At 54.5% G+C, this 69363-nt stretch overlaps 1 protein-coding gene across 1 annotated transcript; it reads left to right on the top strand.

Moving 5' to 3' along the window:
* Positions 1 to 12594: 12594 nt before the first annotated feature.
* EPHA10 (EPH receptor A10) lies at positions 12595 to 52782 on the top strand. Its single transcript, XM_075721854.1, has 17 exons — positions 12595 to 12706; positions 14034 to 14098; positions 15408 to 16077; positions 32893 to 33048; positions 33836 to 34177; positions 40779 to 40903; positions 42798 to 42960; positions 44376 to 44484; positions 44726 to 44781; positions 46231 to 46356; positions 48128 to 48313; positions 49083 to 49144; positions 49289 to 49492; positions 51328 to 51477; positions 51673 to 51866; positions 51973 to 52137; positions 52668 to 52782. The coding sequence occupies exons 1-17, from the start codon at positions 12595 to 12597 to the stop codon at positions 52780 to 52782; spliced, it is 3000 nt and encodes a 999-aa protein (XP_075577969.1).
* Positions 52783 to 69363: the final 16581 nt, after the last annotated feature.

Here is a 69363-nt window from a genome sequence, read left to right as displayed (position 1 = left end):
TGAGGTCTGTGGGGAAAGGGGCTCTCCCGGGCATGCGGAGCGTGCAGGTGAGTGGGAGCAGGGGTGCGCAGCCCCTTCCTCCTCACAAGCTGTGCAGCCGAGCCCGGCGGAGCAGCTGGGTGTGGGGCAGAGGGGTGGGTGTGCCAAGGGATGGGGATGGGAGGCAGAGGTGGCTTGGCCAGGACTCGCTAGCCCAACTCTGGCTTCCAGGTGGCAGGGAGAGCCCTAAATTACCGCTAAATTACTACTCAATTTCTTATGGACCTGGTCCAAGTGCCGCTTTCCTGACTACATCACACGTGTTTTCCAAGCAGCAACCCGACTGGGTGGTAAGGCAGGGGAGATTTGATTAGTCCTGTTAATGCTCCGTTATTGAAGCTCAAGTGATGGGAGGTAATGGTCCCTCAGGGCGTATCTGCCTGGGGAGTGCGAACCCGGCAAGGCTCCGACTCTGGGTCCAGCCCCTCATCCCGCAGGCAGCAGGGGGGCTTCTGCCAGATGCTTGGCTCCACCGGGCTGGGTGGGCTGATCCAGGCAGGGCAGCGCCGCAATGCCACGAGCGTGGGGATGCACAGCCAGCATCCGTGCCAGCACCCACGCAGCCCAAGAGCTCTGCTCTCTGGCAGGGACCGCTTGGCGGGGCCAGGCCACCCTTAGGGATGGCTCGGACACCTGGTGCGATGCCACTGCCTCCAGTACGGATGGCTGCGGCCCTGTCGTGTTAAATTGTCCAGCGGATGCCTTGGCCTCACAGATGTGTTGGTGGGGTCAGCCGGCTGGGATAGTGCTGGAGCTGTGTCACCGGAGCTGCCACTGCTGCACTGTGCTGCGAGCTGCAGTGCTGGGGTTTCCCTAGGGATGCGTTAGGGGATTTATGGGTGTCTTCCAAGGTTTTCTGCTTTATGATTCTTGATTAGTAGATAAAAGGCCCATTTCTTCTTTTAATGGAGTCTCTGATGTTAATGGCCTCCCTCCAGTCAGATTAAGGTGCTTTGGCCTGTTTTACTCTAATAGAGGATGATTGAGAAGCGTCTGGCTGGTTCACAGTTGGCTTCCTCGCACGTCTTGCTGTGCCGTGCCGCTGCCACCCCTGCTGACGAGAAGCTTCCTGGAAATAAAAAAAAAAAAAAAAAAGGCTGGAGGAGCTCATCCCCTCCCTTTGCAAGGGCTCCAGCGCTCCCTCCTCCCGGACGCTTCCTTGCTGCAGACATGTCTCTGGAGCGTCCCAAAGGGCACATGGCCGTGGGATGGGAGCAGGGGAAAGGCTGTGCTGGGGCTGTGCCCACCCTGCTCAGCTCCTGGGGCAGCTGATGCTGCAGCACCTGCCTTCCCCAGTGTGCTGTGGGAGCCGCTGCCCGCCCTGCCTGGCCCTGCCAGCCTCTGCCATGTGCCGCCGTCCAAGGGCAAAGCAAAGCGCTGGAGTCTGCAGGATAATCAGAGCTATTAGAGGCACTCGTGTGTGCAAGCGGGTGTGAAATGCAGATGGATGGAGGACCCTGGGGAGCAGGAGAGAGCCAGTGGGGACGTGCCCGTGTCCCTGCTGAGGCCGAGCTGGAGGGGAGTGCAGGCTGTGGGAGCCGGCATGGGGGCCCCGGCGGCTCTGTGCCCGGCTCAGCCACGGGCGTCTGAATCAGCATGGAGCAACTCCCCAGGCTGCAGTCGTCTTGTATTAACGCGGCACCATTTCTGCATTTTAAGTGTGCGCTCCTTAATGTTGTCCTGCCTCTAAATGATCCTGGAAATGTATCGTCTACTTAACTACCTTTTAATTAAAAGTCAGGGATATTAGAAAAGAGAAATCAATTCCTGTCACAATTAAGACTTGGTTTGAACAATTGCAGCGTGTTTCAGCAAAGGATCCTCTCTGGACTTATTGATCTGTATTGTCATAATGTCTGCTTCATTACCATGGCTCAGACAGTCTTAAATGAATATTTTGCCTGAATTATGCATGTCATCTGGCAGGCAGAGGAAGCTGCCTGCTGCCAGTCAGAGTCTGCAGGGCTTCCGGGCCGCCGCGCCTGCCGACCAGGGCTGTGGCCGGGACGAGCCACCTCGTCCCCTACGATGTCGGGCTCGTCCGTGAGCATGATGCTTGCACTGAGGGCCCGGTGCCTGCTGGAGCAAGCCGGGAAGTCTCAGGGTTTGCAGCCCCAGGAACTGTCTCAAAGCCTGGAGGCAGCCATGGCGAGCGGTACCAGGGGAACCAGCAGTGCCCACTGGAGCAGCCCGCGCCCAGCGTGACGCTGTGTCTCCCTGCTGATGGGAGCAGGACCGGGAGCGGGAGGGCAGGCTGGCACGGAGGCTGGAGCCTTCCCCCCAGGCGGCTGTGGCTCCCCCAGCACCGAAACCTCCCTCTCCCTCTGCAGAGCGGGGCTGTGCGGAGGTCTCTGGTGCTCTCCCCTCTGGAAGTGATGGGAGAGTAGGAGGCTGATTAATCAAAATCTAACATGATGAAGGACCTTTTTAAAGGTAGACGATGTCCCAGTTATGGTTTCTCTGCCCTTTAAAAGTTCTTGAAAACTAGGGGGTCTTGGAGGAAAGAAAATTGATTTCTCATGGTTTCTTTTGTACCTTGGGGCAGAAAGTAAATTCAAAGGGGCCCTGACATGAAAGGTCAGAGTCTCTGTTGCTGTGGCTGATAATGAGATCTCTCACAGATAAATCAAAACACCTGGATTTCACCACAGAGGAGCTACTGGTTTAACCTAAGATACTGGGATTAGGAAGAAGAGAGGCAATGTGCCAAAATCCGGTCTGCTGTGGAAGCAGACTTGGCAGCGGGAATACTGCAGCCCCAGTTATCCCGGGGTCAGGGCTGTAGCCTGCTGCCCCGTGCAGCCTGGCACATCCAGTGCTTCCCTGCAGCTCGTGCAGAGTCTGGCAGCCTCCACCAACTTGCTCTTGCACCGTCACTGCTCGCTCTCTCGCCGTGGTCCCCCGGCAGCAACTCCTGCAGCTGCTTTCTCTCCTCTGCGCTCCCCCCAGTCCTGCAAGCTGCCTGCTCGCCCGCAGCCGCATCGCCCAGACTTAGGGGCGGGGGAAGAGGAAACCCCACAACCTTGACAGCATTTCTTGTAAACCAATGGCTGCGGCTCCCAAGGCTGCAGCCCGCTAGATACCATTTGCTTTGTGATAAATAGGATTCACGTAGTAATTTCTTGCTCTCATTAATGCTTTTAATCCGCAGACCTCAGGAGCACTCAGGCAGGGAGAGGTGAGCCAGAGAAAACCAGGAGAGAGAGAGATGCTCAGCAAAAAAGGGAAGAAGCAGAGAAAAGTGAGTAGGATGAACTCTTTACCTCTCTATCCCATTAGCACATTCACCGCAGATTGCAAAATCCTGTTAGGAGCGGGCAGCTTGCAGAGCTGGAAGGCAGCACGGGCGCTCGGTGCCAGGCGGTGGCGTCGGCTCTGCGGCGGTGCCCGGGCTCTGCCCGCTCGGCGGCTGCGCAAGCCGGGGTGTCCGGGACGGCTCCAGCCCTGCGGCCCCCAGTGCCTCCCCTCGCAGGGACGCCCTCCAGCTTTGGTCGTTGCCCCTCTCGTTCGTGGGTTAGGTGACTCTCAGGCTCCACGTTTGTGCCTTTGGTGTATGACTGATTGGAGGAGTGTCTAATCTGGTCCTCCACCGATGTTACCTTTACGCAGCCTGTGATTAAACACGCTGTCAGCCACTGCTGTTTACAGATAATAAGGCTGCTTTCTCTCCGTTCCTACACTGTCAGCCTCATTAGGAAGGTTTACGGATAAATTAGTTAGTCTGGGGTTGAATAATGTCTCAAATTCATCCACTGAGCACCATACCCTCTGATACCGGTTGACCAGAGTCACCGGTGACCCTGAACCGCTGCGCGGGGCAGAGACCCGGCCCCGCACCAGGGTGACCCCAAGCTCTGGAGCTGAACTGCTGTGCCCGTGTTGGCTCTCTTCATGGAGACCCTGTCAGGAGTGCAGCCCCCAACTTTTGCTACCAGACCAGAGACAGCAGTAAGTGGCTGGGTTGATAAAATTTTGTCTGATGCTTCATTACAGCAGACTGTGCAATGCACGCAAAAAGATGCTCTTTTTCCACTCTTGCTGAATGAAGCATTCATACATTTCCAGAGAAAGCTCCTGGTACGGATGGTGTATGGCCTTTCAGCTACAGTAGGAACAAACTGCAGCTGCAGATGGGAACAGGTTGTTTCTGCCATTTGTTATTCTTTCCCCTAATTATAATGCAGATTGGACACCCTCTCCAGCATTTCCTCCCTTTCTGTTTATTTAAGCAGTATTTTTGCGAACCTACATGGCAATCTCACCCTGGGACGTGAGTGCACCATTATAATGAAACCGAATTTATTGCTTCCCTGAGCTTCAGGCCTTCTCCTCCAACACCCCTTCTGCCGGCGGCCAGCGCAGAGCCAGGGGCTGGGAGCGGGGCAGAGCGTGGCCCCGGGGAGGGTCCCTCTCTCCGTCATGGGGATGGAGCTGGCAGCATCCCCATGGCAGATGCGCCGGGGGCCAGCGTGGCCAGCGGCTGGTGGGCCCTCTCCAGGAGGCTGCATCCAGCCCCGGCACGGTGGCCGGCAGAGCAGAGGCACCCGCGGGCACGGGAAGGCATCCAGCGCTCTGCTGTGCACGGAGCACTCTGTAATTACCAGAGAGCTTTAATGGAGCTGGACACACTGTGCTGGTGCCTTATTTAGAGTCTGCCCAAGTGCTGAGTCCTGGAGTGCAAAATGCATCTAGGAATTAGCCCCAGCTGGAGTAAATTGCTAATTATCATTTGCAAAGTATATTACTCTCTTTTATCATGGACAAATGAAAAAGACTGTCTCTGCGTGACCTCCCTGTCACCCTCACCCCGTGACTAAGGGATAATTGGCGAGTGCCTTGTGGTGATTGAGTTACAGAGCGAGTCCCGAAGTGCCTTTCTTCATCAGCATGTCATGCAACTTGCATCTTTGATTGCCTAATGAATAGGAGCCAGAGCAGCACTCACCCCAAGGAAATCTACTGTAGCTCAGTGCCCTTGTTGTTAAGGGACGTTTACTGCCACTTTATTGAGGGGCCAATAAAGTTAGAAATCTTGGTAGTTGATTTTAAATGGTGATTGGCACAAAGACTTAAACGTAAAAAAGCTCTTAACAAATAGGGAAACACTGTGAAATGGAAATCCACACACGAGGCGTGCTGGTATTTTGGGGTCCCCCGTCAGGGGTGTGCGGGGACGCATGCACAGAGCTGTTGGGTCTCCTCAGGAGCAGTGCAAACCAGCCTCAGTCTTCAAATTTACAAAGGTTTGGGTTGCAAATTCAGTGCTTGGAGCAGTTGGGAGGTCCGGGAAGAGCACGGGCTGTGGTGAGAGCTCGGCACCGGGGCAGGCACCAGCCTCTGCCGTAGCCGCTCTGGAGCGTCCCTCCCTGGCTCTCGAAGCCTGACGCTCGCCGCGCGTGGCCATACGACCGGCAGGACCGGTCCGTCTGACCACGAGTGATGGCTGCATGCTGCAGATCCCTTTGTAAAACATAAACAGCCTGCTGTGAAATTATTTCCAACGCTACTGAAAATGAAAAATCCTAATGACAGCACTTCAAACAGAACTGCTGCAAATCTCTGTAAGTGATTTTAATGAAACCAGCCAGGAATACAAGGAGAGCAAATCAAAGCTAGGACAACTCCTTTGTTCAAATTACACGTAATTGGTATCAAAATTATGATAATGGTTGTTTGCACCATTATACTTGAAGTATATCATCATTTCTATCACAGACCTTGGCTCTCAGAGGCTCAGACACCTGAGCTCTCAGTCTGCAATTCTGTCTTTCAACCAGAGTAAGAGAAGTAGAAGCAGAGGGGCGGTTTGAGTGCGAAGCAGCCCGTCTGTGCGAAGACTGGGGTGTCCACATGCTGCCTGGCATTTGGCACCACCAGCAAAGCATTTCTGCAGCGTGGGACTTGCCTTCCCCGGGGAGCTGGGGTGTCTTTCTGGTTGATAAACCCCAGACAGCCTGGTTATAACTGTGCTGTGAATGCCTCCATCGTGAAGGTCTGCACTTGCTGCCAGCAGCAAAGGGGCAGAGCGGCTCCGGGAGGCTCGGGGGTCCTGCTGGGGATGGGATGGCATCGGCCCTGGTGCCTGTGTTCATCGGCTGCGGGAGCGCAGGAGGTCGGTACTTCTGGTCCTGCTGCTCAGAAGTGACTGAATGGGTGGGGCAGGACAGAGTCCCAAATTCAATATGTTTAAGTAATTGGACATTAATTAGCACTAAATTACAGCTGGATTCCTCTGGAGCTCTAAATTACTTTTCTATTGGCACCAAATGGTTTCCTCTTGATCAATGCCGCCCAGGTGAGTGTCGGAGCCACGGTCAGTGCCTGGGCAGCGGTGACGGCCGCAGCCCTCAGGGGATGTGCCGGTCCCCTGGCTGCGGCATGCCTGGGGCATCTGGGGAGGAGCAGCGCTGTGGCCAAGGGAGGGCAGGGTCCAGCCGTCATAGCGGGCTGGAGGCTGTGCTGGGCACCATGACCGGCTGGGAGAGGAGCTCCCCTGCCCTCTCCTTGCAACCAGCAAACCCCCACTGCCTGGGCAGGCCCTGGGGAGCTGCGGGGGCTGTGGCTGCCCTGGATGTCGCCAAAGGAGAGCCTGAGAGCGCTGGGCTTGCCTTCCCCCAGCCGCCGATGTTTTCGCTGGCCTCGTGCTCTCGGCACTGGCTGCAGCTCTGCCATGCACCCCATCCCCACGTGCCACCAGCGCCAAGCTGCACAGCTGTGAGTCTGAGTCCCCTGGGAATGGTGCAGGGAGTCTAATTAGTGCATGTAATAAATCTGCAGAATTAGGTGGCCCATCTGCACTTGTGCATCCGTTGGTTCCTCCTCCGCAGGGATAATTACATCAGACAGCTCTTAAAATAGGTGCTTTTCCCGTACAGGGGTTTTGTGACTGCAGCTGAAGGCAGCGTGAGGACTTGCGCCCAGCCTGGGCTGGGCACCCTGGCACAGCCGGGTCCTGCTGAGCAGGCACGGCATTGCCGGGGCCAGGACCCCTCGTAAGCCCTTGGCCAGAAGAGGTGAGACAGAGCGTTAACTTGCTCGTGCCGGGTCCCTGTGGCTCTGCTGTGGCTGCAGGCGATGCGCGGCGAGCCCTGGGCCCCGACGGGAAGCAGGCTGCTGCCTGGCAGGGTGTGGGCTCGCAGCGCTGCTGCACTGCTGTGCACGGCCGGTCCTGCCCCGGGCTCCGAGGAGAGCAGGCAGAGGCACGGGAAGGGCACGGGGCACTAGGGGAGACCTGCTGCTGCACAGCGGTTTGCACTCACCTCTCGCCTTTGCCAGCCGTTTGGCTCTGCACAGGAGAAAGCACGGCACGGCATCACCCTCCGCGAGCCCTCCTGCTGCTCCCAGCCACGATTCGAGGTGCGGAGAGGGCAGCATTTTCCACGCATGACTCCTGAGCTCAGTAAATGCCTTGGCTTGCCCTTCAGATTCTATCACCAGATTGCAGCGCCTGGATCCCTCCTGTCTGGTTCTAATTAATAGCGTGTGATAATTTGTCTCCGGTTGAGTTGGAATTTAACGCTGAATGGATCCTTGCTCCCAGTGAAAGGCTGGGTTTCATATTGATGATGACAGAACAGAGTATTACTTATATAAGTGTAATGATCTTACGCTGCCTGGAGCTCTGGATTTTCTCAGTGTATGACGAATGTAAGGCATTAAAAAAAATTAGACATTTACTATATTTTACATTATTTTCTAGAACGTGGATCTCTGTGAGCTGCCTAGAACTCCATTAGCAAGAAATGTAAAGATGCTTAAAGGCATTTACCCAGATTAGCTGCCTTTATGTAGTCAAGGATCTTTTATGTGATTACCTTAAAAGCTAAAAAGCTGCTGCAAAACATTTATAGTACAGAGATCCTGAAGCAAAGAGTACACATCTGACAGAGAAATTAAGCCTTTAAAAACAAATGCATAGCTCTGGTTGCTTTTATTTTCAGACAAACAACATAGAAGGTAAATGGAGTTAATACACAGAGTATTTTCCTTTTGCAGCCCGCGACGCAGGGCTGTGCAGCTTTGATCATGAGATTTGTGGGGAAGCTTTACATTAACTTTTATTTTTGCTGTGATTTCTACCAGTTAGCAGTAAGGAGATGGCGCAGGAACGCGACGGCGCTGTCGGCAGCAGGCTGTGAAGGCGCTGGCTGCGACGGAGCGTGCTCCTCCCGGGAAGCGGTGTCTGAGCCCCGGGATCAGCTGGGGCAGCGGGTTGGTGAGGCACCGGTGGTACCTGGTGCAGATCGTCTGAGCTGCACTAACTCTGCTGCTTTCCCGTGCGGGCTATTTGCTTACTGCCAGATACATTTGTGCTCCGGCACTGTCATAGCAGAAGCAGGAAAACTTGTCCTAGAGCATGTTTTTGTGACATGCCTAAAACAGCACGAAATTGCACAAATCCCTTGTTTTCTGTTGTAAGAAAATCCTTTCAAGTGTGGAAGAGGAAGGAGAGGTGCAAAAGCTCCTGTGAGGTTTCTGCCTGCTCCTTCTTTCTTCAAGGGCAGCTCTTACAGCCACATACTGCGGCCCGCGTCCTCCTGGTTTCTTTGTCCTTTAGCACAGAAAGTCATTTGTCAGCAAAAGAAACAAAGTTTTGTTTTTCAGTCCAGATCTGGCTGTCCTCCCACTGAGACTTTCAACTCTTTATCTCAGGAATTGATGGTCTCGGATTCTGATCCTCTTTCCTTAGTGTTTGTATTGATTTTTTTTTTTTTCCAGGAGGGTTATTTTCACTGCGGTTCCAAAACTATCTTTCTGTCTCCACTTACAGCAGGTAATAGCTCAGCTCGGCGAATTACACATTTTCTGGGCCATGCTGGTCCCAGCTCTTTGCAGAAGTTCCCCTGGCAATCTGGAGCCTCGATAACCAGGCGTTTTTGCTTTCCCACTCTTGTCTCTCCAGGCTCATCCGGTGGCTGTGGTAGCACTCGGGCGTCAGGTAAGGGACGCTGCCCACGTGCTGGATCCGAGTGACAGAGACGACCAGACAAGCCGGGTGTGTTCTTCTTCCTTCACCTGCAGAAACTGGCCCCTCGTTACGCCACCGGTGCTTGAGGAGACGGCTGGTGTGCCGAGCCGTCCCGGGGACGGCATCCCTCTGCCCCGCTTGCTGGCCTTGTGGGGCCGTGCCCGTGGCGCTGGCGGGGCCGTGCCTCAGCCCCTCTTTGGGCTCAGAGGCCCCTCCCTGGTCATCAGCTGTGCCCGATAATGAGCAAATCCAATAGTCTCAATTTAAAAGGCTGCTCTGCTTCCTTTACCCCAGCAATGGCTTTTAGTCATCCGGTCTTGCCAAAGAAAAAAATCATGAGATCATTTCCCCAAAACAACATGATACTTCAAAATTGTAATTAAAATACCTCTGGCTGTTCTAATATTAAGCTTTTATAAGTGCTTGGAGTAATATTTCAGCTAAATGGAGAAGCTCTGTACTCTATTAGCATGACATACCCTTCTTCTAGTGAAACGTATCTCTAACATCAAATCCTCCATATACATTGAAAATACTCTTCCCTGTTTGGTTCTTCAGTGACAGGAATGTGTACACCTCCCGCGGGTCTCGGTGGTGAATGGAGCTATCCCAGGGGTCTGTATCGATTTGCTTCATGACATTAATACCTTCCAATGTACCAGCAGCAAGATCCTGCGCATGAATACTAAATGGGAGGCTGTTGTGCCCCAGAGGCCGGTAAGCAAGATCCCATATATTACACCACGTGAGTTGTGTGTCATATTAGAGCAATCTAGTTTTAAAGGGCATCTTTCAAGCACAAACTAGCTTTTTCCCACACTTGACTGATCACACAAATAACTGTGATTAAAGGTCAAGTGCCTGGGTTTTTCTATTTTACTCCTTAAAAATTTATATGCGAAAGAAAACCTAGAAGTTAACATAGCATGAAATTGTTATGCAGTTATGAGCCTTTAACGACAACTAAATATCCCTTTTCTTCCTGGGTGGCTTGAAAAATCTCCAGTAATAATGGGTCACTTCTTCTGGTTTCCACTTGAGGAAGATTATAAATAAACCCTGTCTTTTGCTTCCCTGCCCTGCAATGTGATGGAGGGAGAGTTTTAATCATGAACTTGTGAGCCCGGTCACCGGGGCTGTACCCCGGCCTTGCCGGGAGCTCCGGGGCTGCAGGCACGAGGTGGGAGCATCGGCCGCGCCGGAAGCACTGGTGCGCTGCGGCAGCACCGCAGCAAAGCGCCGGCCCAGGCTGAGCTCTCCCGGACGGAAAGAGCCTTGGTAAATGGATGGGGATTTTCTTGCCGGTCAGGTTAACGCAGAGAACAGGTAGTGGCTGTGTTTCCAGAGGGGCTCAGAAAGGGAGGAGAGCTGGAAACCCCCTCTGGCTTCAGGCGTCCGGCGGGGCTGTCTGTGTCCCGTCACGGGTCTCTCCCCCAGGCGCCAGGCTACAGCTAACGCGGTAGCTGAATAGCGGTTTTCAGGGCTGAGATGGAATATGGGGGTCGGTGCTTTGGGGTGGGAGGGGAGTGCTGGAAGACATGGAGAGCAAGTAGACATATTAGAGGTTTATATTGTCAAAGCCAATTGTGAATCCTCATCGTCCTTGAAAAATGTTTCCTCCATTTCTGCAGAATGGCCACAGCAGCAGCATCTTCCTCTTCACTGGCCAAGAGCCCCAGATTTCTAACAGATTTATACTCGTGCCTTCCAAACCTCTCAAAAGCAAATATGCCTTAGGTGTTAAAAAATGCTTGGAAAGGCAAGATTCCTGTGGAACAGGTTAAAGAAACATTGCGCTCGGAGTTTTCAGCTGGTACCGGGCTTGCTCAGGATTCCTGATCCTGCAGGGACTTTTACAAATGGTTAAATGTATTCACATGGGTAGTCTTATTGACTTCGGGAAGAGAGTACTTAGAAGCTGGGGCATGAGGCAAATGAACTGCAATCACCATATCTAATTAATCTTATTATGCAGTGTGCAAATCTGAGCCTGACTGGCAGCAGGCTTCAATAGGATACCCGCTCCAGTAAACCTACGCGTGTGAGGCGCCGCAGAATTCAGGCTTTAGTGTCTAACACTTCAAAGTGTTTAAGTGCAGTGCGCTTGTGCAGACACGACACCGCTCTGGCCCTGAAGTGCCGTGCCCCAGCCAGCTTTCGCGTGGGCACGTTCACTGGGCAGCTGCCCCCCAGCAGCCCTCACCGCGCCTCTCATTTCATCAGGGATTTGGTTTAGCTGGGCAAGCCCTGCTTCCAGCGTGACCCAGCCCTCAGCTCTCCGTGTCTGGACACAGCTCTCTGCTCTGGCTGCTCCTCGTGCCTGCCGAGCCAGCATCTGAGTCCCGCGTCATCCTCGCTGGTGTTGCTGGCTGCGGCAGCAGGGATCCAGCAGCGACAGCGAGGGCTGGGGATGCCCCTCTGCGGGCTGTGCGCAGGGCTTGGCCTGTGGCCCGAGCACCCGCCACCGTGAACAGGGGCTGTGCACGGGGTGCCGTAGCCCAGCCAGCCTGCGTTAGATGGAGACTCAATATTTTTATTCCAGACTTGCAATGTTTTACATTTGGCAGCACATAATCACAGCTACAGGAACATCCCACAGGAGCAAGTGCTGCTACATAAGCAAGCTTTGGCATCACGGTATCAGCCATCAGGTGGGAAACTGACAGGCGTTCAGCCTGACTAAATTTTGCAGGGACCTGCAACACCTACCCAAACCTCGAGATCCTCCCCCGGCGCAGGGGGCTGCGGGCCTGGCAGCGTGCACCTTGCCTGCAGCGAGCCGGGAGTCACGTCCCCCAGCCAAGCTCAGCGCAGCCTCCACGCGCTGTGCTTGCTGCCACAGCCTTGCCCTTTGTGCAGGGCTGGCGGGCTCTGCCCTGCCTGCGCTGCCTTTTCCTGGCGTGTGTTTCTGACCGCTCTGACTTTTATGGCAGCCACTGGGCTTGGAGGACCTTGAGACAAAGCTGAGAATCAGATTTCAACCCAGAAAGGCAGAACAGCGGGCTTGACATAAAACTGGCCTTCCTGGGCCTCATGCGCAGGCAAGGGCAGTCATGAGACCTGCCCCGCTGCTCTCCCGGGCCCTGTGGCGCAGAAATAAGGCTTTGACTGGCCACAGCCTGCCTGTTAATGGCAGCGGGGCGCACAGGTCATCCGGGGGGCCCGCAGCACTGTTAATTACGGCTGGGACCACAAGGCCGCAGCGTCTCGGCATCAGCAAGGGCCGTCCGTGCCCCAGCAATCCTTTGGCTTCCACGGGGAGGGCAGTGGCTGCCCTCGGCAGCGGCACCAGGCAGCCCACGGCTCAGCCCCGCCGCGCTCAGCCCCTTCCGGCAGGAGCCTGCCCCACAGACCATGCGGCGAGGCACAGCTGGTCGGGGATTGGCCCGCAGCCGCCATCAGTAGGCTCCAGAGTGAACGGCGCCCCCGCGCCCGCCCTCGCCCCGCCCCTTCCCGCCGAGCGCCCCGGATTGGCCGTGCCGGCCCGCGGCCACGCCCCGGCGGCGGCGATTGGCGGCGCGGGGCGGGGGCGGGGCTCGGCGGCCGGAGCGAGGCGGCGGCGCGGGGCGCGCGGAGTCGGCGGCGCCATGGCGACGGCGCGCGGCGGTGGCGGCTTCCCCCGGGCGCTGCTGGCGCTGCTGCCACTGCTGCCGGTGCTGCCACTGCTGCCGGTGCTGCCCCGCGCCGCCGCCGAGCAGGGTGAGCCGGGCGCGGGGACCGGGCGGGCGGAGCGGCGTAGCCGCGGCACTCGGTGCCCCGCACCGGCGCCCCCGGTGCTCCGCCACCGCCGGCCGCGCCTTCCCCCCCGTGCACCGGCGGCCTCGGCGCTCGGTGCCGCCGCATCGGCGCCGGCGTTGGTCGCCCGCGGCGGGTCGGGCTGCGCGCTGCGGTGCCGGGGGTCCGCTCCGGGGGTCCGCTCCGGGGGTCCGCTCCGGGGCCGGCGGGTCGGGGCCGGGCGCGCTTCCCCCCCCTCCCCGCGGTGTCGCCGCCAGCCCCCGCGGGCGCGGCGGTGGCTTCGTGGGGTGGATGTGCCGCTGCTCTCCGGGGCGCGGGGACCGGGGGGGGAGCGGGACGGGGCGGGCGGGTCCCCGCGGGGGGCCGGAGCGAGGGGCCTCGGGAGTCCCGGTCCCGCCATCACCAGCGGTACCGGGCCGGGGGCAGCGCTGACCCCGCCGCAGGGTGCGGCCTCGCCGGGGAGGCGTGGGGAGGTGGGTCCAGCCCCAAAGCTCCGTGTGCGCGGACCGGTCCTGCCGCCGCGCCGGGCGGGGTGTCCTGGGGCCGGGCGGGGTGTCCTGGAGCCGGGAAGGGTGTCCTGGAGCCGGGAAGGGTGTCCTGGGGCCGGGAAGGGTGTCCTGGGGCCGGGAAGGGTGTCCTGGAGCCGCCGGGGCTGCGCCCGCCACGCACGGGTGTTATCTGGGGTGTTGAACCTGAGACGAGAGACAGCTTGCCAGTCAGGGATTGCTCCTGTTTGCTGGCTGCGGAGGGGTAGTGAAACTGAGTTTGGGGGAAATACCTCTTCCTGTCAAACAGACCGAGCTGTTTTGTGGAAAAAGGATGTAGTCTTTCAAGGAAATTCTTGCTTCAGAGCAGCTGCCAGTACCTTTCAGTTCCAGGAGATACGCACGCTATGGGCACGGTACCGTTGCAGCACTGGCTGGTGGTGTTGGAGGGATTGCCCTGCAGAGTGCCTTGGGAAGGACCGCAGCCTTCCCCGGGACGTCATCCTCGTTAGGCTAGGGTGCTAATCGCGTAACTGTGAGGTCTGCTCTGGATGCGCAGCCTAGGGCTGTGCAGTGCGAGTCCTGCTCGGTGCAGTGCTGGGCGCTCACGCGGTGACGCGATGGCTGGTGGAGCTGGGGTGGGAGCTGCTCCCCGCACCCTGGGACCTGACCCCACCGTTCAGGCAGGCGGGTGTCCGGGAAGGGGTGCACTGCACTGAGCTTCCCGATGTGGCTGGCCGGGTGGATATTTACTGGCGTTTCCTGCATTGGTGAGTTTGCTTTCTAACGTGTTGTCTTCCCTGCAGTTGTCCTGCTGGACTCGAAGGAATCGCAAGCGGAGCTGGGCTGGACCTCGCACCCGTCAAACGGGGTAAGTGATGGGACCGTCCCCCATGATGCTAGAGGGGGTCTGCCCTTTGGTGCTCATCAGTATTTAAAGTCCACGCGTGGAGCCAGCGGAGGGGGCTGGCAGCCGCAGGGTCTCCTTGAGCTGCGGCGGGTGGGCAGCTCGGCACGAGCTGTCGTGTTGATCAGCGCTGGGCACCCCGGGGAGCAGAGCGAGAAGTGAAGTACTGGTTATGTGAGCGGCACAACCAATGTGGAACAGCTCCTCAAAATGAATTTTACACTCCTGTAATACAAGCAAAGAGACACCAGCCAGTTAAGGCTTTGTATTGCAGTCTGCACGCCAGCGCGAGCTCCTGGGGATCAGCTCAGCTCTTGGAAGAGGGCTGTGGCTGGAGTGAGATCGTCAGGAGCTCCGCATCACGGAGCGTTTGATCAGGGCAGCCTAGCTGCTGCCAGTGTCGGTCTATAGCTGCTTTCAGGAGAGTGTGTCGGGAAACTCACAGTTGTGTTCCTTGCTGCTTTGGGTTCATTTTCCAGAATGGAAACAAACCGTTCAGAGGAAGTAGTGATAGATCCTGGAGTCATCTGTGTTGCCCAGCTGTTAGTCTGCAGAAGAAACTCTGTTTTGGGTACATTTGGCGATCTTGCATAAATTTACCCCCAGAAAGAATTGCTTTGGGAAGTTGCCAGGTCACCCTTAAGGCTGTGAGGGTTGAATCACTGTTTCATTAATCAGAATCTCTGCTGGTAACTTTGGGGAAATACCGTTTCACTCGCAGTCAGAGGATTTGTCCTGTTTTAGCTAAAACTTCTCCTGACGGAGAAGCTGCTGCTTGCTGTTCATGAAGATATTTGTCCTTGTGTGATGGTGTGACTGGCGTCGCATCTCCTTGGCCATCTTTGACTTCTCCGGGTAGCCCAGCCCCATCTGGCATAATGCTATGTGGTAATGCTGTGCACCTTCCCAGGGACAGAAAATCCAAGGAGCGTGTGGGAGATAAAGGCTCTGGCTTCTCAGCAGATAATGAAACCGGAGACATCTTAGACTTTGTTTTAGAAGGTCTGATGCCAGTGCCGTCCTTCTGGTTGTGTCTGTGTTTGCACCTCTGCAAAAAGCTCAGGTGTTAGGTGCTCCAGCAGCACCGCTGTGTTACTACAGCTTGTGGTTTTGGTGGGCTAAGGACTTTTAGTGCCTATGATATAATGGCCTGTAGGTGGAGAGGCTTGTGGTGGTGATGATATTTATACCTATCGGTGTGTTTCTGCTGGGGCGGCTGGTTCTTGCTTATGGCAGCTCTTGAGCTGTGACAGCCCTTTCTGTTCTTTCCCAGTGGGAAGAAATCAGCGGCGTGGATGAGAATTACAGGCCGATACGCACATACCAGGTCTGCAATGTCATGGAGCCAAACCAGAACAATTGGCTGCAGACAGGCTGGATTGCCAGGCGCGACGGCCAGAGGATCTTCATCGAGCTGAAGTTCACCCTGCGGGACTGCAACAGCATCCCTGGCGTGACGGGCACCTGCAAGGAGACTTTCAACCTGTACTACGTCGAGTCTGACTCCGACCTGGGCCGTAGTGTCCGTGAGAGCAAGCACACCAAGATCGACACCATTGCTGCTGATGAGAGCTTCACGCAGGGGGACCTGGGTGAGCGTAAGATGAAGCTGAACACTGAGCTGAGGGAGATCGGGCACCTGAGCAAGAGAGGCTTCCACCTGGGCTTCCAGGATGTGGGTGCCTGCGTGGCGCTGGTCTCTGTGCGGGTCTATTACAAGAAGTGCCTCGCCACCGTGCAGAACCTGGCCGTGTTTCCGGACACGGTGGCGGAGACGGCCTTCGCAACTTTGGTGGAAGTTAAGGGCACTTGCGTCGCTCACGCCGAAGTGGACGTAGATAATCCCCCCAGGATGCACTGCAGCGCGGAGGGCGAGTGGCTGGTCCCCATAGGGAAGTGCACGTGTGGTCCCGGCTTCGAGGAGAAGGACGGGGGATGCAGAGGTAAAAGTGGCCGTCAGTGTCCTCTGACAGTTTTTGTCTGTGTCAGTTCATGTTGCTGCCAGAGTGCTCCAGTCTGCCTGATGCCTGAGCACAGCTCAGACAACTGGAATTGCCTTTTGTCAGCAATATGATTCTTTTAGTTGATTGCAGCTCCGCAGCTAATGTCCTGTGTTCCCCAGACCTTGATTTGAAGGGTGGTGATTGGGTAAATGGGGCACGTTGCCGGTAGCTGCTCTGCAGCACACTCTTGGCTGGGCAGAAGTGCCAAAGCTCTGAATACCGTCAGGCATTTCCCACAGCTTTATCTGTAGCTATAAAATTACTCTAGAACATTAATATCCCCATTGTCATGCTTTAGACACAACTTAATAATTCGGTGACTTTACAGCTTGCAAGGTTACGTTTAACGACAGCTGTAAAAATGGATATAACCTCTACCTTAACGGGTATTCCTCTAATGAACCTGGTGCTGCGACCACTTCGATCTCGCTTTCAAAGGCAGGCGAGAGCCAGGCGTGGGGATCAGCCCTGGGAGGGTGGGATACGGGCTGCCGTGCTCCTCCTCTCGGGGTGCGTGTGTGAGCCTCTGAAAGGAGAGGTGCCGGGCTAACGCCTCCTGGGCACCTTCCTGCTTTGGGCCATGGTCAGGGCCGGTCCCAGCTCGGCGTGGTCTCGGCTGCCTCTGCGCCGTCAGGTGCCCGCACGAGCCGGCAGCAGTCCCTGGCAAGCGGAGGCTGCTCTGCGCGTGGCGCGGGGCGGCGCGGGTGCATCTCCTACCCCAGCATCGGCTGTTCCTCTGTCCGTCAGCTCCCGGAGGCTTTTCTTCTCTGAAAGGTGTAATTGGCCATCGGTTACCAACCGGCAGCGGCATGGCTGCCCTGTTAGCAGAGCTCCTCTGGGCAGAGGAGAGCTCAGACTGCCAGCTGGGATGGGCGGGAGGAGATGTAAACTGCGCCTGAAAGCACCCTTCCCTGCCCGTGCCTGGTGTCCAGGTGATACCTTGGACCTCTGTCTTTTCACCTGGTAGGAAAGGGATTGAGAGGAAGTTAGCTAAATAAGTCCCAAACGGGTGCAGTTCCCCTGTGTTTAAGGCATATGGAGCTTTTCCTGAGGAATTGGGTCTGCCCTTCAGCAGCTACTCGAGGCTTCTCAGATTTAAATTGTGCCAGCTGTGCCGCCTTCCTCCAGCATGTGGGAAGTCCTTCCCCGTGCTCCGGGTAGCGGCTATTCGCTTGATGCCCTCCTTAAGAAGACCTTATTAAAACTATCGAATTGAAATCTGAGTGCCGTTCGTTGCTTCAGTGGCTGCATGGCAGCTCGCCATGCTCTCCCCATCTGTTTGGAGTGGGAATTTACATAGCGAGTCCCAGAAGGCTTTTGCTAATGTTTCAGGTTTCTCTGTGTTGAGTTTAAATAATTCATATTCTCTAAGGAAAAATATTTGAAGTAATTTAATGGACATAATTAAGTTTTTCCCCCCCTCTCACAGAACGCAGGTCATTAGTCACTCTCTGTGGAGCAGCGTCTGATGTCTGGTCAAATACCAGAAAATAGTTTTTAAGGGTTGAAAGTTTTTATTTTTTTTTTTTTTATAGCCCTGCATTAGCATAGCACTAAGTGAATAACTTTAAAAGCTTTCTGATGAAAGCATCCAGGGCTGTGGAAATTCTTCAACAAGGACAAAAGCCCTTGGGCTGGCGGCAGGTAAATACGGTGGGAGTTTGGGGATGTTAAAACGGCCAGGCGACGGCACGGCAGATCTGGCTCCGCTGCCGTGGTCCCGTGGCAGCGGCTTTGGAAGGCTCGGCGGCTGCAGGTCTGCTGGATCCTCCTCGCCTGTGACACTGCTTGGCTGCAGCCTCTGTCGCAGCTCTTGTGGCCGCGGGAGGTCGGACCCGACGGTTGTTCAGGGGCCGCTCTGGGGAGCAGGGACAGCCGGGGTGACCCCCTGCCCTGTGCCAGGCTGGCGGTTCCCCGGGCTGCCTCGGGCGCCGCTTTGCAGCTCCCGGCTCTGCCTTATCCTTTGATCTGCGAGGCCTTTCTGGCTGTGCCGGCGGCATGGGACGTGCTGGGCTCTGAAATCGCCCGTTCGCCCCGATGGCTGCCGGGGTGGCTGCGTATCAGTAGCCCCGCGGGGCCTGGCCGCTGGCCAGATCCGGGGCGGTGCAGCTTCTCGGGTCTAAATCTAAAGGAAATGGGAGAGCAGAAGCGAAGGAGAAGTTTCCCTGGGCCGTCTCGCGGCTGGGCGCTGTCCTCCGTCACCGCGCTCTGAAGCCAGGGCAGCTACGGTGCCCGCCGTGGGGAGCGGCCGCTGCCCCGCGCCGCGCTCGAGGCTCGCCGGCGGTGGGGGCTTCGCTGCTGCTGGCGCCCTTGGCGTGGTGCAGGGGCCGGGGTCGGCGCTCGCGGGCGGCAGCGGGCAGGGCTGTGCCGGGCCGGCAGCGCTGGCGGTGGAGCCGCGGAGCAGCCGGGAGGTGCGGGCTGCTCTGCAGGAAGAACGGGCGCTACGTCCCACTGAGCTGGTGAGGCTGGCTGGACTAAATCATAAAGCTACTATCCCTGTAACCGTGATTTAAGTGCTGGAATCGTCCTGCTGCTGAGAGAACATTTGTATCCTCACGCTGGAATTAGGAGAGATGAAAAAGACTGATAGGATTTACGGCGCTACTAATTGCTGCTGTGAGAAAGCCGAGCCTTTTTGCTGTCCATCTTTGTATATCACGCCACTTCTCTGAAGAAACCCCAGCGTACCTGAGAGGCTTCCATGGGTTTGCACGTTTCTGATGAATCACTTCACTGATCGTTGAAATGCAGCCATCTCTAGGGTGGAACCGAGCAGCTTTAGCATCTGTTTAACATCTACTCTCAAATAGGAGGAGAGGTTCTGTCACTGTAAATACATTTGGACTGCTTTTCTTGTCTAATATATATCTATAGCAGATGCTGGTCTGTGCTTACTCTGATCTTAAAACCTATTTCCAGCATATGCACGGCAGGCAAGTGAGAAGTCCTGTTACACTGTGGATGATCACCTGTCCATCCCTATTTTGTTTTTGGTAGGCTTCTCCGCACTGATGTCTTTTTACCCTTAATTTTACCAGGCATGAGCTGTGGCCCCTTCATCCCATTTACTTTGTGGTGTATTGCGATAGCTTTTGTGTAAATGAAACCGTGATGTGGAGGATCTGCCTGACATTTGCTGTAAAGTTGTCTCTTTCTGCTTCATCTTTTCCATCCAATCCCTTGTAATATCTGCAAGGAGAATTTCAACAAAGCCCAAGGTTAATATTTACCAGCCAGATTTGCTGCAAATGAGACAACTTCAACCAGACGTTGAATTAATATGATGGAGACCAGTTTCCAAAAATAGCTGTCAGCCACTCTTCTTTGACAGAAACGTAAATTTGTGCTGTAGCTAAGTTCCCTTCTCAATTTATTTCCCTCCACTTCTGACAGCAGCGGCGGGAGCCAGCCCTGCGCTGCCATGCTGGGGGGATGCTCCTGCGCTCCGCTCTCCTCCGCCAGCATCGCCCGCGCAGGGCGGCCAGGCGCCGCCGTCATCGCTCGTCCTGGTAGGGGATGGGCTAATTAGCGGGCTGTATGCCTTGCCTATGCAGGGGTGACGCTATTGAAACCAATTTTAGGGAGGAAATAGTTTCTAGTGCTTTGTCAGGCTTTTTTTAAATGACACTTGAAAGTGGTTTTGGTGTGGGTGGCTGGGCCAGGTTTGACACCTCCGGCGCTCGGGGCCTGCAGGGGCCAGGGCACGGGCGCTCGGGCCGGTCCCTGTCCAGCGCTGCTTCTCTTCTGTGGCCCAGCTAAACACGTGCACGTATTTTTCTTCCCTTGCAGTAAGCAGCGAGCGTTGCTGCTTTTCAGGGAAGGAAAACCTTGCACAAGAAGTCGCATCAGTGACTTGCTGTTTGTGGCACCCTTTGGGCATGAGGAGCGGCTGCTGATGTCCATGGTGGCTGTTTGAAAAGGGGAACAAAAGAAGTTCCCTGCCCTTTTCTGCATTACTGAATGGGTATTTGAGCAGCACGTTGGGTTCAACGTGCCATGGACAGGACACAAGGAAGATTTAGTGTATCTCGCTTAGGGAGAAAGCTAGAGAAAATGATAGTCCTTAGACTTGTTCTTTTGCACCTTTGCTTGTAAAGCGTGTTGGTCTTCTGGGCTCTCCTGAAAGGAAACTTCAAGGACAGAGAGGGGAAAGGTGTTGCTGTTGTGGGATTTTTTCTTTTCCCGCTCCCTTCCTGTACGTTTGCGATAAACCAGTGCGAGTTTCCGAGGCTCAGCTGGGTGGATTTGCACGCTTTGTCCCACTGTGTCTGGTATTCCTGTTGCCCAGATAACCTTTCAGCTGCTCTGCCGGCTTGCATACATGGAAATGAGACTTTGAGGGCTGGAGGCAAGTCTTCCCATGGAGCCTTTCCCGGGAGGGTGCAGGCGTGCTCTGGAGAAGGCTCCAGCACGTGAGGCTGTCAGTGCAAGCCCGTGCATCGGCATCTGGCATGTTTTCCTCTGGCTGAAGTGGACTGTCTTCAGTCTGTACTGGGTTCATGCTGGCAACTTCTGCGTAAAGGACTTTGGGGGCTTCACAAGGCGAGCTGGCACGGCTGCTGGTCTCAAAACGTAGGAATAAGATGAAAGGCACAAGTCAGTGCTAATTAGAAGAAAGCAGTCTTTGCTAATGGTAACTGCTAGTGATACAAAATGTAATGCACGCTTGACACTGTGCAGTAGGCAAGAAATAGCTTCTCTGATGTACTGTGGGATTCATCAGTGGTCTGCTGAAAAATGGAGGATGCTGGACTGCAAGTCCGCTCTGCTCATCAGGCTGGGGTGCATTATTAATGTCTGTAATTGCCTGATGAATCTAACACTGTGTGTAGTATAATTACACTTTATGTCGGCTTATAATTGTTGCTGTTAATGAGGAGACAAGATTTGTGACAGCACAGTCTGGATTCTGATGTGGCCCTTCATTGCTGCTGTTTTCCTAACCCGTTTTCAGCATACCCCCAGTAATTCCTTACCGAAACGCGCCCATGCAAAGGCAGCCGGCTGGGCTGTTCCCTTCTCCTCTGCCTGCTGTGGCTGGGACTCTTGGGTGCTGCAGTTTTCTCTGGGATTGGCTCTGGCAGGCGTTTGTCCTCCTCTCGGAGCCCTTCAGCGGCGCCTTTGCCACCTGCCTGGGCAGCCTGTCCTAGCACCTTGCTCTCCTCACGTGTATCGCAAATCGCCCTTGCAGTCACTTGAGCTTATAACTGCTCGTCCTAGCTCCAGTGAGCAGCGAGAACACTTCTCGTAGCAGATTGTGTCTTGCTACAGATATCTCAGGAAAGTCAATATTATCTTTCCTGTGCTTGGCTTCTTGAATAGTAGCGGAACAAACGGATAAGCAAAGCCTTTGAGGAGATCATCCTGCCTATTGTGAGTAGTAGGCTTGTGGACAAAAACACAGCCGTAAATACTGTGAAATAGGGTAGTTTCTTCATTGCTGCCAGGCATTACTTGGACATAAACTTCGTCAACATTTTGAGCAAATTCAAAAGGAAGTTTTTCTGTAAAAAAGAGGATTTGGATAAAGTCCTTGATTTTTGTGTTCCAAAGGGAAGCACTACAATAGAGAAAGTGCTTGCTTTTAAAAAAAACAGTCTTTCCATTTGTGTCCTGTTTTACCTCCCCTTTCAGTGCTCGCCTTTTTGCTGCTGAACATCACAAACTGAATGCAGGGAGAGAGATCGCTCTGGTGTTGGACCCATTTGTTTTACGCTCGTCCATCGAGAATTCCACAAGTGCCTTTGCCTGGCTGCTGGCATCAGACGGCCGCTTTGTCTCTCGCCTTCCTCAGGAGAGGGCAATGCAATCGTTCCGTCCCCGCGCCCGCAGTGGGGGGGCAAGCAGAGGTGCAGGCGGAGGGGGCTGTGCCAAAGGCAGGAGCCCAGGCTGCTGCGGCAGACGAGCGTGTGCCCGTGCCTCCTGGGCCGAGTTTTTGCTTTGGGAGCCAGCAGTCCACGGGCCTGGGGTCCCGTGGGGCCACGGGCAGCGGGCAGCTCCTGCCTGGGGAGCAGCAGTGCATTGGCAGCACCCTCCTGCCCGCACCGTGCTGCCAGGCTGGGCTGGTGCCTCCTGAAGGTGACTGTGCCTTTCCTTCTGCCAATGAGTTGCAGACATTGACTTGAAGAAAAAAAAAAAAAAGTCCAAAAAGCAGTGGCCTGGCCCTGAGGGCTCCTGACACCATCTTTCTCTTGATGACAGCAAGCTGTGAGCGGGGCTTGCGTCCTTGTGAGTCTCGATGGCTGCCTTGTGCATCAGCAGCTCTGCTGTGAGGGGCGGCGGGCAGCAATGCTCCTGCATCGCAATTCCTGGCTTGGCAGGGATGCGTAGGAGCAGTCTCTGGGTGCGGGCGAAGGCCGTGCTCGCTGTGGTCTGAGGAGAGCCTCTGGGGTGGGCGTGCAGTGCCTCACACCAGCCTGAGTCCCTCCTGTGCTCTGGGAGTCGGCCGCTTCATTTGCCTGGTAGCAGAGAAGGAGGAAGGACAGCATCTGAAGACCGTGTGAGCTGGAGACTTCCTGAGCAGGCTGTCTCCTTCTGGAAGATGTTTTTGGAAATCGAGTGCATGTGTGCTCTGCATGGCCAGGTCTTGCTCTTGCTGAGTAGAAGTTTGGGGTGGGAGTGGTAAGTGGTATTGGTAAGATGCTTTCCTGCGTGTTGCACGTGTCCCATCAAGGCATCATGTCACTACAGTGTCCTTAAATGGAAAATAAATAGTTCAATTGAAAGTTAAAGAAATTTAGAGTAATAAATTACAGTATTTTGTCATTTAGTGCAAAGATACCTCCTGAAGCCTAAGATCTGTTTCTCCGTTTAAATACAAAAAAGGTGGATCTAAATGTACAGTGCTTGGGGCTTTTGATTTGTTTCACCTTTTATACATTGGCTTACAAACCTGTATGTGCTTCTGGAGTTTATTTTATCTTCTGACTGATGCTCGAGTATTATGCATAATAAGTTTATTTTTCCTCCTGGGATTCTGTAAGTTGCACAAAGCACCAGGTAAGTTGCACAAAGCATCATCACTGATGCGGCCATCGGCATCCAGCACAGGCAGACGCTGCGCTCGCGGGGCCGGTGCTGATGCACAGGTTTAGCAGCATTTGTCAGGGCTGGAGCCAGGCACACCGTGGCTGCACTGGGTGGGAAATGGGGGCTACACGTCAGGTCGGGGCTGTGGGAGTAAATCTGTGCCTGCTGCTGAAGGAATAATTGCTGAGGAAACTTATACTTCAGTTTCCTTTCTGAATTATGGTTTGGCTCTCTCCTCCTGGGTCTTGTGTTCTAGCAGAACTTGGCTGGAGCACCTTTGTGACCTGGGCAAAGTGACAGTTTGAAGGCGTGGAGAGCTTTGCACTGAATGAATTTGGAGTATCCGCCTCCAGCTGTCCATTAGCAGCCTCCGTGGTAGCCGTAATGCCTTATGGTAGCTGCTACTTTCCATCAGTCATGCAGATGAAACACCCATGTAAAATATGCTTTCTCTTCAGTCTTTTTTTGGAGTAATGATCAAGCTTGGAGATATTTATTATTCGGGATTGCATATTATATTGCAGTTTTACAGTGTGTCTGAAATAATTATGGCTATGGAAATTGTGGCAGAGCCAGACACAAATTACTCTATGACACTTAATTTTAGAGCAAACTACTCAGAAAATTACAAGCATCACAATTCGTTTGCAGAATTCTCGTCAGGCTTAAGGTTATAGATCCCTGGCTGCTAGATGGACACGCGGGTTATTCTGTTGAAATACGGGGGGAAAACATATCTTGCCCACGGCTCAGGGAGTGTGTGTGGGATAAAGCACTTGGTAGGAGTAGGGTGCATTGGAGATGCAGGTCAGTCAGTCCTTCGCAGGGAATCATTTGGTAGGTACATTAGGGAACTGAAAGAGACAACAGTAAATTGCAGTTGGCTCAGTGGATGTGCCTACTTTAGTGTGTCCTTGAGGAAAATTCCTGCATGGAATTTTAGCATATAGCAATGAGGTTCTGTTCAGTACTGCCATAGCGCTGAATTCAAGCAATTCTGAATTCTTTTAGATATTTCAAGACTGTCTTACTAATATTCTTGGGTATTTAATTTTCTTCTGGACTAAATCACTGAATTTAATTTCAGCTATTAAGAGCTCATTGTTGGAGATGCACAAAGATCTAGCCTCTGGACATAGGTTTTCATTTCAGTGCTCTTCAAATTATTTAACAAGGGCAAAAATTATAGAGTAGCATTGTCCTAAAGGTTTCAGAGATGCTGGGAATGCGTTGGACTGTAGGCTGCTGAAAAGTATTTTTGAAAAGCAGTTATTAAAAAAAAAAAAGTTTGCGGAAGACAAGCTGCCTTTGAATTCACAGCCTGAAATATCTGTCCTGGCAGGCAAGGTACCAAGGTAAGAGGAGCTGGAGACCCAATCCAGTGCTCGTATTGATCGCTCCCTCACGCTGACTTCGTCCTTCTTGCACAGGCGCGGAGATCGGACACGATTTTTTTTCCCTTCCTCACAATGGGGCTCTGTAACGGCATCGTGCTCTGCCTGCAAAGTATTGATTACAGTTTTTGCAATAAGACAAGGCAAGATTGCAAACCCAGCATGTAAGGGGAAGACAGGAGCCTCTCTATTACCCGAGGACATTTGTGGACAAGGCTCTTTCACCAGCTCAATACACCACTAAAACTTTATTCTGTGCGCCGAGTCCGTCCTTCGCCGGGAGGGGCCGTTGATCTGCTGGGGTGCCTTGACCCCCAGGTGCTGTAATGGTTCTCGCTGCGGCACCCGCTCAGCGACGGCTGCTTGTTTCCCCTAGCTGCTGTCTTTCCTAAATGGCGTTTTTATGAATGCCTGCTTCAGTAGAGAAAATTAACGCACGTTAAAAGCAGATGAACTTTGTCAAATACAATTTCATGACAAAAAATGGAAAGGAATTGATTTTGGAAGACAACCCAGTTGTAGTGTTAATTATAAATGACTGTATAGGCGTTTTGGGTGAAACTGCAGGCGTTATTGATTCATGCTGGCACGCACGCGGCTTTTCCGCTATCTGCAGGAGTTCAGCAACGTGAAGAAACTCAATAGTGCTAATGCAGGCAGTGTCCTTTGTGGTTTTTTCTTTCTTCGAAGATATCTGCAAGGTTTGTGGGTCAACAACCTGTTCTGAGACAGTTTGGTGAGGTAAAAAAAAAAAAAAGGCAGAACCCATCAAAAGTATTAAGACTAAACGCTGAGGGTGTAAACAAACCAACAAACTCTGGTATGAAGAAAATGATACCAGACAGCAAAGAGGGGTGAGCGTGGCTACAAGGGCATCGCTGGAGCTCACCGCTGAAACGGCGAATGCCTTCCACACTGGCGAGGGGTTTATCCTGCGGTGCCCAGAGGAGCTGACCCAGGGCCGTGGTCTTCACCAGGCGCTGATGCTAGCGCGGGCGTGCTTGCGCAGAGCTGCAGCTGTGCTGCGTGCTCCTTCCCTTCCCCTCTGCCCAGCAGCGGGGTCGCTGCCGGACCCTTCGACCGCCGGGCTGCCCTGGGCTGGGCGTTGTGCCTCAGCATGGTCACTCCTAACAGAAACCGCGCTGATGCGTACAGAATTGCTAATAACATTTCCATTAGGAAGTGGCATCTCTGTCGCGTGGTGCAGGTCTGGAGTCTGGGTGTGAGAGTCGTGGCGGCCCGTATCCGCATCCGGGTCCGGGAGGGGAAGGGGGGTCATGGCTGAAGGTGGGAGGAGGCCACGGTGGCGTCTGTCACCGGTTTTGTGCGGCTGGGCTGAGAAGTGCCGCCCCAGCACGCCACCCTGAAATGGTCTTTAAAAGGGTCCTCCTGAACTGCACCCCGAGTGGGACCTTCAGGCGAGTCCTTCTCTGCCCATAGCACAGCGTGACTGGAGAAGCAGAGAAGGGAACACATGTGCGCACACACATTTTTTCCGGCTATGGCATGCACACATGTTTTTTGCAGCTATGGAGATGGGCAGGAAGTATGTTTGATGGTTTGTGCCTGATTTTTGTATTAACATTAACATGAAGTTGTCTGGGTTAAGTAGCTTTATTCCTAAATCCGTGTTATGAAGCAATTTCAGCCTAGTATTTAATCTTCCGTCTGTGCTCATTCTCTTAATATTTTATGCTAAGCTTCAGGATTTACTTAGGTCTCGGCCCCTTCCCCTCTGCAAAATAACAAACGCTTTAATTAGAAGAGACTTGTAAGCTGCAGGAAGTGGATTTTTGGTTTTAGTGGGCCCTGCGATGTGTCTAGGGCAGTGTTGGTGAGCGCTCCCGTACTTCTGCTCACATTTGTCTGTTGAAACCCACTGCAAAATTTGCAAAGCTTTTTGCAGCTGATGCAGCTGTGTTGTGCAGAGCAGCTGGACACTCGCACGAGCCTGGGGAAGGACGGACGGCTTCACTGCCTCAGCCAGCAGCGGGCCCGGCGGATCAACGCCCTGTACGGGTGCAGGAAAGTCACAGCGGCGGAGGTGATGGCTGGGCGGCCGAGGGTCGCGTAGGCAGGGTGGAGCTGGAGAGCCTCTGCTCCAGCGTCTGATGCGGGAGTAGAATTTGCTTCCGCGGTGTGTCCGTCAGGCTTCTCTCCTGCGCAGGCACTGGGGGGACCCTGCCCTTCACCGCTGCTGACATCCGCAGCGTCTCGCCCGGGTCGCAGCCGCAGCCACGTGGCCGCCTGGTCCCCAGGCGTGCAGTCCCCGGGGCGGGTGGCAGACGGGGAGCTTCCTCTAAACTTGCTGAGTTGCAGCATTGCACCTTTGTGCGCTCACCCAGGCTGTCTGCTCTTTTAAGGAAGATTGCATTTTCCCTAGGAGGCGAGTTGCTGCCGATGCAGTTACGGTCAGACATGCTGCTTGGCCCTGCGCTCGATACGATTGCATGCGGAAGCCGTGGGACTGGGGGAAGGGGGGATGCTCTCCGGACAGAAGCTTCGCATTCAGCTTAACCGCTCCATGGGAGAGCGCTAGCAGGAGCAGTGTCTGAGAGGCTGCTGGAGGAGGATTCGGTCTTTGCTCTTGCTGGGTTAAAAGCCATTTTTTTCCTTTGTGTGTGTGTAAATCAACATGCAGAGCATTTGTAGAGGAAAGCTGTGAATCTTTAAGGGTCAACCTTCTGTCTTTGGTTGTGCAGGCGGTGTGCTGGCTGGACCTCCAGAGACCCGAGTCCTGTTCTTGGTCCTATTTGTCTTGTATGACTTTGTGCAAATCATGCGGTTGTTCTGCCCCAGTTTCCCGCTTGTCAGTGTGGTTAATGTTTCCATACTTCAAAAAGAAAACAAAGGTTAACTTAATTGTTTGAGGTAGTCAACTGTTGCAGTGATGGGTATGATAAGTGCACAACGTAAAAGGCTGCTGACCAGCTGGTAAATACTGCCAGGGTGATTAATAACTTCATTTTACTGCTGCATGCAAAATCTTGAATATGCTTCCCTTGAACAGCGACTGCGATCAACCCTGGAGCTTACAGAGCCTGTGTCCTGCAGTCAGGTTGTCCTACTTGTGCTCACGGTGAGTCACTTTTAATCACTGTTCATTGATTAACAAGATAAAGCTGCTCAAACTCTGATGCCCTTTTGCGGATTAATCAGGATTTCAACCGGGGATCACTTCTGCTGTTTTTTTAAGCCAAAACTTTTACGCTCAGCTAGCTGCAGCTTAGAAAATGTTGAGATCCTTGCTGGTGAAGGAGCAGCTTCAGCATCCTTGGAGCTGTGAGTGAGTCCCTGGCTGGAGAGGAAGGTTATGCTAGGAGCCGCTGGCGGAAAAACCCAGTTGGCAGGCTGATGTCTGAACTGCTGGGGAGGGAAAATTAAAGCTGTCCTATGCCAGCTGAGTAGGAAACCATGCATTTTTCAGCTCTGCATCCTCAGTTGCCCCTGCTTTCCCTGAGGCACAGGCTGGGCATGAGGGAGGACGTGGCCTCCTCCTCTCAGGAGAGCCATCTGCTCTTGTCCGAGGAGCTGCAGCAGATGAGTCGGTGAGGGAAACCCTTCCCATGGGTGCATCATGCCGGGTAATCTGCCAAGCTGCAGCACAAATCAATGTTGCTTTTTCTGCTACTAGTTTGCTCGTGTGTGCATACAGTGTCATATCAAGGAGGGAACATGTACTCTCTCTGTCAGGGAAATGAATAAGGCACGCCTGGTGAACAGGGAGTAGCTTGTGTGGGCAGCAATGATGGAGCCGGAGAGAGGCAATTAATCTGTCTGACCCATCCAGCTGCTTCTCTTTGGCTCTAGGAGAATGTATTATTGAATTTTATTATTTAATAATTAAGTTGCAATAGTACCAGAGGACAAGGAATAGGATAGAAAATAGCGTACTTCGTTCTATAAATTGACGGCTTGATCTTTTGAGAGCTGCCACATACCCACTGCAAAAACAGGCGCTGTGAAATAACAGGGACACCTAAACCAGCTGGGGACCAAGAAAAACACTTGTAGGATGAGGTGGAAGAGGGTGGGAGTTTATCTGAGAAAAGAAATGGAGATGCACACATGATGCATCACGGGCTGGGGCGCTTTTGTTCTTCTCAAGTGTAAGATTCAGACAACCAAGGAAGAAAATTAACAAATAAGGCCACCAGCTGAGCTGCGCCCAGGCTCCTCGTGGGACATGCTCGCGCAGGGTTGGCATGCCTGTGTTTCTGGGAGACGCAAATCGAGGCATTTCGTACAGTTATTAACCGACAGATCTTTTGACAGACACTTTTGCAAACTTACTTCTCCTAGCTGTTAGAAAACAGGGAGGAACAGCCTGAAAGATGCTTCTAATTGAAAATGTTCAATTTCCTACGATGAGACGTCAAATTTATGTGACTGTTGGGCTCACCTTTAAATCTGAGGTATGGCGGCAGTATGCTCTGGGTGTAGCGCTCAGGTTCCATCAAGTTTGTAAACAAGATTGATTTTTCTGTTCTGCCTGACAGAGGGTGTGAGCAGGAACCTCATGCCAGTATTCAGACTTTGATGCCGTAACGAGATAGTCCTCTCCCCGCGGGGAGGGATGAGCTGGAGCTGCAGCTGCAGCCCGCAGAGGCCGCAATCGATGCGCAGCACTGAAGCCCACCAGCCCCCGCCCCATCCCAGGGCTGCCTGCCAGGAGGCACCGGGGGCCGGCTGTGCCCTGGCTCCGCTCTCGGGGTGCGCGTCTCCCCGTGTCCTCCAGCCGCTGGAAGGGCTGGTTGTCGGGGTTCAGCCCCACCAGCAGCTCAGCGCCACGCAGCCATCGCTCACTGCCCCTGCCCCGGTGGGATGGGGGAGAGAATCGGAGGAGTGAGAGTGAGAAACACTCCTGGGGTGAGATAAGAACAGTTTAATAATTGAAATAACATAAAGTAAAATAATAATAATAACAATATAATAATAATAGTAATAATAATATACAGAGCAAGTGATGCACAATGCAATTGCTCACCACCCGCCGACCGATGCCCAGCCAGTTCCCAGCAGTGATTGCTGCTCCCCAGCCAACTCCCCCCAGTTTATATACTGCCCATGACGCCGTATGGTATGGAATAGCCCTTTGGTCAGTTTGGATCAACTGTTCTGGCTGTGCCCCCTCCCAGTTTCTTGTGCCCCTGGCAGAGCATGGGAAGCTGAAAAGTCCTTGACTGGCATAAGCAGTGCTGAGCAACAGCTAAAAACATCAGCGTGTTATCAGCGTTATTCTCATCCTAAATCCAAACCACAGCACTGTGCCTGCTACTAGGAAGAAAATTAACTTTATCCCAGCCGAAAGCACTGGTTCTGTGGCCCTGCGAGCCCCGGCTCTGGGCGTGCGCTCGGGTCACCTCCCTGCAGAGCCGGGAGGAAACGCTTGAGTGTTTGGGGAAGTTCAGACGTCGTCCCCAGCATGCGGGGACTGCGGGATCTGGGGGTCTGCTGCCTCTCTGCCTCTTCGGGATGGGCACAGCGCATGCTCGGCTCGCTGTCGGTGGCTTGTTCAGTGGAGAGCTCCAGGTGCTCAGCCCTCTTGTGTGCTGGGTTTCTCTGGTGACATCTGGCTGCCGCCTGTTGTGGTAGGATGTGCCCTCAGGCTTCCCTCTGGAAGTGGCTGTGCCCTGGGCATGCGGGGCGTTGGGATCTTTAGCAGGCCACCGGTGACACTTCTGCCCTGTCTTGCAGTCTGTGCTGCCTAACTAAAGGAACAGCCAGCTAATTATGTCTCCGTTACATGAATATAACGCTAGTTTTGGTTTGGTTTCCCAACTGCAAAGAGGAAGCTGGAAGTTTTGGGAGTAATTTAAACAGTTGCTAGTTTTTCCTGTTTCATCTAGCACCCTAGGTAGGGAATGACATTTACTATGCATTGTGGCTCGCTGTCTTAATCTTCTCTGTTGCGTTTGTCAAGCCTGTGCTTTTTAAAAGCTTTATCTGGTATTGGAGGCGTGCAGACTGAGATGGGAGAGGTGAATATAGAACCGCAGGCTCTCCAGTGCTACACTGGCAGCAGCTGTTGCCAAGAGTTTGCAAGATCAAGAGCAAATGTCAATTCTTCTTCCTAGAAACACATGTTTTCCTAGAAATCCCACCTCCAGCACCTCTGAGGAGAGGCTGCTCCAGCTGTCTGGCAGGCACTGACAGCTGGTGAAGGTGTCTGGGCTCCCCTTGCAGCCAGTGAGAGCAATGAGGGCTCCTGGCATGTGGATCATCTCACCCGGGGCCAACACTGCAGCCAGGTCAGGCAGACAGGAAGCACCAGCGCGTCTCCGGTGACCACGGCGGGGTCCTGATGTCCAGCACGGTCACCAGCTCAGCTGGCCAGAGCCACCGATGAGGCTGCCCTTCGTGTCTGGGTGACGGCAGCATGTGCCGAACTGCTTTGTCTTGTCCAGTTCAGCTGGGAACCACAGCCAAGAGGCGCCCAGGAATAATCTGCTAATTTTGGTTCCCTCTTTTTTTTTTTTTTTTTAATAGCTTTTGGGTTTTTTTTATTCTCCATTTTAACAATTTAACTCTTCAGTTTTGCTATAGAAATATAACGTTCAGTCCACATCAGTTGGAAAGTTGCAGTTTCCATTCCAGATGCAAGGAAATCTCTTTGTTTCTTGGGCATGATTGGAATGGGCTTGAGGAGGCCAAATCTGCTGCTTTCTGCAGGCTTTGCTTGCATTGGGAGACACGGCAGCACAAGATCTTGTCTGGCAAAGATCAAGGCTTTTAGGCAGCTCTTGAAAGGCTGCATCTGTTATGTAAGAAAAGCAAAAATATCTCACGTGTGTTGCTGCTCCCGGCTCTGCCAAGCTGCTGTCTGTCATGTGCCCATGGCCAGGGGATGGTGGGACCACTGGGGGTGCAAACCTCAGCCACGGTGCTGTGGTCCCTCCCCATGTCTGACTGCAGGGCACTGAATTTCTGAAGACCTTGCAGTAGGTGAAATAACCTCCCCTTAAATGTTCACCCATTTTCAGGGTGCTGTGTCTAGTGCTTTGTCCTCAGATCACAGCTGTATCTGCCACTTTTATATCATGATAAAAATTAATGAGCCAGAGTGCACTGGAATAATCTGCTTTAAAAGGAACAGTCTCAGCAGCCAACTTCTTAAAAATTACAAGAGAGGGGACTGTGTTAGTGGAGCTGTTCATCTAGGAACTTTACAAGTGATTAAGTTTTTAAATATTCGGGGAGCTGATGAAAGGGTAGCAGACAGCAGCACCACACCAAGAAGATGAAGAAGCCAAGCAAAACATGAGTGCTTCTGTTTAGCTTGAAATCCAGCTGAGACAAACCCCTGGCCCTGCTGGGGGCCACCCCTCGGCGCCGAGGGGCTGCCAGCCCGCGGGGTCCTCTGTGCAGGCAGGCAGGAGGCGGGCATGGGGCACGCATGCCCCGTCCCCTATGGGGCACCCAGCAATGACAGGCACACATTTCTTTGCAGGCTGCTTCCTTTTCACATGTTTTAGGGTCAAACTGAAACTGTTGCATGCTGCTTTATGGAGTTTTGCAGCCTTTTTTGTTGTTTTTGTAAGGTAATAATTCTTGTGCAGAACTAGCTTCTGGGTGTCCTGCTGGGGGTGTTGCTTGTAGGCTGCATGGGGCTTGTAGCAAAGATCAAGCAAATCCTTGACCAGCGTGTGAATTACTTGTTTGTTTGCGTATCAAAAGTACTTTAAAAGGGTAAGGGAAGCCTGTGTGTGACCTATAAAAGCAAATTTATAGTACTGTTAACTTCAGCACATACCTCACTGCCTGCAGCGACTGCTGTATAATCCACAGGGATAAAGCGGTAGCTGCCAGTGACATGGCCTAGTGGCTTGGGCTTGTATATGAAGCTCTGGTGACTGATGAGGTCTCCAACTTTTCCATTTTCACTATTCCTCCCCTTTTGGGGCTGTTGCTGAGTCTTGCTATGGCTCCCATGTCATTTCTGCTCCGCTCACCTGACTCTAAACCCTAAGCCATGTATTCTCCATATCCTGCATCTTTCTGCAGTCATCTTGTCCCCTGTGTCCCTCCAGAACCTCCACGTGTTCCTCCAGCTGATGTCTGGCCATTCCTCCAGCCCCTTGCAAGGGTCCCCCAGCCTGGAAGTTGGTGCAGAGCTACAGCATCCAAATGTCCGTTCTGGGTCAAACCAAAGGCACGTCTCCCTTGGTACCAGGGTCATGCAGGCGCTCAGGGAAGGTAGCTTGGAGGGTGATACCTGCTGGCCAGTGGCAGGCAAAGGATGTCCCAGGAAATGGGAAAATGCAGTCATTGGACATATCCCCCATTCATCTTGTGGTGTTCTTCCCATAACTCCCTCTCTCTGTCTTTTCAGCTTGCCTTCCTGGATTTTACAAGCTTTCCCTCCGTCTCCCTTTCTGCTCTCCTTGCCCTGAGCACAGCTTCACGCATGAGGAAGCCTCCACGTTCTGTTCATGCCAGAAGAACTACTCCAGGTCCCCGTCAGACCCACCATCTGCCTCCTGCACACGTACGTCCTGCTGAAACGACGGCTCTTTGTAAAGTGAGGATACAGGGATCCAGACGATGCGTCTGTCCTGCAGCGCAGAGCCAAGCGGGTGCCTGGGAGCCTGTCCGGCTGTCCTCCTGCGCGCCCGCGGGAGCTGTGCCTGGGCACGCGTGTCTCTGGGAGGTCCTGTCTGCACTAGGGTGCTGCTGCGGTGCGGGGGGTGGAGGGGCTGTCCCTGCACCAGAGCTCGCAGACTGAAGCTGCAATCTGATGAGACAGGCGTGTGGTCAGGCTTACAGACTCCCTGGTAAAACTAGGGCACAGTCATTTAGTCAATATCGTTCCGATTTTAATTAAATGGCCTCTAGTTAATTGGACTGGACCCCAGCTACTCCAGTGATGGATGCCGTGCAGCTGCCTGCACGGTGATGAGAGACCCTGCCGAGAGCGAGCGTGGCTGGGCAGTGTCCGACCAGCGGCAGGGCTCCTGGGCCCCTTGCAGCTGAACCCTGGTGAGGCGCCGGGTCTGGCCAGGCGCTTCTGGCGCGCTGTGTGAGCTGCGGCTCGCTGCGTATAACGCGTCCCTCTGGCGGGGATCCTCCACCCAGTGTCCCCGCCGTGCTGCATGTATCGGTGCATCCACGTCCCCTTGCGCTGCCACGTGCTGTGGCTGCCCGGGACTGTGCTGTCTTGCTCCGCCACCGGTGCCTGTGCTGCTGCTCCCGGAGGAACCGCAGGTTTGCTGCCTCCTCCCCAGGCAGCACCCAGCTGTCCCAGCACCCGTGCACGGACGCTCTTCTGCTTCCAGGTCCACCCTCCGCCCCGAGGAACCTTGTCTACAGCCTGCAGCAGTCGTCGCTGGTCCTGGAGTGGAGTGCCCCTGCCGACGCGGGCGGCCGGAGCGACCTCACCTACAGCCTGTGGTGCGGCCGGTGCCCGGCGGCTCTGCGGGGCCGCTGTGAGCAGTGCGGCAGCGGCGTGGGCTTCGTGCCGCAGCAGACAGGGCTCGTGGACCGGACTGTCACCCTGGTGAACCTGCTGCCTCACGTCAACTACACCATCCGCGTGGCAGCTGTCAACGGTGTCTCGGGTGTCAGCCCGCTGTTGGGGCAGCAGTACGCTGAGGTCAACGTCTCCACCGGCCGTGCAGGTACGGCTGCCGTGTCGCGTACGTGACCGCTGAAGGCGGGCGTGCCTCACCCCCGCTGCACCAAGAGTTGCCTGCGCTGTCTTAGACTTGCGTGTCACCTCGGGGGTCTATGAGTCTGCTCAGCGGCTGGCTCCATGGCTTAATCCATGGAAGGATTAATGGGAGGCTGCGGGGTCTGGAGGTGGTGTGGGCACTGTCCCCGGGCTCCTCCAGCCCGGCACCGTGGCAGCGCCCCAGTTCCTCGTGGTTTGCTCCGGTGGCACAGGCGTGGTGCTCAGCAATGGCGGGCAGCGCGGCAGCACAGGCGGGAGGGGGAGATGCAGACGGCCTGCGACGCTCCCCAGGGGGTTTCAGCTGGTGCCATGGGGAGGCCAGGGGCTGGCTGCGCTGCGGGAGCCCGTGGCCCCGTTGTCTCCCACTGTGCTGTGCTGGCTTGCAGCAGGGTGGCGGTGAACGTGGTGACAGCCTGCGCTCCTCCCAAGGGGCGAATCTGCTCTGTGATCCAGCTGCAGCTTGAATTTACAGCTCACAAAAAAGCACCTTCAGAGAAACAACATTTTCAGCCCATTCACAAAATACCCTCCTTAAAATAGATAATTCAAATATTGGCTATCCTTTGGAAACAAAAGCATTAATTTCATCTCTCTTCTATGTTGGTCTGCGGCACAATTTCTTACTGTAAGCGTCCCTTTCCACTTTGTTTCGCGTTTCTGTTCCCTTACGCGAGGGGAAGCGAGCATCCGCCTGCCTGCGTGCACGGGGCCCCTGACCCCCATGGCCAGCTGGAGGGGTTTGGTCCCTCCTCAGCGGTTAGCTGTGCCGAAGGGAAATCAGCTCTGGCTTGTTGTGTCCTTGTCTGCTCCTCTGTGGTTACGTTATCAACGTGCGTGAAAACCCTTTGCCAAGCCACAGTTAATGGAGACAGATGATACTCACATACCTCGTGGCAGGGACTGGCCAACAATTTCATCTGAAGAGATTAAACTTTCATCTTGTTATAATAATTTTCTCACCACTTGATCAAATGTTTTTGCCCGTGTTGTTGCTTTCTCTTCCCTCATGTAATAATTTCTGTGAATCCGTTGGGTGGATGCTGTGCCACAGACTGCTCTTCAGTGGAGGTGTCATTCCTCATTAGGATCTTTGCTGTTCAAGGATGGATTTAGCTCTGGGAGGATCTTCTGTCTCCTGAGCTCAGGCTATTCCTGAGCCAGCGTACAAGCTAGGGGGGGGTGAGTTTAACGAGGTCTGGTAACGAGCCGTTCCTCCAGAGGCTCCTGCCTGTGTCGGGCAGAGGGACCGGTGCTCAGGAGCTGCCTCCTCGCCTGCAGCTTCAGGTCGGAGCTGGGGACAAGAGGCCGGGCAAGGGCAGCAAGCGCCCCGTCCTCTGCAGGGAGTGAAGCAACAAGTCCGTGATACCAACCGTGCCTTAGCCATTCGTCTGCTTAATACAGCTTTTCTTCTGGGGGGAGTGGGAATCTCAGCCCCTTAACACTGCATACTCCTGAAGGAACTGAAATACGCATAGAGAATATGGCATAATTAATCTTGTAATCTGTTCAAAATCAATGTCTCTTGTCGAGCTGTCAAGTCTCCGGATGCAGATGGTGGCTCAGAATTAGCTGAGCAGCTGAGGCTCAGGAAGTTTCATGAAACGCTTAAATTTTTTGCTGCTGAGGGTGTCCCCTCCCGGGGCAGTGCCAGGCTGGACCTGCTCCGTCTGCAGGTGCCCGGGTGGTCCAGTTCCTCTCGCTTTGGCACTGTGGGCAAGAAGCGAAGGTGGTGATTAACCTGAGCCATTGGCAAGGAGGGGGAGGAGGTCATCTCCTGGGGAGGGAGCTTCTCAGTCCAGTTTGCCTGTAGTGCCCCTCTCGGGCAGGAGCCCCGTGAGGAGGGCTGCGCACGGGGGGGGGACCCTGTGCAGGCAGGACGCGGAGCCATGGCTGGCACGGGCGGCTTGCAGAGCTGCTCTGTGGAGCGTGCTGTCTCCAGCAAATCCTGAGCCCTGGAGCCCCTCGGCATTAAAGCCCATCACAGAAGTGCTGGATGGGGCTGGAAATCAGGAGAAAGGGAGACTTCAGGGATGCCTGGAGCGGTGGTGACTTCTTGGCAGCTACAATGCGGTGGTCTCGGAAGTCATTTGCAGCAGCAGGGAAGCTCTGTCTGCAGATACACAGGTTCAGAGGAAAAATTAAACGAAGAAACAAGACCCTATTTAGCTGTCAGATCCCTGCTCCTCTAAATATAGCTCTGAGTGCGGCTTTCGCGCTGCCCTTCCCCTTCAGCAGTCACAAGAGGGAATTAGCAGTTGTTCATTGTATTTGCAGGGGAAAAGAAAAGATGCTATTTAGTCTGCAGGAGGCAAAATTAATACTGTGTTTTTTCTAATCTGGCCCCAGCATGGGACTAAATAAAAGTGTTTGACGAGCGAACGGAGCTGTTTACCTGCAGGAGTAGAGCTGCATTAGCTATGTAAATGTACGCTCTGGGACGATGTCATTTATATTCCCGGCAGGGATCAGCTCCTGTCTTAAAGGGCTTTTAAATCTGTTGCAGATTAATAATGCAGCCAGTGCCGAAATGCATTCTCCTTTCTCAGACTGTGGAGAAGTGGTTTGTGCTGAATTAGGTCCTCTGAAGCAGACTTCTCTGCGCCTGCTTGTTGCTGGTGCAGCAACACCAGCGCAGCCACAGCCAGGAGGGGCAGGGGGCCCGGGATGAGCTGACTACGGGGCGAGGGCACACGTTTGCCCGCTGAGAACTGGACCTGGAGGAGCTGCACGGTAACTGATGAGGCTGCACCTCTGGTTTGGAAAGAAGGACCCTGGGGCAGGAGTTGCCTGGGACAGTGCTCAGTGCGTTTTCTGTGCTGGGGTGTTAATAACTGCTGACGGAGGGGAGAGGCTGGCTCTCCCCAGCGCGAGCAGTGCCGTGGTGCAGGCTGGCAGAGGCGTTTCGGGGGCGATGGCAAGTCCTGTCCGTCCACTTGCCGCTCGCCCCATGCGGGGAGCAGCAGACAGCACGGTGGACAGGTCATGGTCTGCTCTGGCTTGCTGTGTGTCTGCTCAGCTGCCCCGGCTCTGAAGAGGTGTGGGGAGAGCGTTCCTGGAGACCTGAGCGCAGGAGCTGGGGCTGGGCACCAAAGAGGCTCGTCCTGCTGCGTGGCCGGCAGGCACGCTTGGTTCAGCTCCATCTCTAAGTACTTGCTGTTGTCCCTCTCTAACCCCTTTGGGTTTGGGGTCGTTCAGTGGAGGGACACGGTGCCCACACCTAGTTTTATGCCTTTTCTGCTGGTACGCTGGTTAATTAAGAGGAGTAAACCCACATATAATGGAATGGAGTTTATAAAATCAGGCAGAGTGGTGAATAATTTAATGTTTGCTTTTTCAGAAGAGAGATAATGTTAGGGGAGCTTAAAATATTGATGGGAAACGCTTTTTTCACAGTGGGAAATGCTTTATAGTCTGTGTGATTTTCTTTAATCCCTTTTAAACATGTTTGAGGCTAGTGCCTGCTTTTCTGGGTACCATGGGTTCTGCTCTACAGCCCATCACTAAGCAAGTGTGATTTTTTTTTTTTCCTGATGACTTTGTCAGGACCACTTGTTCAGGTTTCTTCAGTCTGTTTGCTAGATTCAGAGATACAGGAGGGCATCTGTGTGATATTTTATTGATGGGAATCATATAAGACAGCAAGGAGCGCTTAGTTTACAGGAGCAAAACCCAAGTTAAGCGTCAGGCTGGCCTCAGCCGCCTGTATCGCGTGTCGCTGTGTAAAACATGCAGCGACGTGCGCTCGTGTAGAGGCCGCAGGCTCGTGGTGGGGATTACCCTGCTGTCCCAGCGACAAGAGCTGTGAGCGTGCCCGTGTGCGTTTCTGTTTGTGCACGTGGGTCAGCGTGTGCTTGCGAGACTGGTGAAGGAAGCTGAGAATATTTATCTTTTTTCATCTTATTGAAACACTTCTTACACGTGAAAATCATCCTCACCAGTCCGCTCCAACAGCAAATGCCATATTACAGCCTGTGCTAGCCTAAGCCTGGCTCTGATGAAGTGGGAATAAGGAGCAGTTTGCAAGGTTTGGAGCAAAAGTGTGCCAAAGCAGTGCAAATTCAGTCATACTCATTACTGGTGTTTGAAGTGTCACAAGAGGGCACGGGGCTTCCTGCCGGTACCGGCAGGGTTGACGGTCTCTGGCAGTGGAAGGGAACCTTTGCCGCGCACGGGTGCTGCCGGTGCTGGCCATTTCCCGTGTGCTGTCACGCAGACTGGCGAGGAGGATGGCAGCGCCACAGGGTTGCTGTGCTGGAGGAGTCGCAGACCTCCCCTTGTGTGAAAAACCTTGGCAAAAAATGCGGGAGGTCCGAAAGTGTGAAGTGCTTGGCAGTCGACGTGGGCAGGAGAGGTTCTCTCCAAGGGTGCCGGTGAAGGTCTCTAGTCCTGCCTTTCCTCTTGATCCCTGAGAAGGAGGCAGACCTCGGCGTGCATTTGTGCCGCAGGTTCGTGGTGCCGCTGCCCGGGGGCCGTGTCCTGCTTGGCCCGGTGGGCCATTTCTGCCTCGCTTCGTGCTGCCGGGGTGAACCGTCTCCCCCTTTACACGCGGACAATTCGTTATCCCCTTAAAGGTCAGCTCTGGGGCCAGCGTATTTACTCGGAGAATTATTTTTGAAAAGGCCAAGTGACACGCAGCCAGGCTGCAGCAGAAGGAGCCGTGTGCAGGGGTGTGAGCTCGCATGAGCGCGGGGGCTCCCCGCTGCCCTTCGGGCCCTCTCACTCTTTCAGCAGAAGCCAAAGGGACTTGGAATCAGGGAGCAAACCATCATGAATAAAACATCAGGAGGACTTTTTTCTTCAGCAAAGATTAATGAGCTAAGTAATAAATACAAAATTTCACAGATACTTAAGTTTACTTTCCAGGGACTTGTTCATCTCCACAGGAGTCTCTGTGGGATAGTCAGGGTCCAGCAAACATCCTGATTTGATGGAGAAGTGGGGCAAGCTAGAAACAGCCGATTTCCCCGTGCGGCTTTCCCTGTGCCTGCTGCAGGGCCACTGGTGTAAATGGGCGAGTTGGTCACTGCAGCCCCTTCACCCTGGTGTGTTCTGGCCCCTGGTGCTTGCCGGGGTGATCCAGGGACCACCCTTGTGCCAGAACTGTGCTGTCTAGCCACGGCCGGGCTGCTGGCTGCTGTGGGCGGGCTGGGCAGCCCAGGGCTGCACTTACGGGAAGCTTTTGTGCTATTCCCCGTTCCCTCCTCATCCAGAGAGGAGACTTGCTGCCCGCCAACCGGGACAGCTTGTGGCACAGCCCCAGGACACCTGTGAAGACCTTACTTGGCATGTTCGGCCACTGGGGAGGTCACTTCTTCTAATCAATCCTAATTCTCTCTAATCAATCCAAAGCAGAACAAGGGGCTCCAATAGGAGCTTTTATCAAGGTACCAGGTACAAAGTTTATTTTCCCTACTAAAATATTTAGTGTCTGTCTTGAATAGCGCCTTTGCAGCAAAGACACGGATGTCCTAGCGTGTTCCAGGCAGCCCCTTCCTCCTGCTCTTGCTGGTGAATGCCCTGGCCACGGGCAGGTCATCATGTCTGAGCTGCTGCTGCCTTGCTCTGGGCAGTCGGGGGATGCCGTGTCCTTGGCTGGCTCCTGAGATGCTGCAGACAGTCTGACAGGTCCAGCTGGCTTTCTGCTGGTGCAGGAGGCAGAGGCTTTTGGAAGAGCTGCTGGGATGCTGCCTGCAGGCAGGGAGCCCGGTGCAGGCAGTGCTGCTGCCTGTCAGCTGCAGGAGCTGTACGGGCCACCGGGTGCAGCTCAGGGGCTTGAAGGCAGAAGAAGGTGCTCAGAGGAGGGGATGGCATGGAGGATGCTCTGGGAAAGCGGATGAGCGCGGCAGGGTAAGGCAGGCAGACCTCCTCTGCTGCCGCAAATGGCAAAGGCGTTAGTGTCAGGCAGAGACCCTGTGGATAGCTGGGAACTGCGAGCTGCCTGCTGGAGCCAAACCTGGTTAAAATGGGAATAGTTGGCAAGTGTGTCTTGCATAGTGAGATGAACTAAACTGGAGCACACGTGCCAGGGAGGAGGATACAGCGTGGAGCATGTGCTAACTAGAAATAAACAGCCAGCTCCTGGGGCACGGGCTGTGTGCTCCGCAGCGGGTAGGGCAGGCAGCTCTCCCGTCTTCCCAGCTGTCCGGGGTGGTGTGGGGCAGAGTATCTGCAAAAGCAGCATGCTCTTCAGCTGCTTAAATTGTTAAAGTTTTTACTGTGGCATCACAGGGCAGAAGCAGAAATGAAGTAACCGCAACTGAACACGTTCGTGCTGATAAGGGACTCGCAGAGATGAAATTCCCTGTAGTGTGTGATCTCCTGGTTGCACTTACTTGGCTCTTCAGAACCAAAGTAGCCAAAGCGTGGTGGCATGCAGTGTCACTGGCCATGTCCCCGGGGCTCTGCCCTAGGCCTGGCTGGCTGTGCTGGGCTGGTGCGGGGGGCTTTGGGCGCTGCTGGAGGGCGCGGGGTGCGCTGCCAGAGCAGGGGGGGATGCTCTGCCCCGGCAGCGCCGTGATCACCCACTGCCTTCCTCTCTGCTTTTTCAGCGCCGACTCCTGTCACTGACATCCGCACGGATAAAGTTGAGCAGAAGAGCGTCTCCTTGTCGTGGCAGGAGCCGGGCTTCCCGACCGCCAACGGCACCGAGTACGAGGTCAAGTACTACGAGAAGGTAGGGTCTGGGGATGGGCGCCAGCTCTCAGCCGTGCCCCAGCCCTCCCTGTCCGACCCCTGGGTGCTTCCCCCACCAGCCAGGTCTGCCCCTCCTGGGCACGGTGCGGGTGCCGCCGCGGGTGCCGCCGCTCCCGGCCGCAGTCAGCCGCCGCCACGTGAAGGTCGAGTGGTGGGAAAGGGTCGGAGTGTGTGTCTGCGGCCGGTGCTGTTGTGAAGATTTTACTGGCACCCGAAAGTAAGAGGAGTGCTTCAAATGGGGGCCAATAAGGTCTTTTCTTCTCCGACAGTGTTATGCAATCTGCTTATGCAAGTTTTAGGAAATTTGGATTATTTGTACGGCTTATGTTAATTAGTGTTCTTTTCCCCCATCTGTGCAGCAAGATTTCATCCAGTCCTAATGTTGACATCTCCCTGGGAGAAAGAGTAAAGCTAATAATTTTCATTCATTCTTTTTTTTTTTTTTTTTTTTGTAATGCATTGGATGGCTTTTTTCAAGGACATTAGAAATCTGAGGTTTGGGTGCTTGCCATTAGCCAGCTAGACAGGGACTGCTAAACCATGCTGGGTTTCTAAATCTTTGACGAGATGACACCTGTGTTCATAGCCTGTGCTCTGGGAAAGTGTCAGACCTTGTAGTCTTCACTGGTTTAGGACTGAGGGCCACCGAACCCATGACTTTGGTGAACTGTGAGTGGTCTTCCACACAGTAGGGGACGCAAGCAAACATTTTTGCGACAGTCTCTTAATTTTAAAAATAGCTGTTATTTGACAGGTGTGGTGGGTTGAGAATTCTAGAAGAAATACTGGTGGGCAGAGAGCAGGGACAATGCTCTAAATCAAAATAAATGCAGTTTATGACACAGTTCCACAAATTACCTTATCTGCGTGTGCTCAGGCTCGTTATGAAACTGATTACATGTCAAGCAAACTGTGCAGGTGACATGTTGGCATTCTGTATTTAGAAGCAAGCTACTTTGAAGCTGATTCATGTTAATGTGATTTTCAGCATCTGATAGATCTGAAAGGAGGGATCTGTGGGTGAGGGCAAACGCTGAAGCCCGAGACGGTAATTCCTGTGCAAATGGGCTGCAGCAACAAGATATGCAGGGTATGTGAAATGAGGAAACGTCCTGCTTGGGTAGGGAATTCAAACTATAGTTTAGCAATTATTCACTGAAATGAGGCTCTTGATGCTGACACGAAAATCAACTTAGTTCCCAATCTTTGCTTTTAAAGCTGTACTTTAGCTATGGAGATTCAAGGGGAAAAGCATATTCCATGGAAAATACGTTTCACAGCGATATCCCTGGCCCTGGGAGCGGCACGGTGAACTGCTGCTGCCCGTGCCAGATCGCAGGGCTGGGGTGCTCGATGGGGCTGGTCCCGGCATAACGAGGGTGCAGTGTGCGCGTGTGGGATCCGAGAGAGGCCGATGCCGAGGCAGCGGGATGTGGCCCAGCCCTGCTCCCAGTGGAAAGCAGCCTCAGATAACCCTGGTCTGGAACTGCGGTGGCACCAGCCTCGTCTTCTCACCAGGGAACTTGTTTGCAAGTACCCGAGACGGCTGAGAAAACGATCTCCGGCGGTGGCCAGCGCGGGGGCAGGCGGGAGCAAAGGAGCTGTGCGGGGTGGCACAGCTGCTCCCCACCTCCCCACCCTCCGCCTGCCTTCACAGCGCATCGTCTGGCTCCATCTGCCATTTCACGTGACCTTTCCCTGTAATTTCTATTAATGAGACATCTAGTAAATGTATTCTTCCCGTTGAAGGTTTTATGTTTAGACAGACTGTCCTGATGGGACCCAGAGGCGAGGCGAAGATACAGCTGTGCTGTGCCTGCTCTGCGGCGCAGCTGTCAGTCCAGCTAGATCTCGGGTATCTCGTTATTTCACAGGATCAGAGAGATCAAAGCTACTCAACTGTGAAAACCACATCAACGGCCGTGACGGTCAATAACCTGAAGCCTGGCACCCTCTATATATTCCAAATCCGGACATCTTCCTCGCCGGACTACGGAAACTACAACCCTAGTATTGAAGTGGAGACGCTGGCAGAGTGTAAGTGTTGGCAAGGCTCGTCATCTCTTACACACGCGCCGGCAGACATGAGGCTCTTTGAGCTGAGTTGCGGGGATGCTGCTGCTCGCTGCTCCTGCCCCAGATGCTCTTGGTTTCGTGCAGCGGCATCTGTTCCTCTGGTTCTGCCGCTCTGGGTCTGAGAGCAGCTAATTCCCAGGACTTGCCTTTAACTGCATTTTCCTGTTTGATTTTAACAAGGTTGCTACTGCTGGCCTGCCTGTCCTGGAGGTGTCCGTCCTCACTCTTCTCAGCGCAGCATCAGTGAGGGCAGCCAGTCTCTGGCTTCTCTCTGGTGTAGAGGCTGGGGACAAAGTCTCTGCTCTTTGACCGAGATTGCCCAAGAAAGTGCTTACCAGAGTGACGGGGGTTGTTTTGTCTTGGCGTGATGTTGGTACTAGAACAGATCTCAACAGGTCCCTTTTTTGGGGCCGCCAAACAGGTGCTGGAAGGGAGCGAGTGTCAGTCCCCCTTGGCGTTAACTGCTGAGGGCGCGATCCTGCCTGGGTCTGTGAAGCTGTGCAGCTCGCAGCGGGTGCTGCAGAGCTGGGGTGGCCGGCCGCGCAGGCGGCAGCAGAGCAGGCAAGACCAGCCTGGAGATCCAGCTGGCCTTGGATGCGTGCCCCAGACAGGAGATGACTGCTTACCCCCACTGCCATCCTGGCTCATGAGGCCCTTGGCTTGTTAGCTGCTTGGCTGAATAAGGTCAGCCAGCATCAATGTTATTTGCTGGGGCTTTTCCTTTTCACAGTTTCCATTCATAACTATGGTCCAGAAGCATCTCATTTCACTGACTAAAAGAGGGCTTGGAGAGACGGTAGGGCTTCAGCTTGATAACCCACCCTGGCTAGAAATGAAAGCCCTGAGATGGCTGGCTCAGTACGACGATCACAGATTGTGTTTAACAGGGCTTTAAATTGCATCCATTTGCCACACAGAAGACATTTTCAGAATGAATTGAAGCCAATAAAAAATTTATATAGAATGTAGCTTTCTAATACCCCTGTTTGCAAAAGCAGGAAGGGAAGGGATTAATGTGATGAAGGAAAACTATTTGTAAGCCATAAATTTTAATATGTCCCTCCAGTAAACAGGAACCTTTCCTCAGCACCAATTAACAAAACCAGGAGCCTGGTGCGGCAGTGCTGGGGTTGCTCTGTCCATGCCTGCAGCACTGCCCTGCATGTTGGTCTGATTGCACCAGCTTGAGCTTTTTAAACTGAACCAGAATGTGAATTGCTGTGAGGATGGTGAAAAGCAGCCCGGTGGTGCGTGTGAATTGTCCCACAGCCCTGCTGGAGGACGGAGGCTGGCACTGGGAGGAGCGGCCGGGGCTGCCCCGTGCCTTGGACCTGCCCCAGGGTGCGTTGCCGACCGGCTCTGCTTCCCTCCCGCAGTGACGGTGGCCTCCAGCGAGCAGAACCCTGTCCTCCTCATCGCGGTGGTGGCCATCGCGGGGCTGACGGTGCTGGTGTCCGTGGTGATCGGAGTGATGGTCTGGAGGAGGTGAGCTGGGACACTGGCCCAGGAGGGCTGGGGCTAGGGCAGGGGCAGGGGACGAGGACCGACGTGAGGGCGCGGGGGCTCTCGGGAGCACGGGGCAGCGCTGGCTCTACGCGTGGGAGCTGGCTTGAACTGCCTGCTGGCTGTGGGGCTGGACTGCTCCCGAGGGCTGCGACTTGAGGCTTGTGTAGCCAGCGAGAGGCAGCTGCCCAGGTAATGGTGTGCATCTTCATTCTCGTTGCAGACAGTGTGGGTACAGCAAAGCCAGCCAGGACGGGGATGAGGAGCTGTACTTCCATTGTAAGTGAAGCCTGGCCACCATGGCCGGTATGACTGCGTGGGAGTGCCTGTATTTATTGCTATTAATAACGAAGCTCCCGACAAAGCAGCCCTGAATCCTTCCTTTTGAAGTGTTGTCATCTCGCATTATCCCAGAGCAGGGACTCAGCACAGCGAGGCTCTCTGGGGATGGCGGGCTTGACAGTTTCATGAGCTGGTGTCCGTCCTTCCCGCGCACAGGTCACTGCCGTGCCAAAGGAAGTGGAGATGCTTTTAGCTCTCCATGGGGCGCATGAATTATTCCGTTAACTTTTCACAAACGGCTACATGAGAATACAGCTTTGTTTTCTGGGGCTACTCTTGATTATTGAGCAGCAATAATTTTACAGACAACAGTTGTCAAAGGAAATTCAGATGTCAGGATTGATGAGTTTATTTGACTCCTGGCATATGCCCGTGACGCATACACATGCTCTTCTGCTCCCCGAAGCATTTCAGAAACAGCAGAGCCTGCGTGCTTCTCAGAGGCAGCTTGGCTGTTTCACCTGGCTTTGAAGGGCCTCGCACTGCTGAGCTGCCCTTGGGAGTTTGCCGAAGGTTTTCTGTGCAGGGCGAGGGGAGCGCGGCAGCTGCCAGTCTTGGGAAGGCAAATGGAGCCGAGGTGGAAGGGAAGCGTTGTGTGGTGTGACCCCTTCCCGGGGACAGCAGGGCTCTGCCGTTTGCCCATACGCTGGTCCTGGACGGGCCGAGCAGCTCACGCAAAACATCCATCGTCCTCCGTGCCATGCACAGGGAGAGGGGGCGACGTGGCAGCACTTTAGCAGCGGCCTGGCAAGCAGCAGAGCTCATGTGTTTCGGCCGACATTTTGGCTGTTTGTTTTCAGGAAATGCGAATTAGGGTTTTGAGGAAGGCCCAGCAAGTGGGTGGCTGTTTCCCCTCCGGAGCTTTGCAGGGGTTGCTGTAAGCAGGTCAGCCTTTTTCTGCGCAGTTCTCCTGGACGTGCTCCCGGGCAGGGTCGCTCGCCATGCAGCAGATGGTAGGCGCCTGTGGGAAGTATTTTGCTGCCCATGCTGCTAATTGAGGGGACCTGGAACATGGCTGTCTTTCATTACTATAATTATCTCTCCTAGAGGTCTTGGGAACGGAGATGATTTGGATACTCGAGGATTAGCATGGGTGGCAGATAGGCTCAGTCCAGGAGGGAGCTGCATTAGAGTGTAGGAGCTGCTCTCCTTTAACCCAGGGGTTGTGGCAGTGGAGTAGAGCGATTAGGTTTGTTTAATCCCACAAGAAATTTCCTAGCAACCTTAAAGTCGAGTGTTTTGCTTTGCTTATAAAAAGGTGGCAAGCTAATCCTGCCAGCAGACCTGGAGATGGATAACCTCTGAGAGCGTTTCCTGGGACAGGTGGGCAGGAGCTCCGCCGAGCCTTTCTCATGTGCCCTTTGTGCATTTCCTGCTTCCCTGCAGTTAAAATACCAACCAGGAGGACGTACATCGACCCTGACACTTGCGAAGACCCCATGCAGGCCGTGCACCTCTTTGCCAAAGAGCTGGATAACGCTAGTATTAAAATCGAGAGGATCATTGGGACAGGCAAGTTCCTCCTCGCCGGCCGCTCTGAGGCGGGCTCCGGGGCGGTGGCTGTGCCGCGGGCTGTGCTTGTGCCCATCCGAGCGCTCCCCTCTCGCCCCTGGCACGCAGGGCCACGACGGTGCCATGATGTTGCTGCTGTGGTCCTGCCCACCCTGCAGCGCCGTGGGTGCGTGCCGGCCCTGCTGCTGCTGCCCGCGGGCTCTGCCGGCGTCCCAAGGCAGCTCCTCGTCCTCCAGCACTGTCAGCGCTGCAGACCTTTGCTCTTGCTCTTGTCTCAGGGGGTGCATGCTGGCAGCAGGGAGATGGGAGGGGGGCTGGCGAGTATTTTGTTCGGGAGCTTGATTTTGCATTGCCGTTTGTTTTTCTGAGGCGCTAAGCACAGCCAAGCAAGTGAGGCACGGACCAGAAAGCATCAGCAATTATCTGCATCTGGGCAGTTCGACAGCAGCATGAAAACTATTTATAAATAAGTGAACCTAATGATTTATTGATTTTCATCAACTTCACTGCCTAAAACTTAAAAGCAAATTAAAATCCCCTCACTGGGCCCTACAGCCTTAACCGCTAATGTGTGCCAGAACATGGAAAACACAATTATTCTTTGTCATTTCTTTTCCTAAAGATAAATTCAGCTGCAGAAAAAGAAGAGGTGGAGGCAGGGAAGAGGGAGGAAGGGCTTGCCCGCCAGCTTAAAGGACAGTGTTGAAGGGAGGAGGACACAGAGGAAAAGAGGAGGTTGTCTTTGTAGCTGCTGAGTGGAGCAGCTGATACTAATCTCACATGCCTTTCTGAAGGAAATCGGTGTTTGAAAAATCAAGAAAAATCAGTCAGGAAGACATTTAAATATAAAGAATTTGGGAGTGCATTTGTCTCGCTGCTGACCTAATGAGTACCTGGCTTTCAAATCAATAAACCTTTTCATAGCTATGCATTTTTTTGCTCTAAAGCCAATATTGGCCTTTTGTGTAATGAATTTGGCAGCTGCTGTTGTCAAGCGTGTGGCTGTGCAGGCTGGGATGTTCTCCCTCAAAGACTGCAGAAACCATCCTGACCCTGCGCGTGCCGAGCTGCGAAGCAGAATGGGCCAGGCCCAGAGAGCGTGAGCTTGGTGGCTGGGGGTTAATCTCATGGGAAAAAGCGCCATACGCACTTGGGCAGAGTGTGGAGAGAATGGCTTAGAGGTGTAGGAAGAGGAAATTGCATTGCATTATCACGTTTTTAGTATCACGTGCTGATGCTACACTTGTGTGAAGGGTCGCGTGTTCAGCAAAGGTGGGGGAAGATGGTAAAACAGACTCTGCGGGGGAGCTCGCAGCCACGCAGGGCTCCGTGCATTTCTAAGTTTATGGATTGGCAAATCCTCTGATTAGCGATGGGAAAGTCTTGCTTGTCTACACAGCAGGACACATGGTTCGTGGTACAGAAATGCACTGTATGGTCCCAAAGCAAAGAAAATGTCCCCTAAAGGGAAGCTGACTTCCCAGAAGAGGACTGCTGCCCTTTGCTTTGTAGCAGTTGTGTGTATATACACAGCTCAGTAACAGATCACCCTTACACGATGATACCGAAAGCTGTGAGGAAGCTGTGAAGTCAGCTGGCAGGTCGCTCATTCTCTCGTGCTCTGGAAACGGCAGAGGGATCTGTGGCAGCGCGCTGAGGGGTGGTGTGGGCGTGATTGCAGGGCGTCCTCGGGGAATGCGCGGCGCTGAGCAGCGGGCTGCAAGAGACGTCCTGCCGTGGATGCTGTTTAACTCATCTCTCTGCTGCACAGGAGAGTTTGGAGAAATCTGCCGGGGCTGCCTGAAGCTGCCCAGCAAGCGAGAGCTGCCGGTGGCAATCCAGACCCTGCGGGCAGGGTGCTCGGAGAAGCAGCAGCGCTCCTTCCTGGCGGAGGCCTGCACCATGGGCCAGTTCGATCACTCCAATGTCATCCGCCTGGAGGGGGTCATCACCAGAGGTGAGGGGGTCCCGGGCTGTACGGCACGGGGCAGCCTCAGCCGCGTGCAGCGGAGGAAGGCTCCTGTGCAGGCAATGTGCTTAAGCTGTCGCTTTGGAGCGATGACCTGGTGCTGGAGGTGCAATACTGTTGGCTCTCTGGAAATCAGGTGTTTCCTCATGTATTAGCTATTTTAGCATTCTGATGATTAATAAAATGCTCACAGCTAGATTAATAAATCCAGGTAGTAGGACTGGTTTAGCAGCAAAACTGTGCACTCTTAATAAAAGCAAATTGAAGCGAGCTTCTGTCAGTAAAACAGATGACTCTGACTGCTCCCGGCTCTCATGGGAGTGTGTGCGCTGAACTAGTCTGTAGATGCTGTAGTTAAGTGGATATTCATGTAAATCCACAGAAATGTGAGCACGTGTGCTGATTTTAACTAGCCTTTTTAGTAGGTAAGGAAGTATTTCTGTCCTGAGTCTTGGGCTGAGCTGGTTGCTTTTGCTTTCACTGGGTAGTGCTATCCTTTGTGATGTGGTTCAGCGTCCTGATAAAAGGAGCATCTGACATTGGGATCCAGTGGGATCCCAGCTGGGAACAACAGGAAAGCCTCAGACCCACTGCTTGTTGCAAACTGTCTGAGAATGAAGTCCTTGTCTCCCTTAATAGCCAGGCAGTGCAGGCTGACCACGCTGGAGGTTAGCACCCGGATTTCTAACACCTGCAGCATTAGAACTGCCTGAGCAATGTGCAGGACTCACGCAGTGCTCCTTGTCTGTCCGTGCAGGGAGTACCATGATGATAGTGATGGAGTACATGGGGAACGGTGTGCTGGACTCTTTTCTCAGGGTGAGTGCTGTGGGAGCCGGTGGTAACTGCTGGGGTCTGCCACCCACTCGGGTTTTGCTGGCAGTGCCCCCTTGAGCTGGGCATTACTCACCTTTGGCTTTTCCTCCTCTTTTTTTTTTTTTTTTTTTTTTTTTTTCTTTTCAGAAACATGAGGGACAGTTCACGGCCACCCAGCTCGTTTGCATGTTGCAGGGGATTGCCTCTGGCATGAAGTACCTGGCAGAGATGGGTTACATACATAAAAGCCTTGCTGCCCACAAAGTCCTTGTGAACAGCAGCCTGGCTTGCAAAATAACTGGTTTCAGACGGCCACAAGAAGATAAGATGGAGACCATCTTCTCCACCATGGTAAGCTGCATTTCCAAATTCTGTTGTCAACGTTTCACAAAAGCAAAATGCTGACAGAACGGCTACGAAACCTCTGCAGGGGTTGATCTCCCTGGCTGCAATGCATGGCCAGGGCCACTTGGACCAGGGCCTGGCGTCACTGGAGAGGTTTGCAGCCTGCTCTGAATGCCGAGGAAGGATCAAATCCAAAGCCAGCCAGCTTCCACAGGTGGAGTTAATAGGACATAGAGCAATCCTACTCCAGAACCAGCATTTTTCCTAGGCTCCCGTTTCCTTCCCCATGTATGGATGCAGGCTCTGCATCTTAACAGCTTCTTTCTCAGCTAGAAATCAAATGCGTTTAGCCAGGGAACTTCACGACAGCTGCCTAGCACTGCTCTTCCTCTGGCCGCAGGCCTGCTGCACGTCTGCGCGAGCCGGCAGAGGCGGTGGGTGGCTGGAGGGAGCCCCTCAGGGTTCCTCATGTCTGTTTTATCACTTGTAATGAAATTCATGAGTTTCAATTAAGAATTTAAGTCCTGCTTGATTCACACGTGCCTCGTCAGCTCTGCTAGCCAGCACGTCTCCCAAGTGCCTGTGTGCGCTTGGAGAAGCTGCCCGGGAGCCCTTGGCACAGAGCTGGGGGGCTGCCCCTGCCCACGGGGCTGGGCAGGCACCCCGTGGGCCCCGAGGCCCCGCAGCCCCTTGCTGGAGCCAGCTCTCCCTCCCAGCTTGTCTCACGCACCGCTTCGGTGCTTCTCACTTGATGGTGCATCAATGCATTTTTAACTGCAGAGCAATAAGAGGTATTTCATTTGGTACCCTGCAGCTGCCCGGTATCAGCTGGGGCTGTTAGCGTGTCACATTAACCAGGCATTAATATTTTAAAGAGCATTGATTCCTCAATCAAATGAGCACTTATTGTTTGCAGGGAGCATCGGGCAGCGCCGAGGAGGCAGCAGCTGTGCGCTGCCTGCAGGGTCCCGGTGCCTGTGTCCCAGTGCAGGCTGTGGGCGTCCCGGGGGAAGAGCCTGTTTGCAGGGTTTGGCTCACGCTCTGCCAGGAGCTGCAGTCATTTGCCAGCTCTGAGCAGAAAGAGTCTTTTGAAAACTTTTTTAGCCGTTATCACTAGCTGCAGGAAGCACGCTCAGTGTGCTCCGTAGGGAGTACCACTGTCCCGAAGAGTCCCTGGCGAGGCACGACCCCCCCTCGCTGGACGTGGGAGCGTTGCCTGCAGAGCTGTAGCTCGGCCGCGGCTCTTGTGCCGCAAAGCTCTGGAGCAGAGTTGCCCTGGCGCTGGTGAGCTGCTGGGTACAGAGCAGCCCGCTGAGGGAGGGGGATGGAGAGCCCAGCAGGAGCCCTGGCTTCTCCCACTGCGGTGGAGCAGGGCTGTGGCTTTGGGGTCAAGGTCTCCCTGCTGTTAATTACAATTAGCTGCGGTGTCTGTCACCTGCTTCCCGTAGTGCATCCAGAGGGCTCTGCAGATGCCGAGATGGGGATTGCTAATTACAGGAGAGCAAGCCAGGGTGGAGGGACTGTGTGTTTGTGCAGCTCTGAAATGGTTTTCATTAAATATTAATGTATAAAATGCCATCAGCTCTTCCCAGAGACATTCTCCTCTCCCATTAATATTTCAGGACTCACACTCCCATGCAGCATATGGTTGCATGGCCAATTTAAAACAAATTGAAGCAAAAGTTTTCTCCTGGTACTAAACCTGCATGTGGCACACGCGCTTGCTCTGTGCCCACCCTGCGGATGCTGGGCAGGGCACGACAAACAGCCGCCCGGGAATTGCGTGCATTGGCTGCATCCTGCTGTGTGAGCACGTCATTTCTCCCCTTCTGCCCATCCAGTGCGGGAAGAGCCTGGTGCTGTGGTCAGCCCCTGAAGCCATCCAGTATCACCACTTCAGTCCAGCCAGCGATGTGTGGAGCTTTGGCATCGTCATGTGGGAAGTCATGTCCTACGGCGAGAGACCCTACTGGGACATGTCCCACCAGGACGTGAGTCCCCGGCAGCCGCGTGGTAGATGACAATGTTGTCATTGCTAAAGGTGTGCAGGTGGCTCTGTGGCGCGCAGAGGAGCTGCTGCCGCTCCCCAGGCGGGGTGTGAGGAGGGAAGTTTGTGCCAGGGGTTTGCCTGCGATCTGCATCACAGCGCCTGACCCTGTCCCCTCTGCCTTCCTCGGCTGCTGCAGGTGATGAAGGCCGTGGAGGACGGGTTCCGCCTGCCTGCCCCGGTGAACTGCCAGCCACCCCTCCACCAGCTCATGCTTGACTGCTGGCAGAAGGACCGCAGCCAGAGACCCAAGTTCTCGCACATCCACAACATCCTGAGCAAGATGGTGCAGAGCCTGGAGCCCCCGAAGTGCCCCAGCTCCACGTGCACCAGGTGACTGCCCTCTTGCTTTGCTGCCTGTTGTTCTGCCTTGCCTGCCGGTTCCCACCTCAGGCATGCCGTGCCCTGCTCCCTCCTCACCGCCCCGTGTTGTTGGCAGGTCCCACAGCACTTCCATCCCCCTCACCGAGCGTACCTTCTCAGCCTTCCCGTCTTTCAGCTCCGTGGGCGAGTGGCTGGAAGCGATAGAAATGGGCAGGTACAAAGACAACTTCACCGCTGCAGGCTACTGCTACCTGGAATCGGTGGCCAGGATGACAGCCCAGTAAGTGAACTGGTTTTCTGGCTATAACCTCATGTCGCTGGGTGCAGCGTGAGTGAGCTCTGCTTTGCAGTTACAGTCAGGTGTCGCTAAACAAGAGGACAGACCTTCCAAAACACGTCTGTAAGAGCTCACTGGCATGGGTTGGGCTGCATGTGTTATGCGTCTCAGTTGCTGGTTTTTGAAGCTGAGATTTAAACCTGTAGTTTCTGGTGAGAGTAGTGTTGCCTGTCCCTTCCAGAAAGCAGAGTCAAACTGAATGCAATTTACTGATAACCTCTGATGCAGGCAGCACGGGGCAGCAGGGCTGGGAGCTGTCTTGCGCTTGGTGTGCTGCAGACACATTACCCCTGGATTCCCAGTCAGGGTCTGTATTGCTTTGGCTGGGACAAGTTGAGGATTTCTTACTCTAGCAGGTCTGCAGTAGCCTGATAGTCTGAAACCTGCGCTGCCCTTGCCTGGGAGCTGTCAGTGCTGGGGCACTTCACAGTTAGGGCTTGTTTTTCATGGCTGACGCGGGGTTCGTTTTGCAGAGATGTCCTTAGCCTGGGGATTACGCTGGTGGAGCACCAGAAGACCATCCTGAGTGGAATCCAGACTCTCCGGGCCCAGGTGATCCAAATGCATGGCCGAGGCGTGCAGGTGTGATCAGCCCCCCCCAGAGGTGCAGAGCACTGACCCGGCGCTCCCGGGGAGGAGACAGCCAGCCGGCCCCAAACCGGACCAAATCTCTGAAACCTCACGGTTTCAGGTGGGATGTAGGAATCACTGGGCTGCTGCCAAACAAGTCATTCCACGTGGCAAGAGAGCAGAGCTTCCCGTCCCCTGTGCCAGGGAAGGCAAGGATTCCTGGGACGTGTGCGGTGTGCCTAGGTGGATGTGGCTCTCCCTAGCACTGTTTTGTAAGATGAGTCAAACTGTAATGCTGCCATTTCATATGGTAATTAGGTTAACAGGGTGGATGGACATTTGCGTACTGTCTTAATCCAGAGCTGACAGCATTTTCGTATCTAGCATCCTACTGGTGAAATCCATGGGTATTTTTATACAAGCTGACATGTTCTAGCAACCCCACAAGGAGCTTTTATTGCTTTTATTTTTAGAGACCAGAGCACAGCTCATATCCAGCGCCTAACTTCTGGAAGGTGACTTTCCCCATCTGCTATGCTGAAGGAAACTCTTTCCCAGCTGCATCCCTTCCGCTCCAAGAGTTACTTCACTGAGTCTTGACACCACAGTTGGTGAACAAAACCAAATATTCTCCACTAAAGCGCAGAGCAAATGGTGCTGAATGTTTCTAAGGCTCTCTTGACAAGACAATTTCAGGGGAAGAAATGAAAAGCTTTGAAGAGAGCCATAGCCGAGAGAGGGCAAGCGGTGGAGCCCTTGGGCTGCCCTGCTGATGCTCTCAGCCTTCGCTGCCTTTTGTTGCAGGTCCGGATCCCTTGTTTTACTGCTGGAGCCCAGCAGTGGGGTGGGAACTTACAGACCAGAGCAACAGCAGGCAGCACTCTGGGCACAGGCAGACCGAGCCCGCAGGCAGAGACCTGCCACCCATGCAGGACTGATGCTAGAGCATTGGCTGCTACTTCAGCCTCTCTTCCCTGCTTCCTGCCTTGCAGTTTTGTGGGTAGAACATCCTGCATCTTGCCTTCACTGGCTTCATGGGCAGCTGTGATGGGCTCTGACTGCTGTCCCCTAGGCTGGGGAGCAAAGCGGGCAGAGCATCGCTGCGTGCCCACAGCCATGGGCTGATGCCAGAGCCTGGGGACTCCCTGCTGTCAGCTGAGCTGGAGCATCCCGCTCAGAGGTGTCCGCTCTGCCTCGGAGCAGTAGATGGACAAGTGCTCTTCCCTCTCTAGGTCTGGAAGTGTTTGCAGGGGAAAAGATTTTATGAACAGCACTAATTCAACCTGCAGCGGCAGAAAGGAACCTCCCAATTCAGCCAGAAATGGGATGAAAACCTGGGAACTGGTTTGGAGTCAGAGAGACAGCGGGCACGGCTGTGCTTTGGGTGGATGCTTCCCATGTCTGCTCTGGCAGCGTGCCCACGGCCACTGGAAGGGCCACCTCAGCTGCGGTGAGTGCCTTTCCCTTCCTCCTCCGGCTGCCCTGTGCCTGGTCAGGAGCAGGGAAGGGAAAGGCAGCAGCCTGCCTGGAGTGTCCTGCTTGGCTGTGCCAGAACCTCAGTTTTCCACCACAGGTTAACGTTGGGGTGGAGGTGCCAGCGCGCCTCGCAGCACCCACAGCCTCTGCAGCGGGGCGCACCCCGGGCCTGGGTGCTTGAAGTGGCTGCAGGGGCTGCGCCGAAGGGACCGCGCACCCCAGCCAGATGCTGGGGCTTGGGCAGAACCGAATATTGCATCTGTGGGATCCCTGAAATCCTGCTGTGCGATCCCGGCAAACCAGGGCACATCAGCACTTTATTTTGTTGCAGACGGTAGCGCAGTACTGCCTGCTTTGCACGCTGGCAGTTCCCACTGATGCAGGCCTGATCCCTGACGGAAGACATAAATAGCATCTGCTTAATAATACAAGTTTCCTTGAAGTTAGTTAATTAAATGGGTCTTTGCAGCCTTGTACAGTTTTGTAGGCCTTTTATTATCATCTGTAAGTATTGCAAGTGAATTATTAATGATGAAAGGCAAAGATTTACAAAGGGAATGAATGCTGTGGGACATGCTCACAGTGTGGCTGGAAATCTGTTCGAGTCGGATCCTCCTATTCCTGCTCCGAGGGGGTGAGGGTCTAAAGGACGGTTGAGCGAAGGGCCCCAAGGCAGCCTCTCGTGGGACCGGCACGGCACCTGCCCTGCCCAGGCGTCTTCCTTCTCTCCCGGTCGTGCGGCCAAGCAGAGCGGCACGACCGCAGGTGCTGGTGGCTGTCCTGGGCCTGCTGGCCTTCGCAGAACACGTTACTGTAGGGATACGGCTTCTCTTTATTAAAGCCTCATTCGCAGTGGTTTCCTTTTCACCAGCCCTCGGGCGCTTCGGGCTCGGCCGCATGGCCAGGTTGGGTCCAGGAGTGCTCGAGACTGACAAGATTCCACTTTTTTCAGATATTTTAGCTTGATTGCGTCAGAGATCAGAACTCTCTGCCTGAACTTCACCGACCAGTGGTCTCAAGAAGGTGCCAGCTAATGCTGGTTTGTCGATTTTCTGCCTTGTGCCAGCATTCCCAGGCAGTGCCATGGTGAGCACCACGCACTCCTGGCCGCGCTCCCGTCCCGCCGCCCCGGTGGTGCAGCTTGGTGGGGAGAAGGGCACCTTCCCCCGGGCAGGTTTTGAGCTCCCGGTAGCAAATGCTAACGGGGAGTGCGCAGCAGCACGGACAAGCCCGTGCAGAGCTCGAGACAGGACCCCCTGCCTGGCGGGGCCAGGAGCTGCCGCGGGTCTGCGGGCGCAGACGGAGCCGCCCCGGCAGCGCGCCTGGCAGTGTGTGAGCGCCGGGTGTGCTCTGGGGAGTCTGCTGCTCTCCGGGGTGAACAAGCTCTCTCCAGCCTGCCACCTCTGCAGTTCAGACAACATTCCCCAATGTCACTTGGCTAGTTTTTTTTAATGGCAATAATTTGTCTTTAAGTTTGGCCCGTGTCCGGTCCCCTTGGTCACTCGCTATCCTGCTGTTTCACACTCAGACGAGTAATAATGGTGAACCGAAACCTTCATTTGGTAGAAATGCCAGATCCCAAGGATCAAGTGCAATTTGTATGCTCTTTATGTTTACATTTTATCTATAGAGAAAGTATATTATAGTTCTCTAAGCAGGGGCTTGAACCAACTTGATTCCAGATCCTCTTCCCTCTCTCCCTGCTCTTGTCCTGTCCACTGGGATTTCCAGCAGCCTCCTGCGTCGGGGTGCTGGGAGCCTCGCTGGGAGGGCACTGCCGGAGGGGTGGCTCCAGGTTGGTGCAGCTGCTTTCGGGGAGGTCTGGGGAGATCCAGGGCTTGGTGACAAGGTGACAGAGTGCTTCAGAGTCTGAGAAACGGACCTGGCCATGAGCACACAGTGACGCTTTCCTCTTGAACCCCCCAGAACAGACCCTGTCTCCAAAGTTACGGATGCGAGGAGGGGCTGGCTCTGGCTGCCACCCGCAGCTGCTCTCCGAGCCGCCAGGATCTGCTCCTTAGTCTCTCTGAGCGTTGCCTACTGGAGAGGTAAGCCTCAGCACTAGCTGGAGAGAGGTCAGCCCCAGCACGGCTTATCTAGAGTCACGGCAGTTTCTCCTGGGCTCCGGTGACCAGTGGCTCGCGGGGAGCCGGGGTCCCTTGGGATGTTGGCGTGGCCGTGCGGGCAGGGGTGCCTGCCCTCCCACTGCAGCTGAGCTCTGCGTGGGGCTGGCAGCCCCCCGGCCTCCTGTGCCCTCTGCTTGTGAACTGTGTGATGCTCGCTCTGTGCTAGAGTACTCCCAAGTAAAAATCCGACCATCTTTCAATCTTTTCTTTAGCATTTTCCCCACTGAATTAGGCTTCCGTACTACATTCTCTAGCACAATCAGAATTGAAGGTGTAGCTTCTCTGAGTCTCTTCAGCTGTTCCCAAAAGAAATTAAGTGTTTAATTACTTTTCTGACTTACTCTGGTGAGGGACTCGGATGTGGTGTTTCAGATCAGAAAGCTGTTTCTTTTAGACAGTATGGTTCTGGGGATGGGACTGTGCTCTAACTCAGCAGAAACAAGAGGTATTTGCTTTCCTGGCCTCTCCTTCAAGAAAGAAAAGAAAAAGCACGTAATGGAAATACACCTTCTAGCTTAGCTTGTTGCAACAATAAACACTTTTAACCGAGCTCCTCATCAACACTGAAGATAATAAAATGAGCAGATTAAGTTCTAGATTGTTGTTATCATTTTAAAATGAGCTTGCATCCTCTCAGTACCTCTCTTTGGGGAAGTATTCAATGCCTTATAATTAAATTAATTAGCAACACCGTTTTGAAGCTGCTCGACCAAGGGAAATGCCTCAGAACGATTTCAGTCTCTTTGCCCGTCCAGCTTCTGACATGGTGCAAGGCTCCTTCCTCCTCCCTTGGCTGTGGGGAAGCCCTGATTGCATCGGTGCTAATAAGGGCTCAGGGCTGGCCAAGCACACTCGCCCTCGCTGCAGCAGCGTTAGCATTAATTGGCTTCCTCAAATAAGAAAAAAGAGCAAGTGTTTTGTATCTGCAGGCTTTGCTGGAGCTAATAAAATCTAATCTTCTCGTAACTGTATTTAGGTGTTTACACAGAGTGGAGGCCAGTTATGAGGTAGAGGAGCAGAGCAAGTGAGAGTGTCTAGGCTCACGTGTGGAGAGGACCATTGGCCATTCTTGTACAGGGAAGCACCTGGTAAGCAGCCCCGATCCTTCGGTGCGTCCCCTGGGCTGTCAGTGCCTAGCGACTGTAAAGCAGGACACTGCATCCTCTGGAAGTGCAGCACAGCCGCTGCGTGTGTCGGCAGCCGAAGGCCGGGTGCTTTTGCGGGGGCAGCAACATGGACCCAGTGTCCAGCCTTGCATCTTCGGAGCTGGCATTTGGGAGGCTGGACAGTGCACGTTGCTGCCCTGACAGAGTAGCAGGAACCCTCCTCCTCTTTCTGGGCTTTGCCTGATGTTCCTTGTGGGAACATCCCCAGTAGGTGTTCCTCTCTGCCGCTGAGAAAAGGCACGGCACAGCCTCCCCTGGGGTGGCTGGAGAGCAATTCCTGCGGCTCGCTGCAGCTCCGCTCTGCAGGAGGACTCTTGCAGGAGAGGCCCTTTCCTCTGAGCTCCCTCGTCTGCGGTCCCCAAATCCTCCCCTCCTGTGTCGTGTCCTGTTTTCCATGAGGTCAGAAGGACAGGTCCTAACCGCAGGGCCAGTCCGTGCGCTGCGTCCTGCACAGCAAGGCACAGCGCCCGCAGGACCAGACTCGGCGTGCCAGACCCCGCGGTGCTACAGGGGCGCGTGAGCGAGCGGGGACGAGGGCCGTGTCTCCCAGCGCCGCGGATGGCCAAGGGCCTGAAGCAGCATTAGGGTAGAATCATAGAATCATAGAATCGTTTAGGTTGGAAAAGCCCTTTAAGATCATCCAGTCCAACCATTAACCCACACTACCAAGTCTACTCTAAGCCAATCAAGGGCAGACCAGACTGAACCATGTCCCCAGGTGCCACCTCTGCCCGGTTTTTGAACACTTCCAGGGATGGGGACTCCACCACCTCTCTGGGCAGCCTGTTCCAATTCTTGACCACCCTTTCCATAAAGAAATTTTTCCTAATTTCCAACCTAAACCTCCCCTGGCGCAGCTTGAGCCCATTTCCTCTCGTCCTATCACTGACTACTTGGGAGCAGAGCCCAGCACCCCCTCCCTGCCCCCTCCTGTCAGGGAGTTGTAGAGAGCGATCAGGTCTCCCCTCAGCCTCCTCTTCTCCAGGCTGAACACCCCCAGCTCCCTCAGCCGCTCCCCACCAGCCCTGTGCTCCAGACCCTGCCCCAGCTCCGCTGCCCTTCCCTGGACACGCTCCAGCACCCCAATGTCCTCCTTGTGCTGAGGGGCCCAAAACTGGACACAGCATTCCAGGTGCGGCCTCCCCAGCGCCGAGCACAGGGGCACAATCACCTCCCTGCTCCTGCTGGCCACACCATTCCTGACACAAGCCAGGATGCTGTTGGCCTCCTTGGCCACCTGGGACATGCTGGAGCCAGAATTGGGGAAGCTGCGGCCAGAGCCCGCCGTGGCACCGCTCGGTGCAGGCAGGACACGCAGCTTCGCCGGCACCGGCACCCTGCAACACCCCCCTCGCGTGAGTCCAAAACTGGAATCAAGTTGGTTCATCTCTGGATGCTTTTGGATATTCATTAGACACGTGTTATATACTGTAAATACATACTTGAGAAGTCAATATATATTTTTATAAGCTTGAAACAAATGTAATATAATATCGTAAGGGACACTGTGTGCATTTCATGTTTGAACTATAGTCGGACATCTCCAGGCAATCGCTGTTGGTTTGGAGTAAATAATAATAATGAATGGTAATAAAGCTCTATTGACATTTTTGTTAATTTTGTATTTATTGAACCATGTTTAAAGATTGCAATAATGAGATACCTTAATACCTAAGTAAAAACAACCACTCATTCCGCCTGGCTTGTCTGTGTGGATCATTTCAGGTGTTCTGATGAGAAATATCACTTCAGCAAGGGTAGCAGGTGTCGGGTAAGGAATGGTTTTAGTAGCAGTGAGGTGTGAAATGATGCATTGTTTTATTAAATAGTGCGTGTGCTAAGATGAGAGCCGTTGCTCCTGCCGCAGAGGTGGCAGCAATGGTGGAACTCAGGATGGTGGTTTCTTGCTATTGACACTTTGTTGGGGGGGGAAACCCATTACTTTACTAGTACAGGGGGTGTGTTTGGAGGACAGAAAGGTGGTTGGCCTGTCGGGCCAGATGCTGTTTGGGCAGGCAGGAATCCCTCCCGTCACCCTGAGGACCAGATAACCTTGGAAGAGCTCACAGTGGAGCTGTCAATACGAGCGCAATTGTCAGTCTAATATGCGTGTTGCTGTGTAAGTGTGGGGTTGCTGCTGAGCAGAGGGAAAACACAGCAAAGTTACTGTGCTCAAGGCAGTAATTAATTGTTTAATTGAGTAAATGAAAGCAATGTATAGCCAGCATGTTAAATGCACACACTGCACAAACAATAATATTTAGAAATAATTCAATGCGACTCTCGCTAGTTTGCATTTCTTCTCTTTTTCTTAGGCTGCTTAATGCCAAAGAATGTGTACAAAAGCCTCGTTTAAGTATGCTGACAACAGTGACAGCTGCTAGGAAAAAAGAACTGAATGGGTGCTTAAAATGGGTGAAGTCTATTTGCCTTCTGTCGATCAATTAATTCAGCCAGTCTTCACTAGGAGCCTGGCCAGGGCTATATTGGCACTATAAAGAAATAATTAGAGCTCTGAAGCGGGGTTATGAATAGTGGATTGCAAGTCACAGCCAAGCAGCTGTATTTTTTGCCCAGAGTCATCTGCGCTCGTGCCTCCTGTGGTCCACGGGTGATGGTTTTACCTCTCCTCTGCGCCCTTCCTGGCACGGTCTTGGCTGGGGGTCTTGGGACACCTCCCCACGGCTGGGGACCCCTGCGCTGCCAGGAGGCTGGTGACCCCCAGCACAGGCAACGGGGGGTGCAGCGGAGGACACGGGTGATGCTGGGGGTGGTGGGGGGGTCTCCGGCTGCAGGCATCGCTCTCCCTCGGGGCTGGCGGGCAGGCAGGAGGGACGGCAAAGGTACCGCGTGTTCGGCCCCGCGGCACTCCTCTGTGCGTGGGCAGGGGTGGCTCCCCCGGGGACCGTGCCAGGCGACGGCTGCGGCGTGCCGTGTAAATCGGGCCGTTAATAACTGAGATCCTGTCGTACGGAGACAAGTCTGCCGCAGGCTGCGTGCGGTGGCTCGCGGAGGTAGCTGAGAAAGCAGCAGCAGCACCGAGAAAGGTCAGCGTGAAGGGTGGTGAGAGCGGGCACCGGCCATGGCTGTGGCCGCCTGGCCCCGGGTCCACGGCCACGACTGCCCGGCCACGGGAGCCAGCAGCCCTGGGCCCCTCCTGGGTCTGAGCCTCCGTCCCGGCGTTCGGACGCAGGAGCCCTTCTCCTGTCTGGCCTGCCAGGTTTGAGCTCATCTCGCTTGATGCTTTGTGTGCAGAGTGGGGAAAAAAAAAAAAAAAAGAAGGTAATTGCCCAGAAATGAGTTGTTACACACCTGTATAATTAGCTGGTATTAATTAACAGCACAAAAGGGGCTCCTTACCCTCTGCTGCCCAGGGAGCAGAGCTCCCCAGCTGTCCCACCACAAGTCCACACCTGAGCAGGTGACTGCATTGCCTACCAGGAAGGCAGATTTTTCTGGCTTACTGGGTCAAGCTGCTGCACGGAGCAGTGGCAGCGTCCCCCTGCCCTGTTTGAGCTGGAAGCTTTGTCCTTATAACGTAGTGCTCGCGGTTTTATGACTGCCCTGTTGTGGTGATGGATTGCCCGGGTTGACATTGAAGCTGCTGCTCCCTTCTTCCCCTATCCTCTGCTGATGGAGCTGACCAGACTGCAAATGTTTTCTGCACAACAGACCAGAGAAAACCTCTCTCCTTCTAATTCTACTTCCCTGATCCCGAGGTTTGAGGGGAAAATTACAGCCTAGTCTGCAACTGTGCGTGCCTTCTATATCCAGCAAGGGACTTACCAGCTTCTGATACATGCAGTGTCTTTGAGGAAGAACACTAACTCTGGAAAACGTTGGGAAGATCACAGCAAAGAGCATGACTATCATGCTGTGCACGGGGGGCCCGCAACTGAGTGGTGCTGGTGTCAGCTCCTGCGCCCCGGGGAGCTTCCCACCCCCAGCCAGCCCTGCACCCCCGTGCACCCAGCCCGGGCTTGCGCCCCCGGCTCACCCCAGCGCGGATCGAAAGCGTGCTGTAATGGAGGATGTTGCTCTCCGGTGACAAAGGAGCGATCAATAAGCTGTTATGGCTGAGACACAGGAAAACACGAGATGCAGCAGCTATCTGTCAGGGAAGGGCGCAGCACTCGGCAGGTGCTGCTTCATATGGGAGGATTTTTTTAAATAAAGCATTTATTGCATGGTGCTCATGAGAGCAGCTGGCCGCAGCGTCTGGCCAGCCCCGCTGGCAGGTCCATGTCTGAGGGAGAGCGAAGGAAGAGCCGGGTCTCCTCCTCTTGCCCCTCGCTCCCACTTAGCAGGCTCAGACGTGAAATCCATCACCTTCCCCATTCCTCTTTTGGACATTTACTGCAGAGAAGCTGCGTGGCCCCGTCTCGGCTGTGATGGCTGATGAGGCCGGGATGAGCCACTGCTCCCAAGACAGCGGCGTGGTGGGGTCAGACAAGCCCAGCCTCGCTGGCGTGCGTCCCCTGTCCTCCCCGCGCTGCCTCTGGGACGAGCACGGGAAGGAGACAGGCAGGAGGAGGGCGATGCCCAGGGAATATTAAAAAGAGCCTGGCTGTGGAGGAAGAGCAACGTTCAAATATGAACGACTGCTAATTATCAGGAAGAGCCGGTGCCATCTATCATTATAATCAGCGATCTGTCAGTACAAGTGTCACCGGGACGGATGCATCTTTCCTCCTCGTATTAATCTCCCACCGTCTCGGTGCGCGAGAAGGGAGCTGCACACGCTGGGGCACAGCCAAAACCCTGCAGCTCCTCCTGGCCCTCCCCAGCGCCCACCTCCCCGCCAGGGACTTTGCTGCGAAGGACAGGTCCCCTCCCAGCCGCTGTGCCGGGCTGCCGGCGGTGCCGCACGCCGCCCGCCTTGGCTGGGACAAGGCCTGCGCGGTGGCACGGAGGGCCGGCCGGCACGGAGGGATGGCCATCCTGCAGGCACGGCCATGCAGCGGCAGCAGCAGCGGAGCTGCCCTGCAGAGACCCGGTGTCCTGGAGAGCAAGGGACGAGGTGTCCACCCCGTGCACTTTCAGAGCCATGCTCTGATGCGCTTAACATCTCTGCTTGCTAACCAGCAGCACGAGCCGGCGCTCCAGGGAAGGCTAAAAGCCCCCAAGGGGCTCATCAGCCTTTTCCTTAGCAAAATGACTGATGAACACATCAAGCGGCGCTGCAGGCGATGCACAGGTGGAGCAATATCCCGGGAAGTGCAGCCAGCTGTCAGCTCCGGAGGGAGCGCTGGGGCACGGCAGTGGCCAAATGCATCATTTGGGAAAAACGGAGGCTGCGCCACTGAGGGGAGCAAATCCCACAGCTCCCAGGCTTTCCTTGAGAAGAGTGCATGCGCTACCCTGGCCGGGAGGCAGGCAGCAGAGCCAGGTCTCCCTGTGCCCGCCTGCGTCCTGCAGCACCTCCAGCTCCTGCGCTCTCTTTTGCTAATTGCAAAAGCTGAAAAGGCACCGAAGGTAATGTATTACCTTCACGGTTATTGGAGGCGTGACAAGCTAGTTTGAGAGGGAGAGTTGCTGGGGATGTGTTCAGCTACTCAGGACTTTGCCTGCCTTGCGTCGGCTCTGGCCTTCCTCCCCGCTCTGGCCCAACACCGTCCGCTTAAACGACTTCTAATCAAAGCTGCGGCTGCCGGCTCAGTTTCAGCCACCCAGCGCAGAGACGATGCTGCAGAGACCTGCTCCTTCGGGCCCCCCATCCCTTGCTGGGGCCAGACGCAGCCACCATCCAGCCCCGCCGGTCACGCCGGTGGGACAGAGGTGCCCGTCGCAGGCGCATCCAGCGGGAGCAGCCATGGAGCTCTGGCTTGGCTGAGCCCGCCGCAGAGCAGGGACCGGCCGAGGGGCACCCGGGCTGAAGCAAGCGCTGGGGTTTCTGCCGGTCCCAGTTCAGGTGGCCTTGGCGCAGGGCTGGGTGCCTGCCCGCGGCACCCGCCCGTGGGTGACCTTAGCTGCCTTTGCACTTGCCATTGCCTGCTGACAAGAGCCCTCTGCCCAGCGGCAAGAGATGCCTGGAAGGCACAGGATGCGTTTAATTACGCAGTTATGAACGTCTTTGGCCTTTTTATCTTGCCGAGGCTGACAAGCACCTTCAGTATCAGACAAAGAGACGCTGTTATCGCTCGGCGCAGCAGCTGCCTTCCTGGGCAGCAGCCACAGCTGAAGGGGCACAGACAAAAGCAGAACAGTGTTGAGTCAGCAGGTCCAGACCAGCCCCTGAGCCACTGCCTCGGCACAGGCTCTGCCACGCAGCCGCGTCTCGGGGAGCTTGAGCTGGCCTTTTTCCTGCCTCGCTTTTGTTGCATTACAACAACCTGCCACGTCTGGAGCCCTGACAGCAGGAGCCCATGGGCTGACAGGGGCTGTGCCCCCCCCCCCCCGCCACCACCTTTTTGGCTTCTTCTGCACGGTGTTTGGAAGCAAAGCACACCTGGGATGGGGACAGCGGTGCTGCAAGTTGGTGGCAGGTCTCTCAAAGAGGGACAGAAAAGGGACGGGAAGTTGTTTAGAGGGTTTCTGCTGTTTCTGTTACAATGAAGAGCCCTTATCAGGTGGTGTCCCCAGGCACCCGCTCTCCTTCCCTCCCCCATTTTTAGGGTGGCATCTGACTTAGAGGATGTAAGTAATTAAAAGGCCATTTTAATGAGTCCTGGTTTATTAACAGAGCAGACTTTCAGGAATCAGTTGTGCCAGGAGGAGTGTTGCACAACTGTGCACAAAGCTCAGTGCAAACAGGTGCTTCTGCAGCAAGCTGGTGGGCTGCTAGAGTGGGCGAGCGGCCTTGGCACCTCTCAGGAAAAGCAGATGTCCTCTGCCCGCTGCGGCGGAGCAGCTGAGAGAGCAGCTGGCATCCTGAGACCTCGCAGGGCACCATGACCACTGCCGGTGCCAGCACCTCCTCTTGCCGCCGCTGCGGCAGCCCATGGAGGCTCCAGTGCCCGGTGGGGCTCCCTGAGGTGCAAAAGCCAGTGAGCCTGACTGGAGCGATGCAGAGGCTGCGTGCATGGGTCTGTATCGCACCTAATACAACTTTCATTAGATGAGAGAAACTCCATGAAGTGCTGGAACTGGCAACAGCTGAGCAAATGCAGCCGCATCAGGCTTGGGGGTGCCACCAAACAGGGATGTTCATTAAGTCACACTTTACAAATGGGCGATGAAATATTTACCCGCAAACATTTAGCACAGATGAGCAGCGTGGTGCTGCCGGGCTGTGAGTGCCATCTCCACTGCATGAAGCCCGGGTGCTCGGGAGAGCAGCCACGAGCTCTTTGTGGAGGGGCAGGCGGCAGGGGCACCCCTGGGCAGAGGTGTCCCAGGCTGGGCTCCTCCTCCGGGTGCTGCGATGAACCCCCCCCAGGCTCCTGTAGCGTGTGGAGAGCTGGTCTCGCTCTCTGCACAGCACGACGGGAGCACAGCTCGCTGCTTTATGTACAGTCATAAACATCTCCATTAACTTGCACAGTATTTAAATTCCATAATGGAGCTGAAATAAAGCAGCAGCATCTTATCCCCTCTGGAGCCCTCAATCATCTGTTACAAAGAGGCACTTTGGGGAAACCTTGCACATTTGGATGAGAACTGGGCAATTCAGGTTTTTCTTGCAAGTTCCTTCCCTTTAATGAAGCTTGTTCTCGCTGACAGTCTCCCAGCGGAATACTGTGTCCCTGTTAGCTGGATGCTCAGCAGAGTGCTCAAGTGCGACGGGGCAGCAGTGGGGCTTTTGCATTTTCTGACAAAAGAAGCAAAAGTCTGGACAGGCCCTCAGGGGCCAGATGAGCACCAGAGGAAGGACATCACAAAGCCAGCCCAAAGCAGCAGCGCAGGGCAAGGTGCTCGTGTGCTGTGCTTCCCACTGAGCCCTCCTCACGCCTGTAGCGGGCGAGCTGGCCTCGTCACAGCTGCGCAGGGCAGGCAGAGGCAGCAGGGACACCCCAGGGGACCACAGGCCTGGAACCGGTCTTCTGCTTTTTAGAGCAAAAGCACGAAGCCAGGAGGAGTCAGGGCAGAGGCAGGCACGTTCCCATTCTGGGGCACAGCAGCACGGGTGCTGCTGCAGACCATGTTTATTAGCAATGAATAAAACACACTGCAATGTTTAGGTAGCTCGGCTTAATTTGTTTACTGCCAGTGGCCATGTCCCACCATGTCATGAGTGCCGTGATGCACCAGGGCAGCAGCATGCAGGCAGTTACCGCCCACCAGTCCCCTCTGCAACTCATTTTGGGCTGTGCTGAGGCGCTGGCAGTGCCTTTCCCCACCCTGCTCAGGTGCTGTCTTCTCTGGGTGAGCCATGAGAATTTCAGCGTTCGGTCTGATCCCAAGGCTCCCATCGCAATGCAGCTTGGAAACCAAAATCCTCGTGCCAGCCCGCAGCCTCGGCGCAATCGTCACATCTAATGGACGGACAGACGCTGCAGGGAGGCTGGTACCCAGCCCATCCCTGCCGCCGCTGCTGCCGCTGCCGCTGCCGCTGCCGCCCAGGGGCTGTGTGGCCACAGCTCTGGCGCTGGGGAGCTCTGGCAGCCTGTGCCCGCTCAAAAAGCCCCCGCGGCTGCAGGGCCAGGGATGAGGACACAGCGCAGCAACGCGCTCCCAGCGTCCCGAGCACAGGGGCGGTGGGGCGATGTCTCCAGGCAGCCATAGGGATGGCACGCAGCCATGGGCGTTTTATGCTGTTAAATATTTTTAAGCGAATTCTATTAAATGCCAGGAGACAAAGAGATTAATAGGGCAATGAAAATGCTTTTTATGAGATTTAGGTGCTCTGGGGTGATGGCAATTGGTGTGCTGGATAAATAGCGGTTTGTGACTGTAAATACAAGCTCCCAGGGTAAGTGCTATGTAAATGGCTAATGCTGTACATCTCTGGGGAGACGCAGGCGCAGGGACCCAGATTGCTTTCACTATGGCTCTTTCTGGGCAAAGTTAAATTAAGTGAAGATATAATGCAGCTTTGCAGGAGAAGCAGAATTCATTACAGGGGTTCATGTGAGGAACAGCAAGAGACTCATTCCTTCTCCGCCATTTCATCACCAGGAATCCCGAAGGGACTATTTTATCATCTTGCTGTCTGTACACGTGTGTGCGTGTGTGTGACCTAAGGGGATTTCGCGTGCCCGCTGCGTTGCATGCTGTCACACTCCTGCTGCAAGGCGGATTTGGGCTCACACATTTCCTTGCAAGTCTCCTCCTTGTGCATTTGCTTGTTCTTGTCCAAAAAAAGGGTCTCTCGTGTTAGTAAAGATGCTGCCAAATCCTTGCTGGCTGAAGATTAAAACCGTGGCACCAAACACCAATTTAGCAGACACCCTGCCCAAGTTTGCAGTGTGTTGGAGTCTGGCGGTGTTCTGAGGAGCCCTTGCGCGCTCGGGTGCGGCGGGTGCCCAGACGGGAGCTGAACGAGCAGGAGGCGTGACAGAGGTGCCCATCTTGGTTGTCTCACAGATGTGCCTGAGCCCTTTCCAGCTAAAGCACCGGCAATCAAAGTGCTTGTGTTAGCGGGGCAGCTGGTTGTGCTGAGCTGGGCAGAAAGACGTTTGAAGTCAGCTCTGCAACAGCTTTGATTTCCTAATCATGATTAAATGCACAGTAGGAGCTACGGCGCCTGCAGCTGGGGCATGTTCTGGTTTCCACTTAAATTATTTTATAAGGAAGCTCTGTTATGACTGTAATATTTGCCCACACAAGGTTAAGAGTTTCCCTGAGTCTGTTAAAGTTACTGTTAACAGAGTATTCTTGCCTAATAAGAGCAGGGTGGCTCTCAGAAGCCGGCGTGCTCTCTCACAGCACAAAGCAGAGCAATATATAAATGTCTGCTTTGACTTGCGGGGAAATGCAATGTGTCAGGTATCACATCACATTGCATCAAAATGTGATGTGGCATAATGAATCAAACGTCCAAAAATAAAACTTTCTTCTAGAAATAAACTTGTCACTGTCAATTTAAACTTGCCAAAGAATTGTGATTTGATGCGAGTTACTTTTGCCAGCAATTTACAGAAGTGGGTGGTTTTAATTACTATTTATAACACCAGTAAGAGTCTAAAGAGAGGAAGGTGTCTCTATCCAAATATGCGTTAATTGTACAACAGAAAACCCACATCCTAAATGTATCATCGCCAATATAGCAGAGCTTGAGAACACAATCCACTTTGGGCAATCAAGGAAAAGGAACGTTTCCTCCATTCCTACTTAAACACCCACGGAGGCAACCAGCGGCTGCTGCCGGCGGGGAGGCTCTGACGCACTCGGCTGGAGCATCGTCCCCTGCCCAGGGCTCCCCAGCTACACGGCAGGGGCCAGCAGCATGGCCGCGCACCCCGCCGCAGCAAGTGCTGCAGGAGCTGGGGAGGCACCGGGTGCCCGGGAGAGGGCAGGGAGCGGGCAGGGAGCCGGATGGTGGGATTAGGAGGTGGGAGCATATGGCCCTTCCCATCCCTGCTCCTGCAGGTGCTGTCTCGTGCTGGGAACCAGCCTGGCCCGGGGAGCCGGAGGTGCCTGTTGGTGGCAGCACCCAAGGACCAGCCCTGGGAGCCAGTCCTCCCCCAAAAACGGGCCGGGGGTCTGTGCAGGCGGAAGGGGTGCAGGCAGGGATGGTCTTGCTGGCTCACAGGCAGCCCTGGGCTGTGGGGAGGGGGCCCTGCTGCCAGCAACGCGCCAGTGCGCAGGGTCTGCAGCTCCCCTGGGTGATTTTTCTTTTTAATAAGATTTTTTATTTTATAAGAAGTATATTGGTCTAGAGCTTTGAATTACTAGCCATTTACACGGGTCACACTGCAACGGGAAGATGCATTTCCCCAGATTACAGCCCTCATGTACACAGCCTTGATCGCAGGTAGGAGCGGAGAGGCTCAGCGATGCGCTGCTGTTCCCACAGGGTGCTCCACGGAAAGGTGAGGGAACGGGCCTGACACCTGCCACTCGCGCAGGGAAGCGTGCACCCCGATGCAAGCCTGCAGTGGCTCTGTGCTGCCTTTTAAACCGGTATCGAGAGATGAAAAAAGATAGCAAGACATATGGGCTCAGATCAAAATTTCATCAGACTTCCCGCATCAGCGAGGAGCTGGGAATAAAAGGAAATCTGTCAGCGAGAGTCTGAGAACCTAAAATACAAGACTCAGCAAGGAGCCATGCTTGTTGATGATGAAATCGCTGAAATTTGGCTCCTGTGCAGCAATGTCTGACTGCACTGAAAGACTCTGTGTGTTCCTCATTTAGGCTTTAAGGAAGAAAAGAGCTGATTAAAATTCAGCAGCCTGAGGTATTTTAAGTGGTTCTTTAGAGACAAAAACTTACAAAATTCTGCAAGAAGAGATGGGCTCCTGTCTGGTCAACAGACTGAGAGAAACATTTCAGTCTCCCAGCCGTGGGAACGGCATTTGTCTGGGAAAAGCCCCGATCTGCTGGCAACGCTGATTAGCGCAGTCACTAATCACAGCAGCTCCCTTGTTCATACATGCAGCCCTGTGATCGCTGGGGAACGATGAGATGGTTGACACTCTCTTGGACTGTTTGCCTGCAAAGACAAAATTCTTGCTGCGACCGCGGCACTGCGCAGGCAGGCATGCGATCGGTGCCTGCCCGGGCAACCGCCCGCGGGCAAGCGCTTGCACCAGCTCGTGGCTGGTGGGACCGACCCAGCCTGGCTTTCAATTTGCCGGCGGGACCCACCGAGCCCGAGCCCCGGCGGGTGTTGGAGCAGCTGAGCCCCCGGCCAGCCCCCAGGCCCCGGACCCAACTCCTGCCCTTCCGACTGAAGCAGAGACCTGCAGCAAAGCTGCTCCCCGTGCTGGGACCCAGCCGGCGCGGGG

This window comes from Pelecanus crispus, chromosome 16 (assembly GCF_030463565.1).
Source record: "Pelecanus crispus isolate bPelCri1 chromosome 16, bPelCri1.pri, whole genome shotgun sequence".
Lineage (NCBI taxonomy): Eukaryota > Metazoa > Chordata > Aves > Pelecaniformes > Pelecanidae > Pelecanus > Pelecanus crispus.
The sequence above is the reverse complement of the archived record's forward strand: the minus strand, read 5'-3'. Positions and strand labels throughout refer to the sequence as shown.

What these genes read in the sequence shown, in the direction of transcription:
- EPHA10 (XM_075721854.1), top strand. Translation starts at nt 12,595, where the DNA reads ATGGCGACGGCGCGCGGCGGTGGCGGCTTCCCCCGGGCGCTGCTGGCG. An exon ending in GAAGGACGGGGGATGCAGAG is followed by an intron (nt 16,078 to 32,892) that starts GTAAAAGTGGCC and finishes CTGTCTTTTCAG; the next exon opens with CTTGCCTTCCTGGATTTTAC. An exon ending in CGAGAGGATCATTGGGACAG is followed by an intron (nt 46,357 to 48,127) that starts GCAAGTTCCTCC and finishes TCTGCTGCACAG; the next exon opens with GAGAGTTTGGAGAAATCTGC.